A 59711-nucleotide genomic window follows, 5' to 3' on the forward strand; every position below is an offset into this window, starting at 1 on the left:
GCCGAGGATCACGTTCACTGTCCGAGGAAATCTTTAGTAAAAGGCGAGAGATTTCCATGTTATTATTATTATTGTTTATTTATATAGTACCATTAATCCCATGGTGCTCTGTACATTATTATATTAATTCCATGGTGCTGTACATTATTATATTAATCCCATGGTGCTGTACATTATTATATTAATCCCATGGTGCTGTACATTATTATATTAATCCCATTAATCCCATGGTGCTGTACATTATTATATTAATCCCATGGTGCTTTACATTATTATATTAATCCCATGGTGCTGTACATTATTATATTAATCCCATAGTGCTGTACATTATTATATTAATCCCATGGTGCTGTACATTATTATATTAATCCCATGGTGCTGTACATTATTATATTACTTTCATGGTGCTTTACATTTGGGGGTTACATACAGTACACAGAATATACAGGTAGATATAATACTAACAGTGACCGACTGGCTCAGTGGGGTAGAGGGCCCTGCCCGCGAGGGCTTACAATCTATGAGGGAAGGGGTAGAGACAGAAGGAGAGGGGGAGACTGTATAGATGGAGGTGCGGTGATAGTGTTATTGGCGGTTGTAGGCCTTCCTGAATAGGGGAGTCTTCAGGGCCTTCTTGAATCCTGTGATTGTGGGGATCAGTTTTATGTGTCTTTGTAGGGAGCTCCAGAGTATGGGGGATGCACGGGAGAAATCTTGGTGGCGGTTGTGTGAGGAGCGGATGAGAGCAGAGCGGAGTAGGAGGTCATTGGAGGATCTGAGGTTACGTGTGGGCAGGTAGCGGGAGATGAGGTCAGAGATATATGGAGGGGACAGGTTGTGGATGGCTTTGTATGTTAACTATCAGTAGTCGTGGATTCCGCACTCTGAAATTGTGATTTTGTGGTGTCATTCATCACGTGTACACTTAGCCTAATAGTCTGAAAGCAGCTGTCAGTGGTCAGAGGTTTTGCGCTTCACACGTATCTAAGCCCTGATCTGGGACGGGTATTTATGCTACTACCACGGTGAACTTTGCTGCAAGGTTTGTGTCCCTGTCACTGGGACACAAGATAACATCCCATTGTTAATAAAATCTGCAAAACGTCTGTGGGGTCAAAATGCTCACTATCCCCCTTGATGAATCCTGTGAGGGGTGTAGTTTCCATAATGGGGTCACTTTTGGTGGGTTTCCATTGTTTTGGTACTTTAGGGGCTCTGCAAATGAGACAGGGCACCGAAATACTATTCCAGCAAAAATAGCTTTTTAAGTGCAAAGTGTCGCTCCTTCCCTTCCGTTCGCTGCCGTGCGCCCAAATATCAGTTTACAGTCACCTCTGGGGGATTTCTGTGCTCGGGAGAAATTGGTGGACTTTAGCAAATGGAGATTTGCTCCGACCCCGGTGGAGATCCAAGGGACATGCATTGAGATAGTCAGGACCTATAAGTATCTGGGTCTGCTCTTCAATAATAAACTAGACTGGGCTGACCACCTGGAGGCGCTGCACAGAAAGGGCCACAGCAGACTCTACCTGCTCAGGAGGCTGAGGGCCTTCGGAGTCCAGGGGCCTCTTCTTAGGGCCTTTTTCAACTCTGTGGTTGCTTCAGCCATCTTTTTCGGTGTGGCCTGCTGGGGGAGCAGTATATCAACCAGGGACAGAAATAGACTTGACAGGCTGATCAGAAGGGCCAGCTCTGTCTTGGGGAGCCCCCTGGACCCAGTACAGGTGGTGGGTGACAGAAGGATATTGTCCATGGTGACCTCCATGCGGGAGAACAAATCCCACCCCATGTATGAGACCTTGATGGCACTTGCCAGCACTGTAAATGACCGTCTGCTTCACCCCAAGTGTGAGAAGGAGCTATCGCAGGTCCTTCCTTCCAACCGTGACCAGGCTGTATAATCTACATCAGACCAAACGAAGACACTCCGCAGCCTGACATTGTGATCTTGTTGTGTCATTCATCACGTGTACACTTGGCCTAATAGTCCGAAAGCCGCTGTCGGTGGTCAGAGGTTCAGCGCTTCACACGTATCTAAACCCTGATCTGGGACGGGTATTTATGCTACTACCACGGTGAACTTTGCTGCAAGGTTTGTGTCCCTGTCTCTGACTGGGACACAAGATAACTATATCTGCGGGGTCTGACCACTGGAACCTGCGCTGAACGGGGGAGTGGGGGTCTTGTGTACCATGTGTGATGTCCCAGAATGGCCATTATTTCTACATACATTGGGCCTTCCTGTTCTACTGGCCAATGCTCTACAGAGGGATATTAGCTAGTGCTGTCACCTTATATCAGTCTTTCTCAAAGTGGGCAATAACGCCCCCTTGTGGGCGCTGGAGACCTATAGGGGGGCAGCAAAGGGCACAGAGAAGATTGGGGGGCGTTGAAGCGGTTTAGGGGGGCGATGGCTAATTTAAAGGGGTGGTATCATAACAATGATTCTATCTATACTGCTTGTTAATGTGGATTTAAGACTTTTCCTAAATACATTGCTTCAGCAAAACTGCTTTGTGTGTCCACTATCTTACTTTATTCACTTTATTATGGACACTAGCACCCGGCCCCCTGCTCATTGCTGAGGGAGCCACATGTATGACGTAGCTCCCTGCTGTGTGGGGCTGAGTGTACGGAGCCAGCCTGTGTCTGCACCACACATACACATCACCAGTGGCGTAACTACCACCATAGCAGCGGTAGCAGCTGCCACAGGGCCCGGGACATTAGGGGCCCGGTGACAGCTGCTGCCGCTGCTATCATTATTCTCGGAGGTCTTTTCGGACCCCCGAGTATAATGATCGGGGCCCCCTGTTGGTGGAATACTTTCCACCAACAGGGGGCCCCGAAGCTGCAGCAATGGCTGAGACACAGGAGCTTCAGGTCTGGCTCCTGTCAGCGCTGCAGGACGCTCCCCCTCTCTCCCCCTCCCTTTCTCTGCTGTCCTCTGCCCACCAATGAGAGGAGGAGGCGGGGCTTATCCCTGCCGTCCAGCAAGAGAAGAGGAAGAAGCTGCTGCAGGAAAATGAAACTGAAGCTACACAGGTACGTACTGGGGTTACTATACTTATTACTATCAGGCATTTGGGGGGATTACTTGTGTTTTAGTAACTCCATGTGCCTCATAGTAATAGCAGTTAACCCTATCATCTCCCTCACATTAACCCCTGTTTGCCTCACCATAAGAGTTACTGATATGTGAGACATATGGGGGTAATAGTAATGAAGATACTTTATTATTACCTCCATGTCTCTCACATATCAGTAACTCTTATGGTGAGGCAGACAGGGGTTAATTTGAGTGACATGATGGGGTTAACTGCTATTAATATGAGGCACATGGAGTTACTAAATTGTAATGCACATGACCAGATTTTTTATCCACAATTTGTCCTGGTATAGCGGTCAGCGGTGACAGTATTTAGTCCTGTAGGGGCCACTAAGGGACATAATACTGTGTGCAGGGGCCACTATGGGACATAATACTGTGTGCAGGGGCCACTATGGGACATAATACTATGTGCAGGGGCCACTATGGGACATAATACTATGTGCAGGGGCCACTATTGGGTATAATACTGTGTGCAGGGGACACTATGGGGCATAATACTGTGTGCAGGGGCCACTATGGGGGATAATACTGTGTGCAGGGGCCACTATGGGACATAATACTGTGTGCAGGGGCCACTATGGGACATAATACTGTGTGCAGGGGCCACTATGGGACATAATACTATGTGCAGGGGCCACTATGGGACATAATACTATGTGCAGGGGCCACTATTGGGTATAATACTGTGTGCAGGGGACACTATGGGACATAATACTGTGTGCAGGGGCCACTATGGGGGATAATACTGTGTGCAGGGGCCACTATGGGACATAATACTGTGTGCAGGGGCCACTATGGGACATAATACTGTGTGCAGGGGCCACTATGGGACATAATACTGTGTGCAGGGGACACTATGGGACATAATACTGTGTGCAGGGGCCACTATGGGGTATAATACTGTGTGCAGGGGCCACTATGGGACATAATACTGTGTGCAGGGGTCACTATGGGGGATAATACTGTGTGCAGGGGCCACTATGGGACATAATACTGTGTGCAGGGGCCACTATTGGGTATAATACTGTGTGCAGGGGCCACTATTGGGTATAATACTGTGTGCAGGGGCCACTAAGGGACATAATACTGTGTGCAGGGGCCACTATTGGGTATAATACTGTGTGCAGGGGCCACTATAGGGTATAATACTGTGTGCAGGGGCCACTATGGGACATAATACTGTGTGCAGGGGCCACTATAGGACATAATACTGTGTGCAGGGGCCACTATTGGGTATAATACTGTGTGCAGGGGTCACTATGGGGGATAGTACTGTGTGCAGGGGCCACTATTGGGTATAATACTGTGTGCAGGGGCCACTATTGGGTATAATACTGTGTGCAGGGGCCACTATGGGACATAATACTGTGTGCAGGGGCCACTATTGGGTATAATACTGTGTGCAGGGGCCACTATGGGACATAATACTGTGTGCAGGGGCCACTATGGGGTATAATACTGTGTGCAGGGGCCACTATGGGACATAATACTGTGTGCAGGGACTAATAGATGGACATAATGGAGCATGCAGGAATGCGGGGGGGAGGGGGATCAGTCGGGGTCTTCGGCGTCAGGGGGGGGCATGTTCAAAGTTCGCCACGGAGCCATGAAACACATGTGGTCATTAAACACATTTGTATATACAGCTAAAAGCAGCGATCGCTCACCGTTGGATTCACCATTAGTGAGTGATTAGGATGCACGTGACAACAGTGAAAGATTTGCGTGTCCTCTCTGGCACATGTGCCGTAGGTTCCCCATCATGGTCCTATAGGGTCGATTATACGTTTCCTATCTCTTACACTGCTGCATATCAAGTTATTTAAGCACCTTTTATGATGTCATCAGGGGTTCTTAACCACTTCAGTACTCGGTTATTTTTCTTGATTCAGGACCAAACATATTTTATGTTTTTTTTCGTACATACGGGTGGAGAGTATTCAAATAATTTTTCAGTCTTTTTTTTTTTTTTACCTGGAAGGAAGGTGTGGCTGGACACTAGCTTTATACTGGGAGGGAGTACAAGATTCTGTGTCATTCAGCAAGGAGGCAGCTAGGGGGTAGCTGGGATGTCCCTTCTCTACCAGAAGACCCTCTACACTTGTTCTGATCCTGGGCCCTAGCAGTCAGACCACAGTGAACTGAATTGCAGGTTCGTTCTGGTATTTGTTTTTGCTTTTATTCCCATTTCATTTTCTGTACTGTATTGTGCTTGTTCTTGTGTTTACTTGACCATTCCTGATGGGTATTCCTGTATATGTTAGTGGCTAGTACAAACCCACTCTGGTTAATAAATATATAAAATTTATAAAGCTCATTTCATATTATCCTGTGAACTCAGTCCACTCACAGGGCGAGAGTGGAAGGTTAAGAAGGGTGATCGCGGGTGTGCCAAGCAGCTTGGCAAGGTGATATTCTTCACAGCAGGACATCATAAAGGACAAGGAGATGGGAGAAGAACAGGTAGGGAAAAAAGGAGAGGGAAGGAGGACAGGCCCTAGAAGCCTTGTAAAATACAGTAAGTATCCCGGTAGGACCAGATCTCATCAAAAGCCTCTACCTAATGATTGAGGAAGGCGGTTAGATACTCCAGGCTGTGAACATCTTTCTTCCATGCTATCAACTCAGGGAGCTGCAGGGGGCTGGCCCATTCTCCAGTGTAGAGCAATAAGTGTCTTAACCGCTCCGCATAAATAAAGGAATAACCAAGAAGTTTTCATACCTAGATGTCTTGGGGGAAGATGAAGTAGGTAGGCGACAGGGTCTAATGGGACTCCCTTGAAGAAAAAGGACATTAGCGATAGTTCTATATATATAACATATCCATGTGTGAATAAGACCTTATAATTACCTACTGAAAACTGTCTTTGTCAAAGGGGCAGCACCAAATATTCAAGACAAGGAATGAGATCTGTGAATTTTATTAAAAATATTACTTCAGTGTATTTTTTTTTCTGTTCCACCAATTTTACCCATAAAAATTAGAGTGCCCATAGATTTTCATAGAATTCTCCTACAATATGAAAGAACTTATGAAAGCAGCAAAAAACGAGATGAGGATTCAGCTTTGCGACTCGGAGCAAACAAGGATCTTCATTTCTTCAGTAGATTTGGCAAAACCCTGTTAAGTACTGTGTGAATTCTCACGTGTTTCAGGAGAATGTATTTACCAATATAACGCTTCCCACATCATGTACAAATAAAATGCTTCTTCCGTATGTGAACTCTCTCATGTCTTACAAAATTGGACTTAGTGATAAAACCTTTTCCACATACCGAACATGAAAATGGCTTCTCCCCGCTGTGAATTTTCTCATGATGAACAAGACTGGAACTTTTTGTAAAAGTTTTTCCGCATTCTTTACATGAATATGGCCTCTCTCCTGTGTGAGTCTTTTCATGTTTAACACGGATTGGTTTCTGCATAAAAAATTCATCATTGTGAATTCTCTCATGAGCAGTAAGAGCCTTTCTCGTTGTATAAGATTTCCCACATTCCGAACAAACGTATGGCCGCTCTCCTGTGTGAACTCTTTGATGTCTAACTAGAACGGACTTCCGCTTAAAACATCTCAGACATTCTGGACATGAATACGGCCTCTCTCCGCTATGAATCTCCTCGTGTTCGCGAAGAGTACTTTTCAACATGAAGCATTTCCCACATTCTGAACATGAATATGGCTTCTCTCCGGTGTGACTTCTCTGATGTAGAACCAGATTTGTTTTCTGTCTAAAACATTTGCCACATTCTACACATAAAAATGGCCTCTCCCCCGTGTGACTTCTATGATGTTGTTCGAGGGCTGACCTACTGGGAAAGCATTTCCCACATTCTGAACAGCAATGTGGCCTCCCAACCCTGTGACGACTTCTGCAAGCTTTGGCAGTTGACTTTTTTATAAAGAGTTTTCCACATTCATCACATTGATATTTTTTATCCCCTTTGTGACCTGCACTTGTGGTAACAATCGGAGACTGGTCAGGAGATGGGTCCCCGGGATCAGGGGGATTATATGATAGATCTGTACTGTGAAGCCCTGGATTTACATCGAGAGTGAGGAGGTCTTCTGAAGAACGCTGCAAGATATCTTTATCTTCTACCTGAGAGTTTATGACATCTTCATCTTCCACTTTAAAGGTTATGATATCCTCCTCTTCATAACTTATGTCTTCATCTTCTACCTTACAGTTTATGACATCTTGATCTTCTACTTTGTAGGTTGAAGTATCTTCATCTTTTACTTTATACTTTACATCTTCGTCTTCTACCTTATAGATTGTGATTTCTTCTTCTTCCACTTTATAGTTTATAACTTCATCTTCTACATTATATTTCAGAGATAAATTTTCTTCAGAATTTTTGCTGGAATTTTCTGTTAGGATTAAAAATGGATTACGTGATTTAAATTTTCGAAACACAAAGTTGAGCAGTTTACAATATTCCTTATTGCCTGGAAAAACACATGTAATTTTTGATACAATTTTTTGACCAAACTCAGAAGGGTATCCAGCACCAAGGAGAAGACCACCTTTTAAATTTTATATTCCTGGCTATAAATAAAACTGCCTCAGTGTTCAGAATTGACCTGTCCGCACTTCTGCGACACTTGCTTTTCTGTCCAGCAGCCATCGCTCCGGGGTGTGCAGTGGTGCTGGGGGAGAATGAGTATTTCTGTTACGTGGCTGTTTTGTGGTGCTTACTATGCTCCCCAGCTAAACTCTGTCTGGCATGTCCAGCCAATCAGTGCTCTGATTCAGTATCAAGGGCTAAACTTGACACCGACAAGGAGTTATGCTTCATGATGAGATTGCTTCATGAGATGGCCCCCTGGATGTCCTCAGTACTCACACTTTGTGCTTTGCTCACTGTTATCGTGATTAACCTGTTATGTACTTACTCTGGCCTGTAACCGCTTGCTTCCTGATTTGGCTATATCTGTTCCCTCCCGGACTTGACCCTGGCAGTATCTACTGGCAATTCTTTACAATCTGGCTTTATCTGCACCTTCCTAATTTTCATTTCGTCTGGTTTGCTTATACTCTCTTCATTCCATTGGTTTGCTGGCTAGATCTGCACCCTGCAAAGTCACACCTGTCTTTTGCCACCTGACTTCACAGGCACAACCTGACTCCCTAGTAACCAAGTACACCCTGCCTTGCATCGGTCTCTGATGAATACCTAGGGGTTGCCTTAGATGATGCTACAGAGTGCCGTTGGATTATATGTTACTTGTGTTAGTTTGTTGGCTGTTGTTCTGACCACTGATCTCTAGTCCATATCATAACACTCAAAAACTGCATGTGTAAATCCTGCCTTATAAAGCTTTCTATGACACTTACTTACACCTACAAATATCTGAACTCCCTCAGTTGCATGCACTTTAAACAGCCGCTATAGCCATAGTGCAGAGTCCTTTGGTGTTTTTATATTTGCACTAGCACTTCCCCATTCTACATTGCCATGCAAGCGATGGTCTTAGTCTGTTATGTTTAGGTAGGTGGTACATGTTACAGTAACATCCACATGATGCCAGGACACAAGGTTCCCAGAAGAACATTCTCTCCTTACCTGGTAATGTGAGGAGCTGGTGGTTCTCCATCATTACGTCCTTGTACAGATCCTTGTGTTCTTCTAAATACTCACATTGTTCCATGAAGAAATAGACAGTGACGTCCTGACACCTTATAGGAACCTGACAACAAAAAGATACCATCATCACCCAGACCACTCCAGTAGGGTTACTATGTAATTTCCAAGTATTCCCAGCAGGGTCACCTCTCCAGTCAGCAGCTCAGTGATCTTTTTGGTAAGGTGTAGGATCTTCTGCTCATGTATCAGTGATAAAGGTGGAGACCCTGGGTTCTAAAAAATCCGCCTGACTCATGTAGATGGCTGTTCGGAGTTGGACAGTCCTCCAATGTCTTCTTCACTACAGTGTAATCTTGTGTATAGAGAAAGGCCGCCATACACATTAGAGAAAGCTGACCAAACCTTTGTATTTCAGAAGGACAGACCAACTATCTAATGTGTATAGCGGCCACCTGACTATTACCCAAAAGTTACCTACTCCACAGCCCTGGTTTTACCTAAGCCCATAAAAACCATAGAAACAATGTTGTACCAGCCCACCAGAGGATTCTCCAGTAGGCCCAGGATCTAACACAATAATGGCCCAGCAAAAGACGCCTAAATATAAAGGGTACTGTGGTCTATGTCCTAGGGGTTGTTGTAGGGTGCACTCCGAGAATCATTGCATCTGGTGGCCTGGAGGAACTTCAGTCTAATATTGCATAGAAATATAGAAAAGACATGAATGCAGAAGAAGGTAGAGGCTAAATCCTAGTGGGCTAAAGGACGAACCATTTCAATTTCTCATATGGCCCCATGGGAGGCCATACAGTAACCCAGTGGCAGAGTAAGGATGTGGAAGCAGTGTGAGGAGGCCATACAGTAATCCAGTGGCAGAGTGAGGATGTGGAAGCAGTGTGAGGAGGCCATACAGTAATCCAGTGGCAGAGGGGGGAGGTGGCATCAGCAGCATGAGGAGGCCATACAGTAACCCAGTGGCAGAGGGAGGAGGTGGCAGCTGTGTGAGGAGACCACAGAGTGGCAAGGCAATATAATATGGCATTAGGAGGCCATACAGGCGAGTTCTCCTTGGGGTACTGAAATGCCGAATCTCTGGAAAATTAGAAATTTTCACTTTTCATTATCAGCTGTGTATTCATTTCTGGAAATTAAATTAATGCAATGCTCAAGGGTTAAAAATGCTCGCTACATCACTTAGGAAACTACACCCCTCAAGAGATTTACCAAGTAGGGTCACATGTCTGCGGATTCCACTTTACAATGCCTCTGCAAAAGTGGCATTATGTCCAAAAACCAAAATAGCACTCCTTCCTGGCTGTGCCCAAACAGCAGTTTATACCCACATATGGCATTAAGTATGTTATCCTGGGTACATCAGTGTCATACATGTGGGTATAAACTGCTGTTTGGGCACACAGCAGGGCGTACATGTAAATGAGCCCTATGTGCTCTTAGAACGCTAATTTACATTCTTTGTTTTTTTAACATTTGTAGATCCGAAATTGCCCCTACAAAATGGGGTAACTTCTCTGGGAATTCCAGTTTACTGGCACCTCCAGGGCTCTGCAAAAACAGCACAACATCCAGAAAGTCCCTCTAAATCTATACTCCAAAAGCTATAAAGCGCAAAACTCCTTCCCTTCTGAGTCCTGCTGTGTGCCCAAGGAGCAGTTTATGGCCACATATACTTTTATATATAAACGTCTTTGTCCCTGGGATAGCCCATTTAATAGTTTTAGGAGTGCCTGTCTCTGATGACACAAAGTGGTCGCAACAAATTTCAAATTTCAATTTAAGCAGTCTTAGTTTCCAAAATGGAGTCACTTTTGGTGGGTTTTGATTGTTTTGGTAGGAGGGCTTTGCAAATGAGACAGGGCACCCGAATACTATTCCAGCAAAAATTGCTTTTTAAATGCAAAGTGCCGCTCCTTCCCTTCCGTTTGCTGCCGTGCGCCCAAACATCAGTTTCCCCATTGTGGGACTATTAAAGGATTATCTTATCTTACACCCACAGGCGAGGGATTTCTGTGTTCCGGAGAAATTGCGTAACAAACTGTAAGGTGCATTTTCTCATTTAACCCTTTGTGAATGTGTTAATTTTAGGTCTAAATTAATGCATTATTTAAAAAAAACAATATATGTAAATTTCACCTCCATATTGTTTTAATTTCCGTGAACTTCCAAATTGCTGTTTTGCATTATTCGTTTAGGCCCAGTCCTTAGAGGTTAATAATGGTCTGAAAGTGGACAATCCCTTTAAGGTTTGCAGGGACATACTTTACCCCCCAGAGCAGGTTACGTAAGGGGTTAACTAGTCTTGCAGCGTATAGCTTATATACTGCACCCAGTGAGAATAATAATAGTAAACCTTCCACTTACTGCAGCGATATCTCCGTCCAGTATCCGCTCTGTATTTCCTACACCACAATAGTTCTAGGACCTGTGATGATGTCACTGATCTGGGGGCGGTGTCACGGTCATGTGATTACTACATAAGAGGGCGGAGTTTAGCAGTGCAGTATATAACAGTGGCTATAGCACCTGTGATGTCACATGAGGGGAGGATGTCAGCAGTAGGGGGAGACTCTTCAGTTGTCACTTGGCTGCTCTTTCAGGGGTTAAAAAACACAACTTGTCCTGCAAAAATCTATCGATGGAGATTATAAGAAAAGTTCTAGCTTTCAAAGTTCAGAGATGGAAAACTAGAAGCTTTGTCCTGCCGAGGATCACGTTCACTGTCCGAGGAAATCTTTAGTAAAAGGCGAAAGATTTACAAGTTCACTATCAGTAGTCGTGGATTACGCAGCCTGACATTGTGATCTTATGTGTACAAAAAGAGAAAAACATGGCCGCACATCCCAACCTTATACATTGATCTGGTGCTTCTCAGCAAATTTTACAATACCGAACATGAGGTTCTTAGTATACATATTGATCAATGTTAGAGATGAGCGAACAGTGTTCTATCGAACACATGTTCGATCGGATATCAGGGTGTTCGCCATGTTCGAATCGAATCGAACACCGCGTGGTAAAGTGCGCCAAAATTCGATTCCCCCTCCCACCTTCCCTGGCGCCTTTTTTGCACCAATAACAGCGCAGGGGAGGTGGGACAGGAACTACGACACCGGGGGCATTGAAAAAAATTGGAGAAAGTCATTGGCTGCCGAAATCAGGTGACCTCCATTTTAGACGAATAGTGGATTTCAAATCCGGGTCATATGAGAATGTGAACTTTGTGACTATGAGACAGGGATAGCTGTACAGGCAGGGATAGCTAGGGATAACCTTTATTTAGGGGGAATGTTATTAAAAATAACTTTTTGGGGCTCTATTGGGTGTGTAATTGTGATTTTTGTGAGATAAACTTTTTCCCATAGGGATGCATTGGCCAGCGCTGATTGGCCGAATTCCGTACTCTGGCCAATCAGTGCTGGCCAATGCATTCTATTGGCGTGATGAAGCAGTGCTGAATGTGTGTGTTTAGCTCAACTACACCGGTGGAGTAGTTGAGCTAAGCACACAGATTCAGCTCTGCTTCAATCAGCGCTGGCCAATGCATTCTATTAGCTTGATGAAGCAGAGTGTGCACAAGGGTTCAAGCGCACCCTCGGCTCTGATGTAGCAGAGCCGAGGGTGCACTTGAACCCTTGTGCACCCTCGGCTCTGCTATATCAGAGCCGAGGGTGCGCTTGAACCCTTGTGCAGCCTCGGCTCTGCTACATCAGAGCCGAGGGTGCGCTTGAACCCTTGTGCACCCTCGGCTCTGCTACATCAGAGCCGAGGGTGCGCTTGAACCCTTGTGCAGCCTCGGCTCTGCTACATCAGAGCCGAGGGTGCGCTTGAACCCTTGTGCACCCTCGGCTCTGCTACATCAGAGCCGAGGGTGCGCTTGAACCCTTGTGCACCCTCGGCTCTGCTACATCAGAGCCGAGGGTGCGCTTGAACCCTTGTGCAGCCTCGGCTCTGCTACATCAGAGCCGAGGGTGCGCTTGAACCCTTGTGCACCCTCGGCTCTGCTACATCAGAGCCGAGGGTGCGCTTGAACCCTTGTGCACACTCTGCTTCATCAAGCTAATAGAATGCATTGGCCAGCGCTGATTGAAGCAGAGCTGAATCTGTGTGCTTAGCTCAACTACTCCACCGGTGTAGTTGAGCTAAACACACACATTCAGCACTGCTTCATCACGCCAATAGAATGCATTGGCCAACACTGATTGGCCAGAGTACGGAATTCGGCCAATCAGCGCTGGCTCTGCTGGAGGAGGCGGAGTCTAAGGTCGGACCTGAATGGAGACTGGTGTGGAGCGATCTTAGACTCCGCCTCCTCCAGCAGAGCCAGTGCTGATTGGTCGAGTTCCGTACTCTGGCCAATGCATTCTATTAGTCCGATGAAGTAGAGCTGAATGTGTGTGCTTAGCACACACATTCAGCTCTACTTCATCGGGCTAATAGAATGCATTGGCCAATCAGCGCTGGCCAATGCATTCTATTAGCGTGAACTGAGTTTGCACAGGGGTTCTAGTGCACCCTCGGCTCTGCTACATCAGATTGCTACATCTGATGTAGCAGTGCCGAGTGTGCATCAGATGTGTAGTTGAGCAGAACTGGCTCAGCACTGCTAAGTCTCTGCATTCGCATAGGAATGCATTGGCCAGCCTTCGGCCAATCAGCGCTGGCTCTGCCGGAGGAGGCGGAGTCTAAGGTCGGACCTGAATGGAGACTGGTGTGGAGCGATCTTAGACTCCGCCTCCTCCAGCAGAGCCAGCGCTGATTGGTCGAGTTCCGTACTCTGGCCAATCAGCACTGGCCAATGCATTTCTATGGGGAAAAGTTAGCTTGCGAAAATCGCAAACTGACAGGGATTTCCATGAAATAAAGTGACTTTTATGCCCCCAGACATGCTTCCCCTGCTGTCCCAGTGTCATTCCAGGGTGTTGGTATCATTTCCTGGGGTGTCATAGTGGACTTGGTGACCCTCCAGACACAGATTTGGGTTTCCCCCTTAACGAGTATATGTTCCCCATAGACTATAATGGGGTTCGAAACCCATTCGAACACTCGAACAGTGAGCGGCTGTTCGAATCGAATTTCGAACCTCGAACATTTTAGTGTTCGCTCATCTCTAATCAATGTGCATAAGCCCACTAGCCACTTCACGGCAACCTCTTTATAGTAGGTCCTACTCTACTGGGCACCACGCTGCATAGTGACCGCCACAACCGCAACACGGCGCCCACAGGGTGAGCGACCCAGTGGTCCGGCAACACCCCTGCCACCAGACCAAGCCCCCAGGCTCTGGGACGCACCGCCTCACGGGCAGAGCGCCACAGGAGCAGCAGACACAACGCAGCACCGCAATGTGTGAACAGATCTCAAAAATTCACCTTACCATATTGCCCCAGTCAGAGGACTGAGAACTAGTAGGTGGGTCGCTGGGCAAAATAGGAGGAGTGCTGGTACCAAGGCAAAAAACTTAATTTTTATTTTTTTTTTTTACTAGGTTTGTCTGGAATTTGGGACTGCTGGGGGAATATTATAGGTACTGTGGGGTATTATAGACATTGCCGGGACTGCTGGCTGGGTATTATAGACATTTGCGGGGGTGTTATAGGCACTGCGGGGTCTACTTGCTCGGTGCTGTTATGAAGGTAATATGGCTGCCGCCTGGTAGTAGTTGTTTACTAGCAGTAACCCTACTGTATCATAGTGTTGTCAGGTTCCTATAAGGTAGCACATGCCCCCTGTCCACTGCAAAATGCCCTTTCATGTCCTCTGGCACCAGCGGTATTATATACTACTGCTAGAAAGCTGATACTATGATCAATTCAGCGCAATGTCAGCTGTGCCGCTACATTATCCTTGTACTGCCAGAGGGGGCGCTCTATACAGGCCAGTGATGACACTCAGCAGTAAGGCCCGCTCTTCTGACAGTGAAGGGATATCAGAGACAAAAGTAACTGCTCCAATATCTTCTGCACTCGGGCACACACCATCAGAGTATTTTAGCGGTATATAATACCGCTGGTGTCACAGGACATGAAATGTCCTCTATAAATGTATAAAAGTAATAAGAAGATAACTTCTATATCTGCGGGGTCTGACCACTGGAACCTCCGCTGATCAGGGGAGTGGGGGTCTTGTGTACCCTGTGTGAATGGCTTCTCATTGGCATTACATTATATCACACTAGCATTTACCTGCGACTTCGTCCGGGGGTCGTTGTGTGGGCCGATGCGGACCCCCAAATCCCTGTTTTGCGCCAACCCCTCTCGCACGGCACACAGTGAACTCCTCACCCGTGGGACCCATCCAGCGCGGCCCTGTAGTACACCCAAACCCCTCCGCCACGTCCCCCCTGCACCATAGCCCTGGGTACCCTACTGTACCCCCTAATCCCTCTCCCCAAAGCCGCCACGCGTGCCCCTCACCCCCAAGGCCCCCCAGCCGCGGGAACATCCCAGGGCCCCCAAATCCCTCTCTTGCGCACCTCCCTGGTTATCCAAACGCCGCTCCTGTGCCGCCACGGTGGAGCGCCCAGCCTGAGACCCTGCACTTCCCCGGAATACTCACACAGAGCCAGCTCATCCGCTCCACGTGTGTTGTCCTGCAGATCGAGGCCGCGTGTCCGCCTTGGACCTGAGCTGGGAGTGTCCGGCATCATGTGCGGGGCACAGACTGTCCCCAGCCGCTGGAGTTGCCGAGCGCCGTCAAGTTGATGCAGCATGGCAGAATCACGACGGGGATCCCGCACATGAGGCGCCATCTTGTTCACTCCGCGCTGTGCCAGGCTGCATCCTCCCACAGCGCACCAATCGGCGTGCGCTTCAAGGGCCTGTGATGACGTCATCACAGGTCCTTAAACTTACTCTGAACTGAACTTCGGTTCTCGCGGTCGTGATGCCTGGCCACCCACGGAGATGGTAAGTAGCTTATCATCTATTCTGTGTGTGAAATTTCAGGACAATCCATGCAGCAGTGTAGGCGTGATTGAGGAACAAACATCCAAACACACAAACTTTTACATTTATAATATTAGTAGGATTAGGTTTATTGTGTTGCTGTCACCTAATGACCAAAATTATACATATGTAACGCCCCCTTTGGCCACACCCCCGGGTAGCGGGGCGTTCGGATAAGTATGAGTTGCCGTTTTACCTTGCTTAGCGCAGTGCCTCCACCCTTGTCGGTGATATTCTGGTGCTTCTGGGTTGACAGTACCTTTCTTCAGATCTCTGCCCGGGGCTTGACAAGGGAAAGCCCCGCCCACACCAACACGCCAGAGAGGATTGTGGTATAAACAAAGAAACTTTTATATGGAACTTAATAAAAGTAATGGTGAAGTCCAATATGCAATAACATTCACAGCATCAGTAAGAGGTGGTACTGTAAGCGATAATCTTATCTAGAAAATGGCAGGTCTATATGGCAAAGCCCTAGGACAATGTATAACAATCACAAAGCTCAGTCTTAGTACAAGGCCTGTTGCCGCGGTTCTGGAAAGAATCTTCGTTCGTTGGTGCACATGAAATATGTCAGAAATGAACAATGCTCCTTTAATTCCTAGCAGGGTAATATTCCGTAGTGCAGGAGATTTAGTACACTGCAGAAAATCCAGTAATGTCTACAATCATCTATCAGCAGCAGCAGGCTCTATCCCTTACAATAGGACATGGCAGCACAGCAGGTGCCTGGATGCATCAAGCCTCTTTTACTCCTTCTGCAGTGCTCCAGCTTAAACAGTTATACTAGCCAAGAACCATTTACTCCTTAAGGACCAGGCCATTTTTTGGTTTTGCATTTTCGTTTTTCCCTTCTCACATTTCAAGAGCCATAACTTTTTCATTTTTCAGTTCACAGAGTCACATGATGGCTTATTGTTTGCGGGACAAATTGTACTTTGTAATGGCACCATTCAATATGCTGTGCAATGTACTGGGAAGCTGGAAAAAAATTCAGAATGAGGCGCAATTGGAGAAAAAATGCATTTGCGCCATTTTCTTATGGGTTTAATTTTTACAGCATTCACTGTTTGGTACAAATGACATGTTACCTGTGTTCTACGTGTCAGTACGAACGCGGTGATACCAAATTTATATAGTATTTGAAATGTTTTGATACTTTTAAAAAAATGATAAACTTTGCAAAATAGAAAAAAAAATGTGTGTCATCATGTTCTAACACCTGTAACTTTTTCATATTTCCATGTATGGAGCTGGTTGTGGCGTCTTTTTATGCGGGACAAGATGACGTTTCTATTGATACCATTTGGGGAAAGATCTGATGGTTTGATCACTTTTTATTCAATTTTTTATAGGAGGCAAAGTGTTGAAAAAAACGCTTTTTGGCTGTTTTTATTTTTTTTGCCGCTACGCCGTTCGCAGTACGGGATAAATGTTTTAATATTCTAATAGTTCAGGCATTTTGGAGCGCGGGGATACCTAATATATTTATGTTTAATGTTCTTTAATTACTTTTATAGGTAATCTAGGGAAAGGGGGGTGATTTGAACTTTTATATTTTTTTAATTTTTTTAATACTTTTAAAAACTTTTTTTTTTCTTCTGTTACATTTATGATCAGACCCCTTAGGTACCTTGAAACCTAGGGAGTCTGATCGCTCATACTATTCACTGCAATACTACAGTACTGCAGTGAATAGGAAAATCGCAGCACTTCTATTAGAGGCTGCCTCTGGCATCGTCTAATAGATCTAGTGCAGAGACAAGCCTGGAAGCCTTCAATAGGCTTCCGGCTGTCATAGCAACCGATCACCGCCCTCATGTGACGTTCAGGAGGGCGGCGATCGGCGAAACATGGCGGCGCCCATGCCGCCGGCGCCGTTTACACACTGCGGTCACGTTTGACCGCAGTGTGTAAAGGGTTAACAGCAGCGATCGGCTCGGGCACCGCCCGCTGCTGTTATTGGCAGGTCCTGGCTGTATTATACAGCCGGCATCTGCCGTGTATGGAGCGAGCGCAGCGTGTGAGCTCGCTCCATACATCCCCATGCGACCCATGATGTACAGTTACGTCAAGGGTTGCTAAGGGGTTAAACAGTTATACTAGCCAAGAACCATTTACTCCTGGATCATAGGATGCAGTCTAACGCTGGGTTCACACCTGCGTTCTTCTTTCCGTTCTGTGCTTTCCGTCTTCTGCATGCCAGAAGACGGAAAGCACAGACCGGGTCCGGCCGTGAGCGTTTTATGCTCTCCGCCGCGAAACCGGATTTTTTTTATCCGGACAGAGTACTGCATGTCCGACTCTGTGTCCGGATTATAAAACCCGGTTTCGCGGCGGAGAGCGCAAAACGCTCACTGCCGCTCACGGCCGGACATCTCTCTCACCCATTCAAATGAATGGGTGAGAGAGACTCCTGCAGGTTTCCATCTCCTGCCTCTGTTTTAGGCAGGAAACGGAAACCTGAACTACGGACAGGGCAACGCAGATGTGAACGAGCCCTAAATAAGAATGCTGGTGGTAGGTACACTTACAGTCCCAGAGGAATTAACGCTGTCCTGTCCAACAGGCTGCCAAAGGGTTAAGTCTGGAAGAACGTTCCGGTGTAGCAGGGAGGCGCCTCCGTCGGTTGTGGAGGGTATGGATACCCTGTCTATTTGGCAAATCGTCCTGTGGAGTCGGTAACCTTTTTTCTGAAGGAATTAAATCCACTTTCCTTTTGCTTTCAGACTCTGGGGGCTCAGGAGATCTTACTCTTGCATCCACCTGTGATCCCTCTCTCCTGCAGTCTGCCTGAGCACATGGTCTCCCCTGCCAAGCAGCCCCTCCCATCCTCCAAGGATTTGATAAACAAACACAATTGCTTTCATGCTGCATGCATAATGTTTGCAAACTGTTAACCCCTCGTTGCCCTGAACTGCACACAGGGGTTACACATAGATGCAGGTGTGAATCTAGTGCAAGATGGAGGGATCACACTGTCTTCATGACAGCACTGCATTTGGCAGTCTCAGTAGTGCAGCCTCAGGTCTGAGGCCTGTAACAAGTGATCTTATCTAAGGGTAGAAATCAGATAAAATGTTGTGACATTGTTGGAGGTGGAAGGATCACAAGGTCACCATGACCACACTGTATTTGGTAATCTCGGTAGTGCAGCCACGTCTGAGGCCTGTAACAAATGGTCCTATCTATGGGCTTCAGGTATACTCCAGTTACATCCAGAGCTGCACTTACAATGTCACTATATCTGTCTCTCTCTCTCTGTGTATAGACAAACAGCAGGATATGTTGCCTATAGGCCCCAACACTCTCCTACTCTGGCCATATCATGGTGTAAGTCTATTGTTCTCCTCCTTCTGGCCCCAAGCAGGTGTTTCGCCTCTCTGGCTTTTGGCAGTGATGTCATCAGCCAGCGCCTCCATCTGGCAGAAGAAGGCTATGGACAGGCTGATTTTGTGATTTCTTTCTCTCCTCACAGATTTAGTACTTTGACAAGAGGCAAGATTACCTAAAATTCAACGAAGAGATGGAAACCAAAGGATTTGAGCTGACAAAACCCACAGAGGAGAGGTAGCAGCGCCGCCCTCATGGAGGATAGGGGTATTTTAAAGGGATTCTACCATTAAAATCACATTTTTTTCTCTCGATAACACGTTCGGTAGAAATCACGATTTTCGTCTGTATGGAAATGAGTTCTCTCGCAGCACTGGGGACGTCCCCAATCGTCCTAATCGCTCACCAATGGTGAATCAGACGGTGAGCGATCGCTGCTTTTGGTAAAACTTGACTTTTATTGGAAAAATATAAAAAATAGGTACCAGACATAGGAAAAAAGATGTAGAAAAACTTACATGGTCAATTCCAAGTATGCATGTATGGTTGAAGACAGACAAGCCTACGCGTTTCGGGACATCCGTCCCTTACTCATGGCAATACTACTGCGTCTGTTACACTGGAGCTATAAATAGTTGAGCTCACAGGTGTGAAATTAGCATACAGCTGGCATATAATTAAAAACAAATGTTGACTAAAACAAAAACATGCAGAATAAATATACACACATACAATACACGGAGGACAATCCTAAGCGAAGAGACAAGAAATGGCAACACATCAACATAATGACATAAGGCAAAGATTAATATGGACAAAAAGAAGTCTTTGTGATCAAAAATCCCAAGGAATATACATATAACCACAGGTTTCTATATGGTGAGAGGAAGGCGTCTCAGTGACTATGGCATCCAAAGAAGACACATGATCCTCCAGTCACATGATAAAAATAAAAAAATATATAAAAATATATATATAAAAAAAACATTAAAATAAAAAAAAAAATAATAAATAAAAAAAAATTATAAAAAAAAAAAAATTTAATAAAAAAAAAATATATATATATACACATATATACATATATATAGAAAAATAAATAAATAAATACATTTCTTAATAAAAAAATATTAAATCTGATTTGAAATTTAACCCTTTGGGGAAACGTGTGCCAAGCTCAAAAATCCAGAACGCCTCCCGCTTGAGCACCTTCCTCCGCCAGTCACCACCTCGGGTTGGTCGATTAACATGCTCAATTGCACAGAAGCAGAATGATGATGTGTTGCCATTGTGATGCAAAATAAAGTGTTTGGACGCCCCAGATACATTATTGGCAGCAGATTTATTGCAGTCAGACAAGTGTTCCGAGATTCGAATCTTCAGAGGCCGGATAGTGCACCCCACATAAAATAAATTGCAAATATTGCACCAAATTAAATATATAACATGATCCGTTTTACAATTTAAAAATTGTTTGATGCAATATTTTTTATGTGTGTGCACATTTTCAAAAAATAAAGATTTGGATGCAAACCGACAGACCTGGCACCGGGAGGTGCCACATCTGTAAAAGCCTTGTACGTCAAGCCAAGTTTTTTTGCTCCCAATACTAGAGTTGGTATACAGACTGGGGGACAGAGTATTGCCCAAGGATTTACCCCTGCGGGAAATAAATTTGCACCCCCTATCTAGAATTCTTGCAGTTATATCGTCCTGTGTAAGTATTGGAAGGTGTTTTCTGATAATATTAACCACCGCCTTGTAATCCCTACTGTAATTCGTACAAAAGAAGACACCATCTGAGAAACTTCTATTGTTACATCTTTCCTGATCCGACAATAAGGAGGATCTAGACCTCTTTCTAACAATGGCAGACGCCCTCTGCAACTGCCAAGAGGGATAGCCTCTACGTTTGAGTCTACTATAGACTTCGCGTTCCTGTTCCTGGAAATCAGTATCCAGAGAACAGGCCCGTTTGGTCCTCAAAAGCTCCCCCACCGGAATGGATTGAATTGTATGGCGGGGGTGGCAGCTAGTTGCATGTAAGACCGTATTGCCCGACACACTTTTACGGAAGATCCTAGAGAGTACAAGGCCCCTCTCAGAATCTCCCAAAAGTGAAACGTCCAAAAAGTCTATGGACGTATGTTCAACCCTATAGGTAAATTTGAGATTCATCTGATTGTTATTAAAATATTCCATCAGCGCCGGTACGGCCGCCACATCTCCCGACCATACCAATAGCAGGTCGTCAATGTAGCGGCCGTACCAGCGCAGATGTTTCCCATAAGGATTGGTGTCACTATATACAAAAGTCTCCTCCCACCATGCCATATAAATATTGGCCAAGGTGGGGGAGAAACGGGACCCCATAGGGGCTCCGCATGTTTGCAGGTAGAAACTTTCATCGAATTTAAAGAAATTGTGTCTTAAGAGATAATCTGTTATTGATATGATAAATTCACATAATTCCTCCGAAAAATTTGAGTGTTTATAAAGATGGTTCGAGAGGGCTAACAGGGCAAAATCATGTGGGATAGACGAATAGAGACTTTCAACGTCACAAGAGATCCACATAAAATTAGAGTGCCATTGAAAATTATCAAAGGTTTTCAGAACTTGTTTAGTGTCCCTCAAAAAACCCGGAATTTTTTGAACAAGTGGTTGGAGCAGGGAATCTACCCACTCACTAACACGTTCGTTTAGCGAGTGGATGCCCGCTATGATAGGGCGTAAAGCAGTAGGGTTAATGTCCTTATGGACTTTCGGTAACCCGTGGAAAATGGGGACCACCGGGTGATCAGTTATGAGATGTTCTTTCTGATCTTCCCGGATGATCCCCAAATTCACACCCTCTGACAACAAATTCTCCAAAATCACAGAAAAAGCAGGAGTAGGGTCTGAACCCAAGATTCTATATGTAGAAGAGTCATTCAAAATCCGCATAACTCCCTCATAATAATCCCCCTTGTTCATTACCACGACAAGACCCCCCTTATCGGCCATTTTTATGACCAAGGAGTCATTCTGAGACAATACATTAGGGGCGGACCTCTCCCCTTTTGTAAGATTGTTGTTCAAATGTATATGTGTCTTGGACTTTGCTAACTCCCTGAGGTCCCTTTCAACCACCTGTTGAAAAATATCATAACAAGGGGTTCTTGAAGCAATGGGGTAGTAGAGGGGATTGGATTTCTTTACATTGGTAGTGTGGTAATCACGTATCTTACCAGAGGTGTCCTCTAAAGCTTTTAGACTGAATAGACACATTTGCTCAGAAAACATGAGATCACTGTATTCATTATTCAATAGGTCACCGGAAAAAAACAATTCATTATCGCCATCATTAGACTTATTACAATCAAAAAAGTGCCGTTTCACTACAAGCGATCGAACAAATTTGTTCAAGTCCAAAATAGTATCGAACAAGTTGAAGCTGGAGGTAGGTACAAAGTTAAGACCTTTACTGAGTAAAGATAGCATATCAGTTGTTAACTCAAACGTTGACAAATTCAACACACTGAAGGTTTGAACAGTGTCAGTGTGTGTCTCCTGTGGAGCTGAAGAGGTTATTGAGGATGTTGTTTCCTTCTCGTCCAGTATCTGGATTTCCTTTCGGTATTTTGAGCGGTGTTTTCGTCCCGCTCTGCGTTTTTTGAGTTTTTTGAGGATCTGAGGTTACTGACTGATGTATCAGAAGAATTCCTGGAACTATTCAAAGGGTTAACATCATCAAGAAAGTCAGATTCAGATGAGCTAAATGACACCTTGCGTGGTGTAAAATTCTTATACTGATGGTAGCGTTTTTTACCTTTTTTCAAGATTGATTTAGGTGTGTGTTGCTCTGCAGGATTTCTCCACCTGTAGACCTCACCTGTTTCATAATCGTGCTTATCCCGCACAAATTTTGTTTTTTTAGTTTTGATGATGTTATCCTCCAGGTCTTTCATCTGGGCCTGGATCTTAGGATACAAGTCCAAATATGTTTTTGAACTTTCAAACTTCACAAGATCCTCTTTAACTTTAATTAACTCAGTCTTGTACTCCTTCATTCTAACCTCCTCCTCCTGAATAATCAAGTTCATCAGATCCAGAGAACACTGAGAAAGAATGCGTTCCCATTTAGATTTAAACTCCTCATTGAAAACTGTAGTGGAAAATTTATTGATCCTTAAACCTCTCGGGATCATCGCCTTATCATGATAGGTTTTTAGAGCGTTATGGTCCCACCACGTTTTAGTCTCCATGGTTTGAATTTTAGAATATTTGTGCAGCAAATGTTTACAGTTATTGTCCACATCAGAAATGTCAGCGTTCTCAAAAACTTCCGCTAATCTTTTGATTCTGTTGCTTTCGCTAGATGTGTCCTCCATAGTGTAGAAAAAATGTGATATTCTTATATATAAGTAAACAGGAAAAGACAAAAAAGAAAAAAATATATTTTCATTTATAACCTGATGTCTGGTACCAAGACATTTATTATTTTTTATTTTTATTTTAATGTTATATATATATATATATATATATATATATATATATATATATATATATATATATATATATATATTTATATATTTTTTTATTTTTATTATATTTTTCACAATTTTTTTTTTTGTTCTGTTTTATATATATATATATATATATATATATATATATATATATATATACATATGTATTTTTTATACTTACTTGCTAATTACCATTATTCTTTGCACAGCATTTTGATCCTTTGGTCTGTGGCATGCAACCACAGACCAAGTGTTCACAAGCCATGTATATTTTTCTATGTGGAACATTCTGGCTAAGAATCCCGATCATGTGACTCGCATCATGTGACTGGAGGATCATGTGTCTTCTTTGGATGCCATAGTTAGGGTGCATGCACACTACGTAACGCCGGGCGTGTATGAGAGCCGTACACGCCGGCGTTACAGCAGGGCTGCCGAACACTTCCCATTCACTTCAATGGGAGCGCTCGTAAACGCCGCTGTTACGAGCGCTCCCATTGAAGTGAATGGGAAGTGTTCGGCAGCCCTGCTGTAACGCCGGCGTGTACGGCTCTCATACACGCCCGGCGTTACGTAGTGTGCATGCACCCTTACTGAGACGCCTTCCTCTCACCATATAGAAACCTGTGGTTATATGTATATTCCTTGGGATTTTTGATCACAAAGACTTCTTCATCACCATGCAATGATGTTATATGATCCTGCAGGTGGATCTTTTCTTTTTGGTGAGTGCTCTTGACGTTTAGTTAGGGGTGGTTTTTATAATCTAATCCATTGCTTGTGTCCTTTTAAATACGGCTTTTTGTCCATATTAATCTTTGCCTTATGTCATTATGTTGATGTGTTGCCATTTCTTGTCTCTTCGCTTAGGATTGTCCTCCGTGTATTGTATGTGTGTATATTTATTCTGCATGTTTTTGTTTTAGTCAACATTTGTTTTTAATTATATGCCAGCTGTATGCTAATTTCACACCTGTGAGCTCAACTATTTATAGCTCCAGTGTAACAGACGCAGTAGTATTGCCATGAGTAAGGGACGGATGTCCCGAAACGCGTAGGCTTGTCTGTCTTCAACCATACATGCATACTTGGAATTGACCATGTAAGTTTTTCTACATCTTTTTTCCTATGTCTGGTACCTATTTTTTATATTTTTCCAATAAAAGTCAAGTTTTACTATAGACCTCTTGTGCTGAAGGAATATTTTTCTACTGGGTTCTTGCATTGTTCCACCCCAGCCGGGGGTGTATTTTTTCGTGCACTCTTGGTCTAGCTGATTCTCTTTAAGATTTATGGTGAGCTGTAGACTGTGTTTTTTCTTGTGCATTGATCGCTGCTTTTACCTGTACTGTGTAAGCGGCCATTTTTCTTGTGGTCTCGGGCATGCACAGTCAACTCTGCCCAAAGCCTAGAAGTTTGAACCAAAACTTTTAAAGCTCATTTCATATTATCCTGTGAACTCAGTCTACTCCCATGGCATTAGTGGAAGGTTAAGAAGGGTGATCGCAGGTGTGCCAAGAGGCTTGGCAAGGAGATGTTATTCACAGCAATGAAATAATAAAGGTCAAGGAGACGGGTGAAGAACAGGTAGGGAAAAAAGGGGAGAGGTGTAAGATGAGCCCTAGAAGCCTTGTAAAATACAGTAAGTATCCCAGTATGACCAGATTGCAGCAAAAGCCTCTACTTTATGATTAAGGAAGACAGTTAGATACTCCAGGCTGCAAACATCTTTCTTCCATGCTATCAACTCAGGAGCTGTAGGGGGCGCCCCATTTTCCAGGTTAGAGCAATAAGCGTCTTAGCCGCTGTGCATAAATAAAGGAATAACCAAGAAGTTTTCTTACCTAGATGTCTTGGGGGAAGATGAAGGAGGAAGGCGACAGGGTGTAATGGGACTCCCTGAAGAAAAAGGACATTAGCGATAGTCCTGACCTCTAATGTGCCTATTGAAGTCTGACAGCGCCAACAGGTACGGGGAGTGGTCGGATTAAGAGAGTGAAGCAAGGCAGGGGTATGGTGCCAGTGCATAAGCATCTTGTAATGTGTTTCCCTAAACGTCACACATGAAGAGGATTTAGCCACACGAGACCATATCACCTGCCATTGCCCTGGTGAGATCTGTGTACCCAGGACCATCTAGACATATTTATGGACCAGGGTCGCACTCTCTGCCTTCCTCACCATCAGGTTCTCGCTCCCCAGCGAAGTCGCCTCCACGGTCTGAATTGGTGGACTCTTTACCTGAGGGGGGCTCTCTTTCAGCCGAACGTCCTCCCCTGCTGGTCGATGGTAGTAAGAGAAGATTTGTTGTGTCCCCTCAGGGTTCTCCATCTGGTAAGGAGCCGTTATGTAAACGGGTCGCTGATGCCCTACCTGCCTCTGATACTCCCTCTGATTTTGCTCACTCGGACATCTCTGATTTCCCGGCTTCCTCAGACCCTGTAACGTGTGATACATTGAAAGGGATGCTCGTTCTCCTACAGGCGGGGATTAACAAAACTGTCTCCTCTGTGGTGGGCAAACTGCGACAGGACATCGATGCTTTGGGAGAGTGGACTGACCATCTTGAAAATAAAATGGAGGAATTTTCATCTGCTCATAATGAACTGGTTGACGCTCATAACACCCTTGAAGCGGAGGTCAGATGGCTCAAAATTAAGGCTGCTGACGCTGAGGATCGGTCTAGACGCAATAACATTAAGATCCATGGTGTCCCTGAAGATGTGGCATCAGAGGACTTGGTGGCCTATGTTCAGCGTCTCTTTAAGAAAATTCTACCACAACTTACTGAACTGGAGCTCACCCTGGACCGGACCCATTGTATTCCAAAAGCGAACTCTGCTCCAGTAGATGCCCCGAGAGATGTTTTAACGAGAGTCCATTTCTATCAGATTAAGGACTTGATCCTTGCGGAAGCCAGGAAATGTGGTACTTTACCGGCCCCGTTTGCCTCAATATCTCTGTTCCCTGATTTATCCGCGGCCACTATGCAGGCCAGGCGTGAACTAGCTCCCATTACCAAGATCCTCAGGGAACGGGGTATACGGTACCGCTGGGGCTTTCCTACCAAACTGCTGATACCCCGCAATGGGGTTTTCCATTCTGTTCCTGAAGTGGAGGCGGGAATGTCCCTCCTCCGTAAATGGAAACTTGCCCCTGCTGAATCTCTCATCTGATCCAGAATCCTCAGCGCGGCCCTCCCATCTTTCTAAGGAATGGACTGTGGTGGGCGGTCGTAAGTGACTTCTTTACCCGCTCCGGCGGATTGACTCACTTTGCCTAACGTTGATTTGACTTTAATGTTTGATTTAGGTGACCTGTGTGCCTTTCTAATACTCACTCTCACTGAGTGTTACTGTCCCCCCCCACAGCTGATTACTTTTGGTTATTCAGTGTTTTTTGACACTATGCTATTTTGTTTGCATTCTATGTTCTTGTTTTGTACCTGGAATGTCGTTTGGATTTTATGCCTGTTCATATATACTTTATGCACCCTTGTTTTTTTTGTATAGCCACCTGGGTCTTCCGCCATTTCTCTCTAGTTTTTTCTTATGGTACTCCGTATATCCTCACTTAATGTTAGGGGTCTAAATAGCCCCTGTAAATGGAGCTCTGTCTGGAGGGAGGCTCGTCGCCTTCGCTGCAATGTGCTTTTCCTCCAGGACACTCACTTTCAGGCTGGCAAGAGCCCTAAGTTCTCTAACCCCTCTTTTCCTCATATATATCAGGCTTCTTGCGATGCTAAGCGTAAGGGTGTTAGTAGCTTTTTCCCTTGAATCCACTCTAATTGATCCCAAAGGCCAATTTTTGGGGCTTACCGTATATACTCAAGTATAAGCCGACCCGAATATAAGCCGACCCCCCTAATTTTACCACAAAAAACTGGGAAAACTTATTGACTCGAGTATAAGCCGAGGGGGGGAAATGCAGCAGCTACTGGAAAATTTCAAAAATTAAGATGGCCGAGTTCTTGGGTGCAGTAAATGCTGGGGAAGGGGAGGGGATGTTTTGGTTGTCTGTCTGCCCCTTCCCTGAGCTTGAGGACTGGGTTTTTTACCCCCAGTTGGAATTCAGCCTGGCTGAATATAGGGTATCTGCAGTGTGCCTATTAACCCCTTCCAGACGGAATAGAAGCACTGCAGGTACCCTATATTCAGTAGACCAGGCACTTTCAGACACAGAGATACCTAATGTGTATGTGTGTCACAGTCATTTTCTACTTTGAGGGCAGGTTCACACTAGCGCCCAATCTCCGTTATGCATAACGGTTTAGCCATGGGCAGCAGAAGACGCTCACTGACAGACACTGAATGTCTGTTTCTGTCCTCTGCCGACAGAAAACGGAAACCTGCATAACGGAGATCAGGTGCTGTGAACCCGCCTTTATATGTATTCTAGGGAAAGGATTTAGAACTTTTATTTATTTTATTATATATATTTTGTTTTAATTTATTTTTTTTTTACAATTTTTTTAGCCCCCCCCTGGCTAAAAAAAAACCTCCGGTCATTTGATTGCAAGTCCCATAGACGGCAATACAAGTGTATTGCCGTCTATGGGAGAATCTCTACATTACTATTACGGCTGGTCATAGACCAGCCGTAATAGTAATATAGCGATGACAGGCCTGGGAGCCTTCATTAGGCTCCCGGCTGTTGTCGGAACAGGTCGGCTACTGCGAGCTCGCTGCGCAGGAGCCGGCCTGCAACTTTAAAGGTATGGGGCAGGCCTAAGGGGGGAGGACATCTCCGGAGGGCATCTCCGCTGTAACGCATATAGTGGAGATGCCATAGCTTATGCCTACAATCAGAGATCGCAGGCATAAGCTTCAGCATCCCTGCTGTAAGCAATACAGCGGAGGTGCCGGTTTCTATGGCGACCGCTCTGCAGAGCGGCGCCATTACATTTACAGACCGGGCATCCAGACACCGGGGCGGGTGCCGGGGCCCACAGCATCGCCACGCTCCTTCCAGGAGCGTGGCGATGCTGTACATTAAAATCTGCAGAAGTACTTACGGTACTTCTGCTATCAGGCCAGGAAGCAGCCACACGCCGGGTGCGGGCCTGAGCTTACGTGGCCACGTCACCCGGCGTGTGATGGAGCGGTGGGGGGGCGGAGTCTGCTATCCTGGCCTGCTAGCAGAAAATTACCGTAATGACCCGAGTATAAGCCGAGGAGCACTTTTTCAGCACAAAAACTGTGCTGAAAAACTCGAGTATATACGGTAATTGCCTTATTAATAATGTTAAATATACTCTAGTAACTGTTTATCTCCCGAATCGTTCTCAAACGCAATATTGGAAGTCTGTACTTTCCAAGATCCGAACTTTCGCCACTGGTATGTTAATCATTGGTGGGGATTTTAATTGTTTAGTAGATAATTCTCTAGGCTCTACCAACCCCAAGAGGCGCTCCCCTATATTATCCTCCTCTTTGATTGATCAGGGCCTTTATGATGTCTGGCGTTGCCAACATGGTGGGGAACGAGATTATAGTTATTTCTCCTCCTCATCCTCCTCTTATTCCCGTATTGATTTTTTTCTTACTGATAAAATTGGGCTGATGCAGGCAGAATCTACTGATATTGGGCTGATCACTTGGACTGATCATGCTCCGGTGTCCCTCTCTCTACATGAGAAATTCTCCACTGCAATGCATACCGAATGGCGTTTGAATGAATATATTCTAGATCACCCCTCCTATGGTGAGCACCTCCGTGAGGCCCTGAAGGAGTATTTTTCCCTCAATTCCCCTTCCATGTCAGACCCTCATGTGCTCTGGAATGCCCATAAGGCGTATATGCGAGGGATTCTTATTCAGGATTGTGCGAGAGCAAAAGACATAGATGCTACACTTCGCTCCTTATCCTCTCTCTCCGCAATTAATAACATTAATCCCACCCCCTCTGTCTCTGCGGAGATTAGGCAATGTCAACTCCGATTGCAGGGCCTTCTGGCTTGCCAACAGGACTTAGCTTTTAAGCGTTTTCAGTGTCAGGCATAATACGTGCATAATAGTAGGGCTAGTGCCTTTTTAGCCAAAAAAATCAAACAGTCACGCCTTAAATCCCGTATTGCCTACCTTGTGGATGACTCGGGCACTAAAGTAATTGACCCCCGCCTCATTGCGGAACAGTTTCGCTTGTATTATAAGTCTCTATACAATCTTAGGGATGATCCCCAGACGTACCAGCCATCCAAGGAGGAAATAGATGGGTTTTTAGACTCTGTGGCCCTGCCCCGCCTTTCCCCTGTGCAATCTGTCTCCCTGGCCTCTCCTATCACCTTGCTTGAGGTTACGGAAGCTATAACCTCGCTGAAACCACTGAAGTCTCCTGGTGCTGACGGCTTCTCAGGGATCTATTACAAGAAATTTGCGGATATTTTATCCCCTCATCATTTAGCTGTGTACAGGAAAGTGGCGGAGGAACAATGCTTCCCGGTAGAAATGTTGTCGGCCACTATAGTGACCATCCCTAAACCTGGCAAATCTCCCACTGTCCCGGCTAATTTTAGACCGATTTCCCTTCTGAACACAGATATCAAATTGTACGCTAAAATCCTTGCTGAGCGGTTGCTTCTCCTTCTCCCCCAGTTAGTCATCCCCGATCAGGTGGGATTTGTATTTGGAAGGCAGGCTCCAGACGCCACACGGAGGTTTATAGACCTTATTCAAAAAGCCGAAAGAAATGGTACGCCTTCTTTGCTTCTGGCTTTAGATGCTGAGAAGGCCTTTGACAGGGTCCACTGGGATTACTTAGATAGCCTTTTAGATAAGTTTGGCATGGGCCCTGTCTTTAAATCTGCTATACTAGCTCTATACTCCCACCCGTCGGCTCGTGTGCTTTCCTCGGGCTTTTTATCTGAGCCCTTTCGGATCTCGAATGGAACCCGCCAGGGTTGCCCCCTTTCCCCCATTATTTTTGCATTAGTGATGGAACCCCTGGCGGAGTCCATTCGGACGGCGGAGAATATTGAAGGTATTACTGTGGGCCGCCAGCAACATAAAATTGGCTTATATGCTGACGATGTCATACTGGCCCTGACTTCCCCCGGCTCTTCCTTGAGTGCTGCTACGGACGTCCTAGGGAGATTTGTTAGAGTCTCTTATAAAGTAAATTCCTCTAAGTCCCAGATCTTGCCTGTTGTCATTTCTCCCTCATTGAAACGGGACCTTAGTTTTCAATTCCCCTATCAATGGAGTGATTCCCTCATAACTTACCTTGGCATCTCCCTGACGGCCCCTAGTTCTGAATTGTTCTCTGCCAATTATATCCCCCTTCTGACCAAGATTACTTCTCTCCTTGCCTCCTTCTCGCAACCGATGTTGTCTTGGGCTAGCAGAATCGCTATTGTCAAAATGATGGTGTTACCTCTAATTTTGTATATGTTTTGCACAGTTGCCATCCCCCTCCCTGACTCATACTTTACTAAATTACAGTCTATTCTATCCAAATTTATATGGGAGGGTAAGAGGTCCAGGGTTCGATTTAAAGCGATGACGCGGCCTTGGTCCCATGGGGGTGCGGGTGTCCTGGATGTTAGGAAATATTATATGGCGTCTATCCTTGAACAACTTAAGGTTGGGTGGGATGAGACTTCTAAATGGCGCTGGGCCGAAATTGAGGAAAGCCTACTGGACGCCCCGCTTATAAGCATTTTACGTTCTAAAGATTTGAGCCCTCCCACCACTCCCCTTCCCTTGCTGAGTATCAAGGCCTCCATGACTGCTTGGCGTTACTTTTTGTCATACACCTCCAGGGAAGACCTGGTTCCATTGTCGAAGTTACCCCTATTATATTTGACTTCTTTTCTCCCTCAACTGCGACTCCGTGGGTGGGTCTCTAGGGGCCTCTATAAAGTGGCCCATCTATATTCTGATGGCGGGTTTAAGTCGTTCTCTATGCTACAGGATGAGTTCCATCTCCCTAAAACGGACTTCTTTAAATATTTACAGTTGCATCATTTTTTGCAATCCTATGAGCCCTCTAGACTGACCTTTCCCAGACTGGCTTTGAAGCTGTGGAATAGGTCCTTGCCTGTTAGAGGTGGGTTGTCTGCGTTTTATGACTTTTTCTCTGTTCCCCCGGAGCGGGTCAAGCCTCTTCACCTGCTCCGTTGGGAAACAGATCTTGCCAGAATCATTCCTCTGTCGGACTGGTATGCTGCAGCCGGGTTTGTTAAACGTGTCTCTAGGGGGGCGTCTCATTGGGAAACGGCCTTGAAAATAAGGCTGCGGTGGTATAGGACCCCAACCCAATTGGCGCACATTGATTCTTCCTGTTCAAGACTCTGCTGGCGGGGATGCGGCCAAGTAGGTTCCTTCTTGCATTTGTGGTGGGATTGCCCTCCGATTCGAGCCTTCTGGACAGCGGTATTTCACTTCATGTCCACCATAGCCAGTTTTGATATAAGTCCTTCTCCTGGTCTTGCCCTATGCTTTTTAGATGCTGGTAGTTTTCCCTCGGAGATGCAGGTCGTTCTGGGGCAGATTGTGCTCGCAGCTCGGGCCATGATCGCTCGTCAGTGGAAGTCTGCTCTTTGCTTAACCATAACTGAATTACTCCACCATGTGGATTTAGCATGCACCTTGGAACGTATGTTGGCCAATAAAAATCATACTTACGCCAAATTTCGAGCCCAGTGGTCCCTTTGGATCTCATATATGAAGTCTAGTAAGGTAGCTCTTTCTCTGCGGCCTCAGGCTGACCCCATGGGGACCCCTTAGATCATTATCTATTTACTGTGCCGTTATCCCAGGTGGCTTCATTTTCTTATTTTTGCTGTATCCCGTGTTTCTTCAGTATTCTGCTCAGGTATGTTGTTTCTGTTATTGTTTGGTTTTCTTGTTCTCTTTTGTTTCTATCTTGTCTCTCTTATTCTTTCTTTTCCCTATTCCTTTCCTGTGCCTCTCTGGCTATGTTCCCTTCTTATCTCTCTTTCCGAGCTTCTGCCTCTCTTCGTTTTGCTTTGTGGTTCTTTTCCTCTTTTTTGTCCTCTCGTAGAATTGGTGTTTTTGTAGCGTTTGTGTACTTAGCCCTTTGGTCTTTGTTTATTTGGTTTTGTTTGTGACACCCCTGCACTTAGGTTGCAATCCGAAGTTCCAACCTTGTAATTTTCGTTCTACTGATTGGACCTCTACTGGTTTTTCTTATGTTTGTAACTGTTTTTTTACATTGTAAAATTTTTCTTTGTTTTCTCTTTTCAATAAAAATCATATTTAAAATAAAATATTTATGGACCAGGGGTGTCCGCCCCCGAGGAGGACAACAGTCTATATATATATCAGAGACCAGGCATATATATAACATATCCATGTGTGAATAAGGCCTTATAATTGCCTACTGTCTTTGCCAAAGAGGCAGCACCAAATATTCAAGACAAGGAATGACATCAGTGAATTTTATTTTATTAAAAATATTACTTCAGTGTATTTTTTTTCTGTTCCATCAATTTTACCCATAAAAATTAAGTGCCCATAGATTTTCGCTATTTCATGGAATTCTCCTGCACTTATGAATGCAGCAAAAACCAAGATGAGGATTCAGCTTCACGACTCAGAACAAACAAAGATTTTCACTTCTTCAGTAGATTTGTCAAAACCCTGTTAAGTACTGTGTGAATTCTCACGTTTCAGGAGAATGTATTTACTACTATAACGCTTCCCGCATTATGTACAAAAAAAATGCTTCTTCCGTATGTGAACTCTCTCATGTCTTACAAAATTGGACTTAGTGATAAAACTTTTTCCACATACCGAACATGAATATGGCTTCTCCCCTGTGTGAATTCTCTCATGATGAATAAGACTGGAACGTTTTGTAAAAGTTTTTCCACATTCTAAACATGAATATGGCCTCTCTCCTGTGTGAGTCTTTTCATGTTTAACAAGGATTGATTTCTGTGCAAAACATTTTCCACATTCTGAACATGAATATGGCTTCTCTCCTTTGTGAATTCTCTCATGAGTAGTAAGATCAATTTTCGTTGTATAAGATTTCCCGCATTCTGAACAAACGTGTGGCCGCTCTCCTGTGTGAATTTTTTGATGTTTAACAAGAACTGACTTCCGCTTAAAACATCTCAGACATTCTGGACATGAATACGGCCTCTCTCCGGTATGAATCTCCTCATGTTCACGAAGAACCGATTTCAACATAAAGCATTTCCCACATTCTGAACATGAATATGGCTTCTCTCCGGTGTGGCTTCTCTGATGTAGAACCAGATTTGATTTCTGTCTAAAACATTTGCCACATTCTACACATAAAAATGGCCTCTCCCCCGTGTGACTTCTATGATGTTGTTCGAGGGCTGATCTGCTGGGAAAGCATTTCCCACATTCTGAACAGCAATGTGGCCTCCCAACCCTGTGACGATTTCTGCAAGCAATGGCAGTTGACCTTTTTATAAAGTGTTTTCCACATTCATCACATTGATATTTTTTATCCCCTTCGTGATCTGCACTTGTGGTAACAATCGGAGACTGGTCAGGAGATGGGTCCCCGGGATCAGGGGGATTACGTGATAGATCTGTACTGTGAAGCCCTGGATTTACATCGAGAGTGAGGAGAACTTCTGAAGAACGCTGCAAGATATCCTTATCTTCTAGCTTAGAGTTTTTCACATCTTCATCTTCTACCTTACAGTTTATGACATCCTGATCTTCTACTTTGTAGGTTGAAGTATCTTCATCTTTTACTTTATACTTTACATCTTCGTCTTCTACCTTATAGATTGTGATTTCTTCTTCTTCCACTTTATAGTTTATAGCTTCATCTTCCACGTTATAATTTAGAGATAAATTTTCCTCAGAATTTTTACTGGAATTTTCTGTTAGGATTAAAAATGGATTACGTGATTTAAATCTTCGAAACACAAAGTTGAGAAGTTTACAATATTCCTTATTGCCTGGAAACACACATGTAATTTTTGATACAATTTTTTTGACCAAACTCAGAAGAGTATCCAGCACCAAGGAGAAGACCACCTTTTAGTTTTTGTATTCCTGGCTATAAATAAAACTGCCTCAGTGTTCAGAATTGACCTTCTTGCACTTACTTTTCTGACCAGCAGCCATCGCCCTGGTGTGTGCAGCGGTGCTGGGGGCAGTGGCGTAACTAGGAATGGCAGGGCCCCATGGCGAACATTTGACATGGCTCTCCCCCGACCGACGCCAAAGACTTGACGGACCCCCTCCTACGCATTCCTGCGCACTCTATTATGCCCCATAGTGGCCCCTGCATACAGTATTATACCCCATAGTGGCCCCTGCACACAGTATTATCCCCCATAGTGGCCCCTGCATACAGTATTATACCCCATAGTGGCCCCTGCACACAGTATTATCCCCCATAGTGGCCCCTGCATACAGTATTATCCCCCATAGTGGCCCCTGCATACAGTATTATACCCCATAGTGACCCCTGCACACAGTATTATACCCCATAGTGGCCCCTGCACACAGTATTATACCCCTTAGTGGCCCCTGCACACAGTATTATGTCCCATAGTGGCCCCTGCACACAGTATTATGCCCCACTGTGGACAGCCATAAACAATTATTATACTCTGGGTCTGAAAAGACCCCAGAGTATAATAATCGGAGACCCAGGGGGAGAAAAACATAAAAAAACACTGTTACTCACCTATCTCCCGGGTCTGCTGCAGTCCTCCGCTGTCGGCCTCTGCTGTAGTCCATCTTCAATGACATCAGACGTCACATGACCCGGGACGCAGGCCGGGTCATGAGAAGTCAGACCACTAGGCCTGAAGCCTGCCTGGATCGTGGAGAGGTAAGTAACAGTGTTTTTTATGTTTCTTACCTCTCCCGGGCCTCCGATCATTATACTTGGGGGTCTGAAAAGACCCCCGAGTATAATGATAGTGTTTGTGGGGCCCATGGTGTCACTTACCAATCCCGGCCCTGCCAGGATCGGTAAGTAAATAGAGCCCGTTTTGGCTGGAGTAACTCTAGCCGGTAACGGCCTATTAAGAAAAAAACACAGCGGTTGCAGCTGTCTCCGGGCCCCTAATGTCCCGGGCCCTGCGGCAGCTGCCTCTGCTGCTATGGTGGTAATTACGCCTCTGGCTGGGGCAAATCGTGAACAATGAGTGTGTCTGTTACGTGGCTGTTTTGTGGTGCTTGCTATGCTTACCAGCTAAACTCTGTCTGGGGCCGTGGCCTGGCATGTCAAGCCAATCAGTGCTCTGGTTCAGCATCAAGGGCTAAATTGACACTGACACTGAGTTAGTTCCTGTGATGGCTTCATGTGTCCTGGCTCCCTGGATGTCCTCAGTACTCACACTTTGGGCTTTGCTCACTGTCATAGTGATTAACCTGTTATGTACTTACTCTGGCCTGTAACCGCTTGCTTCCTGATTCGGCTATATCTGTTCCCTCCCGGACTTGACCCTGGCAATATCTACTGGCAGTTATTTACAATCTGGCTTTATCTGCACCTTCCTAATTTTCATTTCGTCTGGTTTGCTTACACTCTCTCTCTTCGTTCCATTGGTTTGCTGGCTAGATCTGCACCCTGCAAAGTCACACCTGTATTTTGCCACTTGACTTCACAGGCACAACCTGACTCCCTAGTAACCAAGTACACCCTGCCTTGCAACGGTCTCTGATGAATACCTAGGGGTTGCCTTAGACATTGTTATACCGAGTGCCGTTGGATTATATGTTGCTTGTGTTAGTTTGTTGCCTGTTGTTCTGACCACTGATCTCTAGTCCATATCATAACACTCAGAAACTGCATGTGTGAATCCTGCCTCATAAAGCTTTCTATGACACTTACACCTACAAATATCTGAAAAACATAACCTTGTCTGGTAATCGGCCCTGTCCTCTGCCATCACATTTGCCCCTTCAATACCAATTGGGCATCACTTTAATACAATCTACAGCTGACCTGTCATGTCTGATAACTCCCTCAGTTGCGTGCACTTTAAACAGCCGCCATAGCCATAGTGCTGAGTCCTATGGGGTTTTTATATTTGCACTAGCACCCCTATTCCACGTTGCCATGCATGCGGGGGCCTTAGTCTGTTTAGGTAGGTGGTACACGTCACAGTAACATCCACATGATGCCAAGACACAACATTCTGTCCTTACCTGGTAATGTGAGGGGTTGGTGGTCCTCCATCTTTATGTCCTTGTACAGATCCTTGTGTTCTTCTAAATACTCCCATTGCTCCATGGAGGAATGTCCTGACACCTTATAGGAACCTGACAACACAAAAATACCATCATCACCCAGACGACTCCAGTAGGGTTACTATGTAATTTCCGAGTATTCCCAGCAGGGTCACCTCTCCAGTCAGCAGCTCAGTGATCTTTTTGGTAAGGTCTAGGATCTTGTGCTCATGTATCAGTGATAAAGGTGGAGACTCAGTGATGGAGCTCTGGGTCCTGCCCCATTCTCCTGATTCATGTAGATGGCTGTTAGTACTGCCTTCTTTGCAAATAAATGACAGCTTGGGACTCTCCACCTTGGCACAAGCCATCAGTTCTCTGGAAGGTGCAGAGTCCACCAATTGCAAAGGGAGTGACTGCAGCAACAGCAACTTGGACAGAAGCACGTACAGCTTCTGCACTGTTGGATGATTTCACACCTACTGTTGTTTCTTAGATATAGATTCTCTGAACGATTGCTGATGCAATGACTGACTAGGAGAAGGAAGAGCAGAAGAATCCCGATCAGCAGATAATGGGAAAGACACGCAGCTTCCTTTGGCTGAGATGGTGGAGCCTTGACTGCCTGAAATGGGGTGTGTGCTACTGGGTGTTGCAATGGTTCCTGCAGCAGGCTGGACCACCACACTGGAGCCACGGCTCTCCCAAACCACTTTATGGTGACGCTGCATTTGTTGACACAGGGTTGTGGAGCCATCATTGGCGCCCTGGCCACGCTTCACTTTCTGCCCACGGATGCAACATATGGCCATGTTCACCTCCCCCAGCAGCTTAACAAAAAACTGCCACACCACCGAGTAGATGATTTTACCCCCAACACTCCACTCTAACTGACTGGTATGGCCACTGCCTCTGTGAACCCATACACCACTGCTTTCTAAGCAGGTGGGCTGCTGAAAAGTGGGTGGTCTACCCTGGGCATCCAAATATAGAAAGAAGATCCAGCACTTCCCGACGTCTTAAAAACTTCCAATCTTTATTTTCAATACATTAAAATTGAAACATGGCAACCATCATAGGGTGAAAAAAATATATGGCTACGCGTTTCGGGACACAGCTGGTCCCTTCCTCATGGCATACTACAATAATATTCAAACTTCCCTTATAAAGACACCCAACCTTAGAAACTCCTCCCATAAGAACAATTAACCCTTAAATATATATACATATTCCTCTTGTAAACATTACATATAATATATATATTCCATTACAATATCATACACCATACAAATATATTATAATGATCAGCCGTATTTCAACCATACTAGTGATTTTTTATCCCTTAGGGTCCCGAGCTCCTACCTATGTGCTTTTCCAACAAGCCATGGAGCGGGACCTCGGGACCCTAAGGGATTTTTTACAAAAAAAGAAAAACAATATGTCTAAAAGGGAATATGAAGCATTGACAAAATTACAGGAAAATAAAGACATAGTAATTAAAAAATCAGACAAAGATGGAAAGGTTGTGTTAATGAATAAATTGGATTACAGAGAAGCATGTTTGGGTATTCTAAAGGATGAAACAACTTATAGGCAGCTTGGTAGTAATCCTACAGACAGTTTTCAGGAGGTATTAACGGAATTAATTTTGAAGGGAGTAAGGTTAGGGATATTTTCAGAAAAACAATCTAAATATTTAATCCCACAATTCCCGATTTTACCAATATTTCACGGGCTTCCAAAAACCCATAAAAATTCAGCATTTCCTCCCCTTCGTCCAATAGTTGCAGGAATGGGTTCCATAAACGAAAATGTGTGCTCGTGGCTGGACAAGTTGTTACAGCCATTAGTAGCCCGGATCCCAGGCTATATCCGGGTTACAAAAATGTTTATTAAATGTTTTCAGTGACATGACATGGAAAGAGAGCTATACATGGATCACGAGCGACATACAATCTCTTTATTCTAATATACCTCATTCAGTGGCCCTGCAGGCGCTGTCGTTCCATCTTAAGAGGTATAGTAAATACACGGACACTTTGTGTGAGTATATATTAGAAATCACAGAATATCTACTAAGTCACAATTTTTTCCTTTTTGACAGACAGTTTTATTTACAGGTTAAAGGGGCCCCTATGGGGGCGCCCTTCTCACCATCGCTCGCGAATCTCACGCTGGCATGGTGGGAGGAGTTGTTTATTTTTACATCTATTAACCCTTTTTTTAACAGTGTGGTCTGGTACGGACGCTACATAGATGACATTCTCATTATATGGGATGGTCCTGTGGCGTCCGTACCAGACCTTACTTCATATTTCAATTCCAATCCTATAGGTTTGAAATTTATTTTTTCACAAGATTCTAATAAAATTTCATTTTTGGACGTATGTCTAATAGGCAATAAGGATACAAGTAGAATAGAAACCAGTCTATTCAGAAAGAGTACAATGGGTAATACACTTTTAAGGGCAGACAGCCATCACCCGAGCCATACAATAAAATCAGTCCCAGTGGGTGAGGTGATACGTACCAGAAGGGCTTGTTCCTCTGATGCAGAATATAAGGTTCAGTTGGAAATGACTTTGGATAGACTGCGTAGCAGAAAATACCCTGAATGGAGCTTACAAAGAGCAGTCAAAATTGTGAATGGAAAAACACGTGAATCACTTTTGCAGGAAAAACGGACAAAAGAGAGGAAGGAGTGTGAGGGAAAATTAATTTTTTCAATTCCATACAGTAATCAGTTTTCCGCAATTAAGAGAATTTTTTATAAAAATCTCCCGATTCTACAACAAGATCCAGTAACGAATGAGATTATTAATAAGGGGATCCAGGTAGTAGCTAGAAGGGGGAATTCTATGGGTAACAGACTATCACCTAGTTTGTATGTTCAGAATGAGATGACGTCTAATACTTGGCTTAATGTAAGGGGATTTTTTTGTTGCGGTATGAAACGCTGTAACATGTGCAGATATGTTAGAAAAACGGATAGTTTTAAAAGTGTAGACCAAAAGAAAACATATTGGATTAAAAAACATCTGAATTGTAATAGTCAATTTGTGGTGTATGTGGTGGAATGTACCAGTTGCAGACTCTCATATGTGGGGTGTACAATTAGGAACATAAAAACCCGTATATCTGAACACATAACAGACAGTACAAAAAATGAAGACAATATATCCAATTTATCTAGACACTTTTTAATGGAACATAATGGAAATACCAGCACACTGAAATTTTATGCTATCGAACAAATACCCAAATTAATTCGAGGTGGTAATAGAAGGAAAAAATTATTAGTAAGGGAAGCTTTTTGGATTTTGACACTTGGTACTAGATCTCCACTGGGACTAAACGTCCGTTCGGATTTGTCATATATTTATTAGGTAAATAAAATAATTACCCGTGAATAGGTTGGTTTATATGGTCTTAAAAATATAAAGGGTTTACATTAATAATGTTATATAAACTAAATATTATTGAATGGAAGTCTTTGACATGTTAATGGGATGAATTGGAATGTGTGATGTATTGGTCCGGTCATGTGATATATTGGTCCGGTCATGTGACCATATAACAGGTGATTATAAGAACTTCTGGTATACATACCTAGTGGTGTTGGGCTGTATATGTGAGTAGAAGCGATGGAATTTGGGAAGTCAGGTGATCCCGGAATGAGGTATTATGGGAGGTCACATGATCAGAGGGAATATCAATGTGGATAATGAAGGTAATAACATTTATTAAAAATTCTAATGGGTTTTACAGTTCATGGAATTTTTGGATTGATTGTGATTATGTGAGGAGTACTAACGATATTTAAGTTCATGTAATTCTGAGTGATGAATTCTATGACGGTATGTCTAGAAGAGATAGGAATCGCATAATGTGTATAGGACTTTAGTGGAAGGATATAAAACATATGGTCAATCACTAGTATGGTTGAAATACGGCTGATCATTATAATATATTTGTATGGTGTATGATATTGTAATGGAATATATATATTATATGTAATGTTTACAAGAGGAATATGTATATATATTTAAGGGTTAATTGTTCTTATGGGAGGAGTTTCCAAGGTTGGGTGTCTTTATAAGGGAAGTTTGAATATTATTGTAGTATGCCATGAGGAAGGGACCAGCTGTGTCCCGAAACGCGTAGCCATATATTTTTTTCACCCTATGATGGTTGCCATGTTTCAATTTTAATGTATTGAAAATAAAGATTGGAAGTTTTTAAGACGTCGGGAAGTGCTGGATCTTCTTTCTATATTTGGATATCTTACAGCCGGATGAGTCCACCAGCTTCCGTGCACACCGACACAGGACTTAAGGACATTGAGAGGGGTGAGCTGAAAATACTTAATTCCTTTTTTGTACCCTGGGCATGTTTGTCTCCCGACCTCCTACTGCTGCCACCCTGTTGACTCCGCCGCTGCCTCAGGCGAAAGCTAAGCCACCCTCTTCTCCCGAGGACAATGAAGTCCCTTTTGAACAAAATAGTGGAAAGAAACACCAAGCGGCAATATAGTGTAGTGATCATTCAAGCATTGGGAATAGTGAGGTAGTGTAAAGGTGGCCTCTTACATCACCGTGTTGTGATAAGTCACAACACCAATAGAGACTCATTAAAACCCTCAGTTTAAGTGGCAGCAGCTTCCCCTTCAACGCCAACCGCGGGTAGCGTTAACAATTATGCAAATAAGCTTCAAGGGACTAGACCAATCGGGTGAGGAGGACCTTGGGCGAAGCGCGCACAAATTACACAAATGTTCTGTGAATTCTTGAACACCATTTATTATGTAAATGTACTACGCGTTTCGTGCTTTCTGCCCTTTCTCAAGTGCAAACAACCTTAGCAACTCACTCCAATGGCTGACAACCAGTTCATTGTTTGCACTTGAGAAAGGGTAGAAAGCTTGAAAAGCGTAGTGTATTTACATAATAAAAGGTGTTGAAGAATTCACAGAACATTTGTGGAATTTGTGCGCACTTCACCCAAGGCCCTCCTCGCCTGATTGGTCTAGAGCCTTGAAAGTTATTTGCAGATGAAGTCCCTTTGTCACTTGGCTCCCAATTGTGATTGGTGACATCGTCATCCACTAACGTCTGCAAGTCACTGATGTCCTCAATAGTCTCTGAGCCAGGAGCCTGACCGCTCACAACACCGGCTCCCATGCCACTCTCCTCATCGATACTTGCCTGCCTACCGGAGGGAATGGCAGATGTCTCCTCCAGAACGTGGCTGGGCACTAGCTGTTTACTGTCCTGTAGTAGCTCATGCTCATTGTATAGTGGCTCTGAGCCCACAGCACAGAGGACTTCTTTGGCTGAGGGAACAGAAAAGGACAGAGGCAGGTTCAGGACTCCTGAGGGTAAAGGGCCTGCACCAAGGCCATGCCAACTAAGAGTTGTGTCTGACAAACCCACCGACTCTTGACCGTGGCGCCAGAGGGGTTAATGCCTCCGATCGGTCCAGGGACCGATCGGAGACAATAGCGCCGGTTGTCTACTGCTTAAAGCAGTAGACGACCAGCGGCTATGGCGGCCGCCCGGCTCCATAGTTACATACCTTACATGCATCGTACTATTACAGCGGATGTTGGGAAGGGGTTAAAGCGTCTCAAAATTATTGCCATATAAAGTGACACGTCAGTTTTGAAAAATGAGGCCTGGTCATTAAGGGGTTAATAAGCGGACAACCCCTTTAAGGTTTGCAGGGACATACGTTACCCAATGGGCAGGTTACGTAAGGGGTTAACCAGTCTTGCAGCGTATAGCTTATATACCGCACACAGTGAGAATAATAATAGTAAACCTTCCACTTACTGCAGCGATATCTCCGTCCAGTATTCGCTCTGTATTCCCTACACCACAATAGTTCTAGGACCTGTGATGATGTCACTGATCTGGGGGCGGTGTCACGGTCATGTGATTACTACATAAGAGGGCGGAGTTTAGCAGTGCAGTATATAACAGTGGCTAAAGGGGAGGATGTCAGCAGTAGGGGGAGACTCTTCAGTTGTCACTTGGCTGCTCTTTCAAGGGTTAAAAAAACACAAGTTGTCCTGCAAAAATCTATTGATGGAGATAAAAAAAGAAAAGTTCCGGCTTCCAAAGTTCAGAGATGGAAAACTAAAAGCTTTGTCCTGCCGAGGATCACGTTCACTATCCGAGGAAATCTTCATACCTCCCAACTTTTGAAGAACCGAAAGAGGGATAAAACATGCGGTGCACACAGTGCTTCGTGGCAAATTTAGCTCCACCCACTTTTATGTTGACTCCTCCCATCCTCATTCATTTTCCTTGTGCCCCCACACAGTATAATTCAACCACCGTCACCTGTAAATTATATGTCCCCCCTCCATCTCTCCCCCAGCTTCATATACACCCTTCATCTGCCCAGATAGACTGGAAGTTGTCCAAGGTGCCATTAAGGCTAGCAGTGAGGGACTCAAGACTCCTGAAATCTTTGATACGAGCCAGAAGTTCAGTGCTTGGGGGGGGTGTTTCCTGCTCCTCCAGTGCTTGGCAATAAGAGTTTTCGCAGCCATACAGAGATGCAGAAAGAGTCTGGAAGTCTTGCTACCTAGGTGTCTGGGAGGGAGGTTCAATAAATACAGGAGAGGATCTAGAGGGACCCCCTGCACGAAAAGAGTGTCCGTCAGGGCTTTCACCTCCTCTCAGAAACCCAGGACAAGAGAACAAGACCAAAAAATGTGAAATAATGTACCCACCGCAGCGTTGCAATGCCAGCACCTCGACGGCAGTGTAGGGTTCAAAGCATGAAGAAAAGCTGGAGTGGTACCAGTGCATCAAAAGTTTATATTGTGTTTCCCTAAAAGTAACACACTGGGACGACTTTTGAGCGCGAGACCAGACAATCTGCCACTGTTCCTGAGAGATGGGGATACCCAATGCCTCCGCCCATTTGGCCATATAATGATGCCGAATAGGAGAAGCAGTCATCTGAGAGATAAGAAGCTGGTACACGGAGGATATGAGGCCCCTCGTGGAAGTGCCGACATAGCCAATCTTTTCAAATGATGTAGGAAGAGAAATTCTGGTGGAGCCATGGAGAGAGCGAACAAAATCAACCACTTGAGAGTAGTGAAGCCACTCAGTCCGAGGAAGACCCGAGTTAGTCACTAAATAATCAAAGGGCCGGAGCTCTAGCGTCACGGGGTCAGTCATATCAGCAATCCGAAAGAGGCCTGCTTTGGACCACACTCGGACCATAGCGGAGGAAAGGCTGTCGGGAAGGAGGGGGTCGTATAGGACAGAGACCATGAAGGAACGCGGGGACGCCAGATAGAATTTAGCGTTACACGTAGACCATATAGAGCGGGTAAAGCGGATGGGGCCAAGTACGTAAGGGGAGGGAGGAGTGGGGGTAGAGCCAAACCACAGAAAAGCGTTAGGGTGCATGGGAGCCAGCCAAAGCTTTTCTATCTCCACCCACCTAGTGTATGCCTGAGCCGAGCCCAAAATGGGATACAGCGTAGGTGGGTCGCCCAGTAGTAGTGTAGAAGGTTCGGGATAGCCAAACCCCCAGCCCCCCTCCTGGACAGCATAACCAACCGAGGGATATGGTGTCGTTTGGCCTGCCATATGAATCTAAACATAGCTTTCTGTAAAACTCGAAGGTCATTTCGCGGAATCTCCACGGGGAGCGTCTTGAAGAAATATAATAATTTTGGGAGAAGGGTCATTTTAACTGCGGCAATCCTTCCCAGTAGGGAAATCGGCAGGGGTTGCCATTTGTCTAGGAGATCCTGTAGTTCGTGGAACAGCCGTGGGTAATTCGCCAAGTAAAGCGTGTGATAAGAGGGAGAAATCTGAATCCCAAGGTAACGGATGGAAGACATTCGCCACTGAAAGTTGAAATTTGAACGAAGAAGCGTGAGGTTGGCGTGCGAGATGTTGAGGGGGAGTGCCTCGGTTTTCGAAGGATTCACCTTATACCCGGAGAGGTCGCCATACGACTCGAGAAGACGTAAAAGATTGGGAAGAGTAAGGAGAACATCGTCAGCGAAAAGAGAGACTTTAAATTCACTATTCCGAACCCGTATTCCCTTTACATCAAGGTTGTGGCGGATCTTGGCCGCAAAGGGCTCTATGCATAGGGCGAAGATCAAGGAGGAGAGGGGACACCTCTGGCAGTTGCCGTTCTTGGTAAAAAAAAAAAAGAGGGGTAGGAGGCATGGGGAAAAGACCCCAGAGTATAATAATTGTTTATGGTTGTCCACAGTGGGGCATAATACTGAGTGCAGGGGCCACTATGGGTACAATACTGTGTGCAGGGGCCACTATGGGGCATAATACTGTGTGCAGGGGACACTATTGGACATAATACCGTGTGCAGGGGCCACTATGGGGGATAATACTGTGTGGAGGGGCCACTATGGGGCATAATACTGTGTGCAGGGGCCACTATGGGGCATAATACTGTGTGCAGGGGACACTATGGGATATAATACTGTGTGCAGGGGCCACTATGGGACATAATACCGTGTGCAGGGGCCACTATGGGACATAATACTGTGTGCAGGGGCCACTATGGGACATAATACTGTGTGCAGGGACCACTATGGGACATAATACTGTGTGCAGGGGTCACTATGGGGGATAATACTGTGTGCAGGGGCCAATATGGGACATAATACTGTGTGCAGGGGCCACTATGGGACATAATACTGTGTGCAGGGGCCACTATGGGGCATACTACTGTGTGCAGGGGCAACTATGGGGCATAATACTGTGTGCAGGGGTCACTATGGGGGATAATACTGTGTGCAGGGGCCACTATGGGACATAATACTGTGTGCAGGGGCCACTATGGGGTATAATACTGTGTGCAGGGGCCACTATGGGACATAATACTGTGAGCAGGGACCACTATGGGACATAATACTGTGTGCAGGGGTCACTATGGGATATAATACTGTGTGCAGGGGCCAATATGGGACATAATACTGTGTGCAGGGGCCACTATGGGACATAATACTGTGTGCAGGGGCCACTATGGGGCATACTACTGTGTGCAGGGGCAACTATGGGGCATAATACTGTGTGCAGGGGTCACTATGGGGGATAATACTGTGTGCAGGGGTCACTATGGGACATAATATTGTGTGCAGGGCCACTATGGGGCATAATACTGTGTGCAGGGGCCACTATGGGACATAATACTGTGTGCAGGGGCCACTATGGGGTATAATACTGTGTGCAGGGGCCACTATGGGGGATAATATTGTGTGCAGGGGCCACTATGAGGGATAATACTGTGTGCAGGGGCCACTATGGGGACATAATACTGTGTGCAGGGGCCACTATGGGGGATAATACTGTGTGCAGAGGCCACTATGGGGGATAATACTGTGTGCAGGGGCCACTATGGGACATAATACTGTGTGCAGGGGCCACTATGGGGGATAATACTGTGTGCAGGGGCCACTATGGGACATAATACTGTGTGCAGGGGCCACTATGGGGGATAATACTGTGTGCAGGGGCCACTATGGGGGATAATACTGTGTGCAGGGGCCACTATGGGGCATAATACTGTGTGCAGGGGCCACTATGGGGGATAATACTGTGTGCAGGGGCCACTATGGGACATAATACTGTGTGCAGGGGCCACTATGGGGGATAATACTGTGTGCAGGGGCCACTATGGGACATAATACTGTGTGCAGGGGCCACTATGGGACATAATACTGTGTGCAGGGGCCACTATGGGACATAATACTGTGTGCAGGGGCCACTATGGGACATAATACTGTGTGCAGGGGCCACTATGGGACATAATACTGTGTGCAGGGGCCACTATGGGGCATAATACTGTGTGCAGGGGCCACTATTGGGGATACTACTGTGTGCAGGGGCCACTATGGGGGATAATACTGTGTGCAGGGGCCACTATGGGACATAATACTGTGTGCAGGGGCCACTATGGAGCATAATACTGTGTGCAGGGGCCACTATGGGGGATAATACTGTGTGCAGGGGCCACTATGGGACATAATACTGTGTGCAGGGGCCAATATGGGACATAATACTGTGTGCAGGGGCTGCTATGGGACATAATACTGTGTGCAGGGGCCACTATGGGGCATACTACTGTGTGCAGGGGCAACTATGGGGCATAATACTGTGTGCAGGGGTCACTATGGGGGATAATACTGTGTGCAGGGGTCACTATGGGACATAATATTGTGTGCAGGGGCCACTATGGGGCATAATACTGTGTGCAGGGGCCACTATGGGACATAATACTGTGTGCAGGGGCCACTATGGGGTATAATACTGTGTGCAGGGGCCACTATGGGGGATAATATTGTGTGCAGGGGCCACTATGAGGGATAATACTGTGTGCAGGGGCCACTATGGGGACATAATACTGTGTGCAGGGGCCACTATGGGGGATAATACTGTGTGCAGAGGCCACTATGGGGGATAATACTGTGTGCAGGGGCCACTATGGGACATAATACTGTGTGCAGGGGCCACTATGGGGGATAATACTGTGTGCAGGGGCCACTATGGGACATAATACTGTGTGCAGGGGCCACTATGGGACATAATACTGTGTGCAGGGGCCACTATGGGGGATAATACTGTGTGCAGGGGCCACTATGGGGGATAATACTGTGTGCAGGGGCCACTATGGGGCATAATACTGTGTGCAGGGGCCACTATGGGGGATAATACTGTGTGCAGGGGCCACTATGGGACATAATACTGTGTGCAGGGGCCACTATGGGACATAATACTGTGTGCAGGGGCCACTATGGGGGATAATACTGTGTGCAGGGGCCACTATGGGACATAATACTGTGTGCAGGGGCCACTATGGGACATAATACTGTGTGCAGGGGCCACTATGGGACATAATACCGTGTGCAGGGGCCACTATGGGACATAATACTGTGTGCAGGGGCCACTATGGGGGATAATACTGTGTGCAGGGGCCACTATGGGACATAATACTGTGTGCAGGGGCCACTATGGGGTATAATACTGTGTGCAGGGGCCACTATGGGGGATAATATTGTGTGCAGGGGCCACTATGAGGGATAATACTGTGTGCAGGGGCCACTATGGGGACATAATACTGTGTGCAGGGGCCACTATGGGGGATAATACTGTGTGCAGAGGCCACTATGGGGGATAATACTGTGTGCAGGGGCCACTATGGGACATAATACTGTGTGCAGGGGCCACTATGGGACATAATACTGTGTGCAGGGGCCACTATGGGGGATAATACTGTGTGCAGGGGCCACTATGGGGGATAATACTGTGTGCAGGGGCCACTATGGGGCATAATACTGTGTGCAGGGGCCACTATGGGGGATAATACTGTGTGCAGGGGCCACTATGGGACATAATACTGTGTGCAGGGGCCACTATGGGGGATAATACTGTGTGCAGGGGCCACTATGGGACATAATACTGTGTGCAGGGGCCACTATGGGGGATAATACTGTGTGCAGGGGCCACTATGGGGGATAATACTGTGTGCAGGGGCCACTATGGGGGATAATACTGTGTGCAGGGGCCACTATGGGACATAATACTGTGTGCAGGGGCCACTATGGGGGATAATACTGTGTGCAGGGGCCACTATGGGACATAATACTGTTTGGAGGGGCCACTAAGGGACGGACATAATAGAACGCGCAGTAATGCGTAGGAGGGGTCGGTCGGGGCCATGTCAAAAGTTCGCCACGGGCCCCCCATTCCTAGTTACGCCGCTATATAGATAGGTTCAGCTGTCGGTAGTCAGAGGTTCTGCGTTTCATGTGATATAAGTCCTGGTGTGTGGCAGATGAATGTTCTTTTCTTTATTGCTCAGCGCCGCCCCTCATATGACTCACCATATGGCGTCAGCTCACGTCCTTTAGCCACAAATGTTTATACGCTGTACATCTAAGCTCCACCCTCCCATGTAATGATCACATGACCATTACATGTTCACAGGTCCTTGAACTATTTCTGTATAACAGATGCAGAGCAGATCCTGGACAGGTATTTATGCTGCTATTGTGTTGTGTATATTGTCAGTAAGCAGAAGGTTCCCTATTTTATATACATATATACACACATACATACATGTATACTTCACGTGTTTATTATCCATTAGTAGACTACATTCATACTTGCCCTTAGTTGCATTATTTTGCAACTTATTTGCAGAAATGCAGAAAAAATGCAACAAATCTGCACCATGTGAATACAACCTTAAGCTTACAGGAGATTTTTTTGTGCATTTTTTTTTTTTTTTAAATAATTTCAGTAAATTTGTAACTTGTTAGTAAAACACTGCAAAACTGTGACAAGAAGTTCTGATGTGTTACATAACGTATTTTCTTGCACGTTTTGCCGTGAATTTTACTGTAGGTGAAATCTGCTGCAAAAATCCATAATATAATAGGAATGATGATGGATCTGGAAATTTGTAGAGGAAAAATCTTCAACTTCAAACTGAGTTTGCATAAATTGGGGAGATTTATGCATGTTTTTGTAAAATACATCATTTTTTAAAAAAATATGTAACTTTTATTGAACTTTAAAAAAAACCAAAACATTTTATTCATAGACAATAAAACATCATATACAAACCAAAGTAAAAGGGAGAAATGGTCAGAACAAGCGATAACACCAATGATAATGTCAACTGTATACATAGACAAAGAGACAGAAAAACAAAAGGGACAATGAGGATCAGATATAAGGGAGGTAAAAGGAAAGTAGGATCAGAGATCATACCGTATACAGTTTGCATCTCATGGAGACCATATATGTATTATAGATTGGTACCTAGGAGCCCTGACAGTGTTATACACTGTGTATTATAGATAGGTTCCTAGGAGCCCTGACAGTGTTATACACTGTGTATTATAGATAGGTTCCTAGGAGCCCTGACAGTGTTATATACTATGTATTATAGATAGTTTCCTAGGAGCCCTGACAAGTGTCATACACTATGTATTATAGATAGGTACCTAGGAGCCCTGACAGTGTTATACACTGTGTATTATAGATAGGTTCCTAGGAGCCCTGACAGTGTCATACACTATGTATTATAGATAGGTTCCTAGGAGCCCTGACAGTGTCATACACTACGTATTATAGATAGGTTCCTAGGAGCCCTGACAGTGTCATACACTATGCATTATAGATAGGTACCTAGGAGCCCTGACAGTGTCATACACTATGCATTATAGATAGGTTCCTAGGAGCCCTGACAGTGTTATACACTATGTATTATAGATAGGTTCCTAGGAGCCCTGACAGTGTCATACACTATGTATTATAGATAGGTTCCTAGGAGCCCTGACAGTATTATACACTATGTATTATAGATAGGTTCCTAGGAGCCCTGACAGTGTTATACACTATGTATTATAGATAGGTTCCTAGGAGCCCTGACAGTGTTATACACTATGTATTATAGATAGGTTCCTAGGAGCCCTGACAGTGTCATACACTATGTATTATGGATAGGTTCCTAGGAGCCCTGACAGTATTATACACTATGTATTATAGATAGGTTCCTAGTCCTGACAGTGTTATACACTATGCATTATAGATAGGTTCCTAGGAGCCCTGACAGTGTCATACACTATGTATTATAGATAGGTTCCTAGGAGCCCTGACAGTGTCATACACTATGTATTATAGATAGGTACCTAGGAGCCCTGACAGTGTTATACACTGTGTATTTGTTAAATATCTTGTATTTGCCGGTGAGACTTGTGTCCACTGTTAAATATCCGGACCTGGCCTTGTCCACGATAGGAAGAAGTCAGCTTGTTATAAATCAGTGTAGAGGTTTATTAATATCTTGAAGGAAAACACAGGAACAGGGAAAATGTCCAAATAACACAAATATCAGTCAATTGTCAATAGCTTACATCTTCAGAGAAGTTAAATCATCTGGATATCTTGTAGTTACAGCTTGGTTCATGCTTGTCATCTGGTTGGTGGACTTGGGCTGGTTACGACGTCCATGGATGTCCATCTGCCTGGACCACCCACCCTGGTGTTCCCAAAGACAGACCTCCTGGTCTTCCCCTGGTCTTCCCAAAGACAGACCCAGACATGTGTATCTCTTACTCATTTATATTCATGAGAGTGGGTGTTACCTTCCATCTTGTAGCTATGTAAGGAGATTTCTAAAATAGTGTACTCTAACCGCACCCATGTTCCAAGAATATAAGACTATGATGTCAGTAGAGTGTTAACCCCATGTCTGCTAGAGAATATTGTAAATATATAATATTTAACATTTCCCCCTTTTGAGAGTGAAATATCTGTTTGAACTCTCAAGATATACCATACAACAATATTCATACAATTAGATTATATCTTCTTTCTTCTTTGCTGAATACTGGAACTTAATTTTCATTAATTGTCCATATAACAATAATTTCATCAATTTGCAATAAATTTTGTCATTAATAAATATTATGGTATGTTATGGTAAACTGTGATCAAAGATGAAAACAATTTGATCCACTATCTAACCTACACCTGATGAAGGCTCTTCTTTCATCGTCTGGTCTTCTGGTCATCTCTTCTTCCATCATAATAGAAGGCTTACCACAAATGTAGTTCTTGACTTAAAGTCCTTTAGATTTCCTCCGTGTTGTGCAGATATTATAACGTTGTCCATTAAAGTTCATATTATGAAGATATTGATATAACAACAAAGTCCATATGTTTCACTTCACCAAGACATAGACTGTAGAGGAGTTTCCTTTGGTAATCACCTTGACCACCTGTCACTGTAGAACAACAATGTGACACTTCTGGAGCAATACTGCAAAAGCAAGGCAAGTGTGAATTCTGACATCATCCCTGCTGCTTGTCAGTAAGGTTCAGTCCTGGAATCTCAGTCTCTTGGATACACAATATCTGTGTTCGGGTTTTATCATTCACAACCCTTTTGCTCACCAAACAACTTGAAGTCTTGAAATAGAGAAGATTCCACCAAACATTGATGAGGACGTCTTTATATCTGTCCAATCATCAGCTGATCAAAGGTTCCAACCTCCAGTAATAATTTTTAAACACAGTCCTTGGCATAAGCTTAAGCATATAGCATCATACCTTCAGATTTTGTCTTTTCCCGCACATCTTCTTCTTGTAACTGTTAAAGTCTTTTTATTAACATTTGATATCAAACTTTATCATAATCTTGGACTTGATTGAAGATAAGTTTTCTTTCCCTAATAACCAAGCCAAATTAGGCAATTTACTAAACTATAATATCACAGTGTACCATATCATTCATTTATATCCAATAATTCTCTTTATATTGTATCAATATTTATATTCGACTTGTAAAATATTGATATTCAATACATTTATCAAACTATCAGATAATCAGATAATAGTACTTTGGATACAATTATCTATGTAAACATCATATATCAACATATATCTTTATATCTATATGCATGAATATATATGTGTGCTTTACTTGTGATGACAAATTGCAACATGACTTTGACATATAATGTGATTATTAATTACCATTCTATAGACAATCACAATATTTATTCTTTAGTTAGAACTTTTCACCAATTATACTAAACATATGTTCCTATATGAATGTGTTATCATACTTAATCATACATTTTCCTAAAGTTTAGTCACTTTATTTACCTTTTTTAATAAGAAATAATTTTATTTTGAACATTACTTTATTAAATATCATTGTGTTCTTTATCTGAGACACAATATTAACCCTTTATTCATAAAACGTATGTGCCTAAAGTTTCCTCTTAACACCTCGTCTCTTCACAGACTCCTGTGACCTTTTTCACCTTTCAGATACCTCCAATACCAAGAATAGAGACAAGACTTAAGACACTTGACTCTGTCTTACACTTAACTGTATATATTCTTGTGTACTGGCTGTATATGAATACCATATATATGAAATAAGTATATAAAACATAAACATTTCAAAATATGTCACATCCTATAATCAGAAGTTTAAAGAATAAACCAGAGACTATCTCTCTTGATATCCCATATCCTTTGATGATATTATACTTCTCCTTTCATGAAGATGATTAGCTTATCTTATTTGCATATAAGACACTTATGTTTTCCCAATGTTTGTTTTCCCAATGTTTGTTTTCCCAATGTTTGTTTTCCCAATGTTTGTAGATGTTGATGTGTGTAAGTGTATGCAAGTGTGTGCATACATGTAAGAATACATAATCAATAATAATACAATAAAACAATAATACAATACTGGCTATAGCTAACTAGATTTTCCACCATACCTAATATATTTATTATCCCATGATCCAATTACCCCAATAAACCTTTATTATTTGTCAGGTTTCAACAAATATATTGAAGATTATCTGTATCTTCTCAAAAGCTACTTTTTCCTACAGAATGTTCACCTAAAATAACCTTGCTTTGTAGTGCAGCTGTCACCTTTTCTCTCAGCTCATGTGACTTAAACACTTGGTTTTCCTGTAGGTATAAACATATGAGGTTCCTTTCAATGGATTTCACATATATTTGCTAATTTCCCAATTTAATATAGAGGATCATATAAGATAAAAAATAGAAAGAAATAGAAAAAGAAAATAGAAATAGAAAATACAAAGAAATAGAAAATAGAAAGAAAATAGACGTCTCTTTGTTGGATATATTTTCCTTTTTTCCTTGTTGGATGCATCCTGATTTTCTTAGGCCTATTTGTGATGTCACAGATCTGTTGTATACACCAGTGGACACATAACACACATAACACTTATACTGACCAGCCCATCAGGGTCACAGGTCACAATGTGTTGCTGTCAATCAACTGACCACATGAACGAACACTTATTCTCACAGTAAGTAAGAGCTCCATGCCTAGTTGCATGCCTTCATACATAATGGATTATAACTTGAAAATCCTAAAAACATGGACTTTACATGAAACTATTGAAAAACATGCTTAAGGTAAGTTAGGACTTATATCACTTTATCATGCATTGTTATTAGTCACACCACGATAATTTGTTTACTCATTAATAGTTAGACACTCCATGCATTCTTTTGGCTATAAGGAAAGAATGATGAATGAATGGACATCACTGATTGAACTTCTGCATTTTTCCATATATCTATATCTGAAGAGAAAAATAGATAAACTTTAGCAAAAACCAAATTAATACAATATTGATTTTAACCAATGGAAAAGTTTAATAACTTTATGGACTCCTAATACTATTTGATCATATTCATATATTGTACATATATTCAAATACATGTCATATATTCATATACTGTATATAACATGCTCCTTCTCTCTCTGCATCTAGAGAGTGGACTATGACAAAAATCTGTCACCACACATCAGACTCTCCTCCTGTGTGTGTGTATATTATGATTATGATCCATAGTATTATTCACAATAGCATAATTAGGATTATTTATGAACATCATCACATAATCATGTGGATTATACCTGATCATTGGACTTCTCATATAAAAGGGATTTCTCTTTATATAGCCAAATAGTACATAAGTAAATCTCAATAGACAGTCATTCCTTCAGAGATACTTTTAAATTCGACCCCTGACCTCCTTTCAGATATATATTTTTAAGTTAAACCCATGAACTTCCTGTCAACACGTCCATCCATAATAGCCTCGCCAGGTCATGAGAGAATGCCAAGCTTGCCCTTTTCCTAAGAATATAAGACAGGTCAGATGCCATTGGGTTACTGAAAAGATCTGACATTTTGGAGACAACTGGTACATTCCCAGATACAATCTTTTGACTATCAATAGATTTGGTTGGCTGCAATTCTTTAATTTCAGTTAATACTGGAATTTCAATTTGTGGACTTTCCTGCATGGCATATGGTTTATATGCAACATGTAATTTCCTACGTTTCTCATAGATTTTGTCACTTTGGCCAATACCTTTCCTCCTACAAATAGGGGACACTATAACCGGATTTGACAGATGCCTTTTAATAGGCTTTGCTTTTTGCTTTGGACATACTCGGTTTGCATTTGACATATGTTTCTGATGTCTTCTGGCCATGTCCAATAAACTAGCAGCTTCAAATAAAGTCTTCTTATCTGAGGCACTGGCAAGGGTGACTGCATCCAAGAATTTGAACTTTTTAACAAAACTTTTCACCATAGATGAAGAGTTCACCTTTTGAATGACAGTTTTGTATGTCCTTTCAAATTTAGACATGAATGCAAATGTACATTCTTTTCTGCCAATCTTTATCTCATTCAGTATGTCAGATGTTGGCACGCTGTCACCTCTAGTGCACCAGATTAATTTCTTTAATCTCTCCACATCACTGTCTTTTAACCATTCATCTGACTCGTTATCATAAGACATTTTTGCAGACAAACGTTCTGTAAAATCAATAGGAAGCCATAATTTAAACAGTTTATTTCTCTGTTCAATATTTAGATCAAATATCTCTGCATGGCTTTCAAAAATTTCTGAGTTTCTACACACATGGATCTTTACATCATATGTGGGAATGGCTTTACTCAGATTGATCAAATATTCCTGAGATTTTAATTTCAATTTAGTTTCTTGTATCATTTGTTCCTCACCATCTATGGCCATTAATGCCACGTGGTGCTCTTTGTCAACATATTGAGATTTCTCATTATCTGTCTGAACATACTATTACTTAATTTCTTTTCTGTTACCATGTCATTAAAAATCTTTACCAAAGAAGCTATATTCCTAAATACCTGCTTCTCTTTTGTAGAACAAATTCTATTTTCAATCTTAGAATTTGCCTGCTCACATTGTGTATACAAATCTTGCCATATACTCGCTAAATTGTCACTAGACACAATTTTAAACTCAACGTTACACTTTTTAGACAATGACTCAAATTTTTCCATACTTTAAAAGTAAAATCTTTACTCACCACTGTAGAAAGCTTCACCTTCAGCTTATCCTTGGAACAGTTGGTCCCTGTCATCAGAACGTCTCAGTACGTCTGGCACTTGTGGTCCTTCTGTATTTCCTCACAGGCTTTCCTCACACAGGCTTCCGTATCATATAACAGTCACACAACAGTCATCTGTATCTCACCAATATAGGTTTCTTTTCGAAGTCTTCCTGAATCTTGCAATTCATACAACTTGCAAAATACTCCTCTCCTCCCCCTTAATTGCAAGTCAACGGAACGAGAAAAACAGGAAAAAAACGACCGTGCTGGGCTCGCCACTGTTAAATATCTTGTATTTGCCGGTGAGACTTGTGTCCACTGTTAAATATCCGGACCTGGCCTTGTCCACGATAGGAAGAAGTCAGCTTGTTATAAATCAGTGTAGAGGTTTATTAATATCTTGAAGGAAAACACAGGAACAGGGAAAATGTCCAAATAACACAAATATCAGTCAATTGTCAATAGCTTACATCTTCAGAGAAGTTAAATCATCTGGATATCTTGTAGTTACAGCTTGGTTCATGCTTGTCATCTGGTTGGTGGACTTGGGCTGGTTACGACGTCCATGGATGTCCATCTGCCTGGACCACCCACCCTGGTGTTCCCAAAGACAGACCTCCTGGTCTTCCCCTGGTCTTCCCAAAGACAGACCCAGACATGTGTATCTCTTACTCATTTATATTCATGAGAGTGGGTGTTACCTTCCATCTTGTAGCTATGTAAGGAGATTTCTAAAATAGTGTACTCTAACCGCACCCATGTTCCAAGAATATAAGACTATGATGTCAGTAGAGTGTTAACCCCATGTCTGCTAGAGAATATTGTAAATATATAATATTTAACAGTATTATAGATAGGTTCCTAGGAGCCCTGACAGTGTTATATATTATGTATTATAGATAGTTTCCTAGGAGCCCTGACAGTGTCATACACTATGTATTATAGATAGGTTCCTAGTCCTGACAGTGTTATACACTATGCATTATAGATAGGTTCCTAGGAGCCCTGACAGTGTCATACACTATGTATTATAGATAGGTTCCTAGGAGTCCTGACAGTGTTATACACTATGCATTATAGATAGGTTCCTAGGAGCCCTGACAGTATTATACACTATGTATTATAGATAGGTTCCTAGGAGCCCTGACAGTGTCATACACTATGTATTATAGATAGGTTCCTAGGAGCCCTGACAGTATTATACACTACGTATTATAGATAGGTTCCTAGTCCTGACAGTGTTATACACTATGCATTATAGATAGGTTCCTAGGAGCCCTGACAGTGTCATACACTATGTATTATAGATAGGTTCCTAGGAGCCCTGACAGTGTCATACACTATGTATTATAGATAGGTTCCTAGGAGCCCTGACAGTGTTATACACTATGTATTATAGATAGGTTCCTAGGAGCCCTGACAGTGTCATACACTATGTATTATAGATAGGTTCCTAGGAGCCCTGACAGTGTCATACACTATGTATTATAGATAGGTCCCTAGGAGCCCTGACAGTGTCATACACTATGCATTATAGATAGGTTCCTAGGAGCCCTGACAGTGTCATACACTATGCATTATAGATAGGTTCCTAGGAGCCCTGACAGTGTCATACACTATGCATTATAGATAGGTTCCTAGGAGCCCTGACAGTGTCATACACTATGCATTATAGATAGGTACCTAAGAGCCCTGACAGTGTCATACACAATGCATTATAGATAGGTTCCTAGGAGCCCTGACAGTGTCATACACTATGTATTATAGATAGGTTCCTAGGAGCCCTGACAGTGTCATACACTATGTATTATAAATAGGTTCCTAGGAGCCCTGACAGTGTCATACACTATGTATTATAGATAGGTTCCTAGGAGCCCTGACAGTGTCATACACTATGCATTATAGATAGGTTCCTAGGAGCCCTGACAGTGTCATACACTATGCATTATAGATAGGTTCCTAGGTGCCCTGACAGTGTCATACACTATGTATTACAGATAGGTACCTAGGAGCCCTGACAGTGTCATACACTATGTATTATAGATAGGTTCCTTCTCCTTCATGTATTTCTCATATACTGATGTCCTCTGTATGATTTACAGCCTGCAGTGTCAGCCTCACTAAGTCCCTCCAGTTGATCCAGTTTTTTTTTTAAATTCTCATTCCAAATGATTCTTTCAGATGATTCACCAAGGATGGACAAGGACAGGAGTGAGATTAACGAAAGGATATTATCCCTCACCTTGGAGATCATCTACCTGCTGACCGGAGAGGTGACCTACTTTATATTTCTATGGTCCTTATTATATCTTTTATGATCTGTTTTATTTAACATATCGACATAAGGAAGGGAAAATATATAATTGGAGGTGACAGGATCCATTCCAGCATCTTAAATAACAGCTCTATGACCTTCCAAAGAAAGTACAACCAGGGCTGTGGAGTCGGTAAGTGAAACTGTTGGGGAAGAGTCGGGAAGCCCCAATACACATTAGATAGTTGGTCATTCCTGACAAAATCAGCAGGTTCCGAAGACTTTTCTTTATTTTTATGGCGGCCTTAAGTGTCTCTTTCCATACACAGGATTACACTGTAGTGAAGAAGACATCGGGTCACTGTCCAACTCCCAAGAGGCGTATGTATGAGTCAGGAGGATGGAGCAGGAGCCAGAGCCTCATCTTGTTGCCTCCACCTCGTTCCCGGATACATGACCAGAAGATCCTAGAGCTGACCAACAAGATCGCTGGGCTGCTGACTGGAGAGGTGACCCTGTTGGGAATGATGGGAAATTACATAGTATCCCTACTGGAGTGGTCTGGTTGATGATGATATTTTTGTGTTGTCAGGTTCCTATAAGGTGTCAGGACATCACTGTCTATTTCTCCATGGAGGAGTGGGAATATTTAGAAGGACACAAGGATCTGTACAAAGACTTCATGGTGGAGGACCACCAACCTCATACATCACCAGGTAAGGAGAGAATGGTCTTCTGGGAACTTTGTGTCCAGGTGGATGTTACTGTGATACGTACCACTTACCTAAAATAGCAAACTAAGGACCCCCCCTTCATGGCAGTGGCCTCTGACAGCAGGATGTTCCCCCTGCAACACTGCAAAAAGTTTCTATGAATGGTTTGAGGAATATGACAACGAGATCAAAGGAATTGCCGTGGACTCCAAATGCCACAGATCTCAATTTGATCAAGCACCTCGTACTACCAACCTATAACTGTAATATACTACCCTTACATAGGACGGCATATTAACTCGACAGGTCCTTTAAGGCCACACGCTGCGAGTCCTTAGCTATAGAGGAATCATCAGGCTAGCCGCACTGGAATCTGCCCAGTGAAACCTACAACAGAAACATGTCCGTTACTGACACACCACAGTGAACTTACAGCATGTGGTCTTCACTTTAAAGGGATTCTACCATTAAAACCTCTTTTTTTCTGGATAAGATGTCGGAGTAGCCTTTAGAAAGGCTATTCGTCTCTTACCTTTAGATGTGATCTCCGCCGCGACGTTCCTTAGAAATACTGTTTTTTACCGGTATGTAAATGAGTTCTCTGGCAGCTATGGGGCGGGCCCACTGCTGCTCGAGAACACGATCCTGCGACGCCTCTATCTTCGGCTGGATCTTCCCCTTCTCTGTCGTCTTCCTCCTGCGTCACCTCCGACGCCTGTGCTGTTGGCTTTGCCAGTGAGACACTAGTAGAGCCGACTGCGCATGTCGGCCGGCGGCCATTTTTGGGAGGCCGCTCTTGCTCTTGTAGTTCAATGCAGGAGCGGCCTCCCAAAAATGGTTGCCGGCCGGCATTCGCACTCAGCTCTGCTGGTGTCTCACTGGCAGAGCCAACTGCGCAGGCGTCGGAGGTGACGCAGGAGGTGATGCAGCCGAAGATAGAGGCGTCGTAGGATCGTGTTCTCGAGCTGCAGCGGGGACGCCCCCATCGCATTTTCAGCGCTGGAGCCCCATCGCTGTGAGAGAACTAATTTGCATACCGGTAAAAACTGGTATTTCTAAGGAACGGCGCGGCGGAGATCACAACTAAAGGTAAGAGATGAATAACCTTTCTAAAGGCTATTCCGACATCTTATCCACAA

General features: G+C 44.0%; 1 protein-coding gene across 1 annotated transcript; it reads right to left on the reverse strand.

Annotated features, from left to right (window-relative positions):
• Window positions 1-6091: 6091 nt before the first annotated feature.
• Window positions 6092-42525, reverse strand: LOC142194142 (uncharacterized). Its single transcript, XM_075263157.1, has 11 exons — window positions 42473-42525; window positions 36621-36734; window positions 33179-34333; window positions 25347-25401; window positions 22681-23389; window positions 21974-22126; window positions 21677-21862; window positions 15276-15537; window positions 8889-8968; window positions 8682-8805; window positions 6092-7485 (listed from the first exon to the last, which is right to left on the reverse strand). Exons 2-11 carry the CDS (start codon window positions 36703-36705, stop codon window positions 6302-6304), a joined length of 3993 nt encoding a protein of 1330 aa, XP_075119258.1. The 5' UTR covers window positions 36706-36734; window positions 42473-42525; the 3' UTR covers window positions 6092-6301.
• Between the last annotated feature and the right edge of the window lie 17186 nt (window positions 42526-59711).

Source organism: Leptodactylus fuscus, chromosome 2, assembly GCF_031893055.1.
Source record: "Leptodactylus fuscus isolate aLepFus1 chromosome 2, aLepFus1.hap2, whole genome shotgun sequence".
Classification (NCBI taxonomy): Eukaryota; Metazoa; Chordata; class Amphibia; order Anura; family Leptodactylidae; genus Leptodactylus; species Leptodactylus fuscus.

What these genes read in the sequence shown, in the direction of transcription:
- LOC142194142 (XM_075263157.1), bottom strand. Translation starts at nt 36,705, where the DNA reads ATGGAGCAATGGGAGTATTTAGAAGAACACAAGGATCTGTACAAGGAC. An exon ending in ACGAACGTGTTAGTGAGTGG is followed by an intron (nt 15,538 to 21,676) that starts GTAGATTCCCTG and finishes ACGTCATCACAG; the next exon opens with GCCCTTGAAGCGCACGCCGA. An exon ending in CCAGCTCCTCACATTACCAG is followed by an intron (nt 7,486 to 8,681) that starts GTAAGGAGAGAA and finishes TAATCCTAACAG; the next exon opens with AAAATTCCAGCAAAAATTCT.